At 49.0% G+C, this 70,729-nt stretch overlaps 1 long non-coding RNA gene and 8 other non-coding genes across 9 annotated transcripts; 7 read left to right on the top strand and 2 right to left on the bottom strand.

Moving 5' to 3' along the window:
* The first annotated feature begins 49,435 nt into the window (after positions 1-49,435).
* TRNAI-AAU (transfer RNA isoleucine (anticodon AAU)) lies at positions 49,436-49,509 on the top strand. Its single transcript has one exon. It is a non-coding gene; the product is annotated as a tRNA-Ile (tRNA).
* A 2,720-nt stretch (positions 49,510-52,229) lies between these two features.
* On the top strand, positions 52,230-52,303 carry TRNAI-AAU (transfer RNA isoleucine (anticodon AAU)). Its single transcript has one exon. It is a non-coding gene; the product is annotated as a tRNA-Ile (tRNA).
* A 2,729-nt stretch (positions 52,304-55,032) lies between these two features.
* TRNAI-AAU (transfer RNA isoleucine (anticodon AAU)) lies at positions 55,033-55,106 on the top strand. Its single transcript has one exon. It is a non-coding gene; the product is annotated as a tRNA-Ile (tRNA).
* A 2,150-nt stretch (positions 55,107-57,256) lies between these two features.
* On the top strand, positions 57,257-61,813 carry LOC127057878 (uncharacterized). The gene is made up of 3 exons (XR_007776212.1): positions 57,257-57,350; positions 60,162-60,193; positions 61,796-61,813. It is a non-coding gene; the product is annotated as an uncharacterized LOC127057878 (long non-coding RNA).
* On the bottom strand, positions 60,432-60,504 carry TRNAA-CGC (transfer RNA alanine (anticodon CGC)). Its single transcript has one exon. It is a non-coding gene; the product is annotated as a tRNA-Ala (tRNA).
* A 220-nt stretch (positions 61,814-62,033) lies between the features above and the next one.
* TRNAA-CGC (transfer RNA alanine (anticodon CGC)) lies at positions 62,034-62,106 on the bottom strand. Its single transcript has one exon. It is a non-coding gene; the product is annotated as a tRNA-Ala (tRNA).
* Positions 62,107-62,217: 111 nt separating this feature from the next.
* Positions 62,218-62,291, top strand: TRNAI-AAU (transfer RNA isoleucine (anticodon AAU)). The gene has a single exon. It is a non-coding gene; the product is annotated as a tRNA-Ile (tRNA).
* Positions 62,292-65,028: 2,737 nt separating this feature from the next.
* On the top strand, positions 65,029-65,102 carry TRNAI-AAU (transfer RNA isoleucine (anticodon AAU)). Its single transcript has one exon. It is a non-coding gene; the product is annotated as a tRNA-Ile (tRNA).
* A 2,727-nt stretch (positions 65,103-67,829) lies between these two features.
* TRNAI-AAU (transfer RNA isoleucine (anticodon AAU)) lies at positions 67,830-67,903 on the top strand. The gene has a single exon. It is a non-coding gene; the product is annotated as a tRNA-Ile (tRNA).
* The last annotated feature ends 2,826 nt before the right edge of the window (positions 67,904-70,729 follow it).

The raw sequence follows: 70,729 nt of genomic DNA, 5'->3' as shown, positions 1-70,729 counted from the left end.
GAAACTTGCACAATACCTTCAAAAGTCGAGCCTGGGAGTTTAAATTCATAACTTTGCTAGACACTAAAAATCATGGACTAATAGATGCACAGGTTTTATGGTTTATTACATGAATCTATGACTAACTCTGCCCCCTCCCCCCACCTCCCATGACTACAGAGGTGTTTACGGGCCGCTTTGCCTTGAATGGGCCCTTGAAATGTGTAACTACTTATGCCAAACAATCTGTTGAACCTTGTATTTAGCTCTGACAGTACATTTGCCAGACCTGAAGAAGAGCTCTGTGTAAGCTCGAAAGCTTGTCTCTTGCACCAACAGAAGTTGGTCCAATAAAAGATATTACCTCACCCACTTTCTCTACCATGCTATGTTTCTGGTGCCCAACTATAAATCTAAGGCCATGTCTACACTACTGCTTATGTCGGCAAAACTTATGTCACCCGGGGGTGTGTGTGTGTCTGAAAAAACACATACTCCGTATATACTCTGTCTCTGAATGATAAATGTGTTGTTTTTAATAAATGATGTAATTTATAAAGACTAGAATCAGACAGCCTGATCCAAACCCATTGAAGTCAATGGCAGGCTTTCTAATGACTTTAATGAGTTTTGGATCAGACCCATTTTCAAAGCAATTGTTCTTTTTATACAAGTGGATATTTGTGGGAAATGATTTGTGGTAAGCACCTAGCTCTGGTAAGAACTCATCTGTTGTTTGGTAAACCATGATATTTCAGCTGTGTCCATAACAAAATCAACTACTCTTTGGAAACCAGTGTCTGTCTACAGTAAGGGGCGGTTGAAAATATAAAGAGTGAACAGCTTGTAAGTGCTGCTGGTGCACTTTGGAACATGGACAAAAGTTGTCTAGTCCTGAGTTCATCATCTCCATTGAGCTGCCTGGGTAGAGAAGTGAATGCCAAGATGTGTATGCATCCCACTCACCAGACTGAAATTCTCCTGGGACTGGGTATACCAGCATCAATTATTTTTTCAGAGAAATTCTATTTTCCTACTATTGAAAACAAAACCAAGAGTTCTGTGGAAAAAGATTAATTGCACATAGCAGGAGGAAGATCTGGAGTTACCTGTCACTCATTTAGTCAAGCTCAAATTCTGAGGGCAGTTTTGTGTTACCTTCCAGTGAGGAATTTGAAGGATTTAAAGAAGTGTAGTGTATGGAATCACATAGAGAGAATGCAAAATACAGAATTTAATGTGCTATGAATTCTGTTGAGAAACTTAGACCATATCCTTTTCTGTGGTATAGAGGCTCAGATCCTGAAAGATATTTGGGCTTCTAACTCTCATTGATTCCCATGGCAGTTAGTCAGGATCTGGGCCAGAGGACTTTCCAGTAATGCATTAAGTGATGTGGCATTCACCCCACACTAGCCCGGAGTGTGTTAATGTGGGCCAGAAGGGGACAATTAACCTTATATGCTGTACCTGGAGGACAGCAAGGAATTTATCAGGCCTAATTTCAGATGAAGCCCACCTGTGGGAGACCTGGGATAGGAATATAAAGTCAAGAAGTGATAGCAGGAGGAGACTAAAATAATGCAAGCAGGTATCTGTTAACGATAGAATAGCTTCTGGCACATACTGGGCTACCTGGAAATAAGATGACTGACAAAGCAGCAAAACATACTCTAAAACACAAGGAGGTGAATATTAAGATACCCTTAAGTAGACAGGAAGTTAAATGTGTGGGCATCAGGGAGCTGGCGAAGGAACGGGGTGGACTAAGGAAACAAAAGTGCGAAGGTTCTATGATGTATGCTCAACAATCTGAAGTAACACTATACTCCACAGTAATGAGAGAAAACGTGAAGTAGTCATTTTCAGTGTGTTAGAAGGTCATTGTGCTTTAAGTGATAAGTTAAACTTGTTAAAAAGACATAAAGACAGGTTGTGTACTATGTGCAAAACCAAAGAAACTGATCATGTTTTTATGGCATTGTGGGCAATATTCTATGGAAAGAAAGCTTCTATATGAAAAATTGAGTCGGCTTGGAATCGAAGATTTTTTTTTCCCTAAAAGGCCTACTGAGAATGTCAGGGAAATGGAATAGTTGAAAAAAGCCAGGCTATATTTCCTTAAGGATACTAGATTGAGTGAAAGTATACATTAAAAACAAGAACAAAAAATGTGGCTAAAAATTAATGAAGAAAGTGGCAGTTATAGCCTCATATGATGAGGCTGCTGTGTCAAAACCAAAGACAAAGGAGGAGACTACGGGAAAGGGAGGAAGTCCAGGATAAGGAGGAAGTCCAGGGGGAGAGTAAGCCCTTGGATCTTGCCCTAGACTAGGGATCGGGCAAGAGGCCAAGAGGAGTGAAGTAATCACAGGGAATAGAAGAAGTTCTAGTATCAAACCCAGAGATATTCTGGGAGATAGAGAGGAAGGGTAGGAAAGAGCTCAGGGAAACAGCAACAAGGATTGAGGAAGAACAGACTTGGATTGCTAGTCATAGAGTCCCTGAGCTGAAACCCGCAGTAGTGGGTGGGCCTATCTTCAGGACCTAGAGGTGGGATGGAAGACCATCTGAGGTGGCATCTGGACTGCTTGTCCAGTGGCACTTTGATACGCTGGAATGGGGGATTTGATACACTGGCCAAAGGGCTGTGTCTTGAAGAAGGAGCACTTCGTGTCACAAAGAGAGAGAGAGGGATCACAGTATGAGCAACCGATAGCAGGGGGAACCATAAGGGGTGAAAGATAATTCCCAGACCTAACCACAAGGAGGTGCACCTGTGCTGTGTGGTGCCCTCAAAAGATGCTACCTCCTCCTCACTCACCTTGTGTGACTATCATTTGTCAGATGTCTCTCTCTCCTTCCCCTCTTCCTTCCCCTGGATGAAAATGGCATGTTTATTTAACAAAGAAACAAACTATGCTTGTTGTGCGCTATATGTTTGTATATGTGAAAGCAGGTCGAAGTGGTGCAACTTTTCTCATACAGACCAGTCCTTAACAATGTTAGCTTTATAATAAGAGTAAAAAGTAACACAATAGATTTTTGTCACTACAGACATGACTCTGAATACACACATGGAGCAGTAAGAAGTTTTGATTTTTACCTAACGGAGTTTTATTTTGTTTAAAGGAGGGGGATTACACAATCTTCTTATTTTATTTATGTTTCCTGTTTTTTCTCTTTTTTTTTAACTTTGAAATGTCATGGACCCCATTCTGTTACATACTCACATTTCCAACCAGAATCACACTTCAATTATTTGAGCTTCACAAGATGCCTGCTAGATAGGTAGCCCCACTTTAAAATAGCTAAACTGAAGCACAAGTGGTTGCTACCCCACAACTGAGTCACATAACTCATAAGTGGCTGACCAAGGCAGGTCTAAATGTACACCCAGTCAGGAGCACAGATGTGAGTAGGGCCAGGTCTTGGGATCAACACAAGGGCAGGTGAGCTCTGTGAGAATGTGAAACCAGGTCAATCTTGCAATAGGCTACTTCTGATCAAAACAATACCAGGGAAGGGGAAGCAATAGCAGCCCTTGCAGCATACACAAAGTTCGATGAACTTATCATGGAACCTAGACAAAGTGATGGGCCGGGAGCAGCACCACAGGTTGTGCTTGACCCATAATATGTGACATATGTTCTTCCCCTCCCTCCTTCCGTTACAGATTGTGTACTGTGGAGATATTGCCATGTTTTCTGAAGGAAGGTGTTTTGTCTCCTTGATATGACTGGTGGCCATCTCCTCACTTGTGTGTATGGCAATTGTTCCTCTGTTGCACATTTGTGGATGGTTATTAAACACTGTCTTTGGGTATTTTGTGCAGGGCGTCTCTATGTATTTCTGTTTCCATAACACTGTGGCAGGATGTTCTGCTCTAGATAAAAGTCTTCAGAATATACTTATTAACTCATGTACTAATGGTACTTGAACCCACAGTGCATTCAGCCAGTGCTCTATTGTCAGGATTCTGTGCCAATAACAATGGCATGAGCCACACTTCAGTGAAATGTGAATTTTAGTTGCTATGACTGGTCTCCAGCTGTCATGCTTTCTCAGCCCCATTTCTCACCTGACCGACTGTGTTGTCGTTGATACCCATCTGTGTCTGGTTCTCTGTAACAAGTACATAACTTCACATGAATCATCACTGTGGATGTCCTTTCACAAGTACATTGCTTGACCCGAGGGTTATATCCGACTCTGGCTCTCGAAGTTAGCTGATGTCACAATTTTTGCTTGGGTCAGCATCACTAGCCATTAATAAACATAGACTCATAGACTCATAGAACTGGAAGGGACCTCGAGAGGTCATCGAGTCCAGTCCAGTCCCCTGCCCTCATGGCAGGACCAAATACTGTCTAGACCATCCCTAATAGACATTTATCTAACCTACTCTTAAATATCTCCAGAGATGGAGATTCCACAACTTCCCTAGGCAATCTATTCCAGTGTTTAACTATCCTGACAGTTAGGAACTTTTTCCTAATGTCCAACCTAAATCTCCCTTGCTGCAGTTTAAGCCCATTGCTTCTTGTTCTATCATTGGAGGCTAAGGTGAACAAGTTTTCTCCCTCCTCCTGATGACACCCTTTTAGATACCTGAAAACTGCTATCATGTCCCCTCTCAGTCTTCTCTTTTCCAAACTAAACAAACCCAATTCCTTCAGCCTTCCTTCATAGGTCATGTTCTCAAGACCTTTAATCATTCTTGTTGCTCTTCTCTGGACCCTCTCCAATTTCTCCACATCTTTCTTGAAATGCGGTGCCCAGAACTGGACACAATACTCCAGCTGAGGCCTGACCAGCGCAGAGTAAAGCGGAAGAATGACTTCTCGTGTCTTGTTTACAACACACCTGTTAATGCATCCCAGAATCACGTTTGCTTTTTTTGCAACAGTATCACACTGTTGACTCATATTAAGCTTGTGGTCTACTATGACCCCTAGATCTTTTTCTGCCATACTCCTTCCTAGACAGTCTCTTCCCATTCTGTATGTGTGAAACTGATTGTTCCTTCCTAAGTGGAGCACTTTGCATTTATCTTTATTGAACTTCATCCTGTTTACCTCAGACCATTTCTCCAATTTGTCCAGATCATTTTGAATTTTGACCCTGTCCTCCAAAGCAGTTGCAATCCCTCCCAGTTTGGTATCGTCCGCAAACTTAGTAAGCGTACTTTCTATGCCAACAGCTAAATCGTTGATGAAGATATTGAACAGAACCGGTCCCAAAACAGACCCCTGCGGAACCCCACTTGTTATACCTTTCCAGCAGGATTGGGAGCCATTAACAACTACTCTCTGAGTACGGTTATCCAGCCAGTTATGCACCCACCTTATAGTAGCCCCATCTAAATTGTACTTTCCTAGTTTATCTATAAGAATATCATGCGAGACTGTATCAAATGCCTTACTAAAGTCTAGGTATATCACATCCACCGCTTCTCCCTTATCCACAAGGCTCGTTATCCTATCAAAGAACGCTATCAGATTAGTTTGACACGATTTGTTCTTTACAAATCCATGCTGGCTATTCCCTATCACCTTACCAACTTCCAAGTGTTTGCAGATGATTTCTTTACTTACCTGCTCCATTATCTTCCCTGGCACAGAAGTTAAACTAACTGGTCTGTAATTTCCTGGGTTGTTTTTATTTCCCTTTTTATAGATGGGCACTATATTTGCCCCCTTCCAGTCTTCTGGAATCTCCCCCGTCTCCCATGATTTCCCAAAGATAATAGCTAGAGGCTCAGATACCTCTTCTATTAACTCCTTGAGTATTCTAGGATGCATTTCATCAGGCCCTGGTGACTTGCAGGCATCTAACTTTTCTAAGTGATTTTTTACTTGCTCTTTTTTTATTTTATCATCTAAATCTACCCTCTTCCCGTAAGCATTCACTATATTAGACATTCCTTCAGACTTCTCAGTGAAGACCGAAACCAAGAAGTCATTAAGCATCTCTGCCATTTCCAAGTCTCCCGTTACTGTTTCCCTCTCCTCACTGAGCAGTGGGCCTACCCTGTCCTTGGTCTTCCTCTTGCTTCTAATGTATTGATAAAAAGTCTTCTTGTTTCCCTTTATTCCCATAGCTAGTTTGAGTTCATTTTGTGCCTTTGCCTTTCTAATCTTGCCTCTGCATTCCTGTGTTATTTGCCTATATTTATCCTTTGTAATCTGACCTAGTTTCCATTTTTTATATGACGCCTTTTTATTTTGTAGGTCACGCAAGATCTCGTGGTTAAGCCAAGGTGGTCTTTTGCCACATTTTCTATCTTTCCTAACCATCGGAATAACTTGCTTTTGGGCCCTTAATAGCGTCCCTTTGAAAAACTGCCAACTCTCCTCAGTTGTTTTTCCCCTCAGTCTTGATTCCCATGGGACCTTACCTATCAGCTCTCTGAGCTTACCAAAATCTGCCTTCCTGAAATCCATTGTCTCTATTCTGCTGTACTCCCTTCTACCCTTCCTTAGAATTGCAAATTCTATGATTTCATGATCACTTTCACCCAAGCTTCCTTCTACTTTCAAATTCTCAACAAGTTCCTCCCTATTTGTTAAAATCAAGTCTAGAACAGCTTCCCCCCTAGTAGCTTTTTCAACTTTCTGAAATAAAAAGTTGTCTGCAATGCAGTCCAGGAACTTATTGGATAATTTGTGCCCCGCGGTGTTATTTTCCCAACATATATCTGGATAGTTGAAGTCCCCCATCACCACCAAATCTTGGGCTTTGGATGATTTTGTTAGTTGTTTGAAAAAAGCCTCATCCACCTCTTCCACCTGATTAGGTGGCCTGTAGTAGACTCCCAGCACGACATCACCCGTGTTTTTTACCCCTTTTAGCCTAACCCAGAGACTCTCAACACTTCCGTCTCCTATGTCCATCTCCACCTCAGTCCAAGTGTATACATTTTTAATATATAAAGCAACACCTCCTCCCTTTTTCCCCTGTCTATCCTTCCTGAGCAGACTATACCCATCCACACCAACATTCCAGTCGTGTGTATTATCCCACCAAGTTTCAGTAATGCCAACAATGTCATAGTTGTATTTATTTATTAGCACTTCCAGTTCTTCCTGCTTATTACCCATACTTCTTGCATTTGTATATAGGCATCTAAGATACTGCTTTGATCTTGCCTCCCAGCTTTGCCCTGACCCTCCTTCCTCTTAGTGCTGTCAATCCATGCCTTTTTTTTTCAACAGTAGCATTCTTCCTTAAAGTCCCCCTATCTTAGCTACCTTACATGACTAAACACATTTTGAGGGGACAGTGGGGTTTAAGACGTATTCCCCTCTCTTGTGTTTTGGAGTGACTCTGTTTGCCTTATGCCTTTTTTTATGTTACAGGACATAATCAAGCTAACACTTCACATATTCCCAGATATCAGACAAGCACACACTTGCATTCTCTCAGGTTCTCATGCACACTGATTTAAATAGTGTTAGTAACTCACACACCATTCTGAACTCTGCATTGTTTTAGCTCATCTCTAGGTCTGATTAGCTGGAAAACAAAACTGATAATTAGTTGGAAATCAGATAACAAATGAGGCCAGAAGGAAGTTATGTTATGTATAGATTCATTATTTAATTAATAAATTTTCATTTGAATCCTTTGACAGCTGTAGCCATATGGATCTGGATTCAGCACTGAAACTGGTACAAATTGGGAGTAACTTCACTGAAACCAATGGAAATATGAGTGGAAGCTGAATCAAGCACCTGTTTATTCTCCTAAATATTCAAGTACCAGTCCTGCCACCCTTATTCACTCTGAGTAGCACCCACCTCTGCAAGTAGCCCCATAAATGTCTTTGTGTTAGAGCGGTAGAGCTAAGCCTTCATATAGGCCTTGATCCAAAAAAAGTAGGTGCTTATCTTTAAGCATGGCCATAGTGGCATGGCTCACATGCATAATGTTAAGCACCTGCTTAGGAGCTCTGCATTAGTTGGACTGGTGTTTATATGTGTAACCCCCAAGGAGATTACCTAGATTCCTGGGACTCTGTCTGCTGGCAGCTCAGGGAGAGGCACACTGTCTCTGGTAGGGAGTGGGAGCCAAGACAGACTCAGAGTCTGCCTGGCAACTAATAGGGAGTGAAATGCCCCTCCCAGGGAGCCCAGGAAAAGGGAGAAGCCATTTTTTTTAGGTGGTTTGGAGCCAGCTAGGGCAAGGGCAGGACTGGCTGTGTGAGGAGCTGGTGAGTGCCAGGCCTGCATGCAGGGTTCTCCCTGAAAGCAAGATTCCTCAGTTGGGCTTTCTCCATTCCACTGATGACTCCAAGTTTGTAGAGTTTTGCTGGGAAACTTCCCCAGCCAGGCTGAGTTAGCTCTGCAGCTCCCTAAGTGAGACCAGTCACCACATGGTCAGCTCTGCTCTGACTGCTAGTTCAGGGCTGCTGCCCGCTGTGTGTGTGTCTGGACGCTGGGCGAGGAGACTAAGTTTGGATTTTTGTGTAAACTGCACCTTGAGCCCTGCACCCCTTTATGGAGAGGGGAAATCCTGGGACCAGAATCAGCCTGACTCCTGCCTGAAGAGTTAGTCAGGGAAATTGTTTTGGGGACCCCCTATTCCCTGAACTGTGTCCTCAAGCCAGGGAGTAAGGGTTTGGGGATTTTATAACCTGCTGCGTATTAAACCTGTGGAGGGATTCGCCACCTCCTTCCACTTGTGAGTCCTTTGGGTTGTACTGAACTCAGTCAGCCACACTGCTAAGCCACTGCAAAGAAGATATTGTGGTCATAGGTCATCAAGGGCCCCAACAAAGTACACGTACCAACGGGACACTGATCTTACATTTGCTACATGAAGTCACGTGACTGGGGAAAGTCACGGGTATTATCAGTGTAGGTACCGGTGACCCTGAGAATAGTGTTTTACCCTGTTATATTATATTTGTCTCCTGTTTAATATAATTATTGTTTGTGTTTGTGTTATTTCTTGGGAGTCTCTAGCTATCTGGCAAGTAAGTGGGGGTTACACTGTGGTTAGAATTTTTCTCCCAAGCTGCCCTGGTGACCCTGCCAGGAAGGAGCGACGGAAGTGGAGGCACTGCCAAATAAATTCATAGAGAAAAATAAAGAAGGTACACCCTGCTGAGTGGATGGCAGGATCCAGAGGAACCCAGACCTGTCCATCAAAACCTGTAAGCAGACTGGCATCAAAGAAGGTAACCGGGTGGAGAGGGGCGCTACATATGGAAATAAAGAGTGGTTGTTCATGTCCATTCAAAGTAGGTGTGCCCACGCCACGTGCATGTCAGCCGGAAGATTTTCCCCTAGCAGCGTCCGTAGGGTCGGCCCTGGCGCCCCCTGGAGTGGCGCCACTACGGCGCCCTATAAAGGGGCCTGCCAACCCTCCACTCCCTCAGTTCCTTCTTACCGCTGGTGACGGCTAGCTGGAACTTCTCTTGCGCATAGCAAGTTAGCAGTGTCCTATCTTTGTGTATAGTCTGTGTATATAGTTGCGTTATAGTTAGTTTACTTGGATCATTGTATATAGTTCTTCGTAGTTGGGGGATTTCCCCCCCAAGTTTTCGTCACCCGCTGGGGCATGCCTGGGTCCCCCGGGTTTAAACTCTGCAAGGACTGCGGGAAATTCATGCCCAAGAGTGACCCGCACTCTGCTTGTTTGAGGTGCCTCGGAGAGAGCCACCAAAAGGACCGGTGCTCTATCTGCAGAGGCTTCCGCCCGAGAACTCTCAAAGACAGAGCTCAAAGACTTAGAGTCCTCCTGATGGAGGCTTCCCTGCGGCCACCCTCAGACCCGGAACCGGCCGAGGCGGTGCCCAGCACGTCTTCCTCGGTGCGGAGCGCCCCAGCACCGGCATCAGGACTTAGGGCCCAGCCCAAGTTGTCTAAAACCTGGCACCAGACAGAGTCGGGTCATAGAAAGTCAGCCTCGGTGCAGCACCGCTCACCGTCACCAGTGCCCGCCAAGAAGAGAAAGCTGGTGAGGGAACGATCACCCCACCAGGATCCGAGGCCGATGCTGTCCGCGGGTGCAAGCCCTCAACTGCTCCGTCGACTCCTGCACTGCAGAGAGGGCGGTCGAGTCCGGACTGGCCTAGATCCCCGGCCTCATCCCTCTTCAGGGACCCATCTCATGAGCAACTTCTAACTCAAGAAGTGAAGTCCCTCGCGGAGGCAGGGGTGGTGGAGGAAGTGTCCCGGAAGCTCAGGGGCAAAGGCTTCTACTCCTGGTATTTCCTAATACCGAAGGCGAACAGGGGCCTGAGACCCATCCTAGACTTGCGGCAGCGGTTGAACAAGTTTGTGCAAAAGCTCAAGTTCCACATGGTCTCCCTGTCCTCCGTTATTCCCTCCCTGGATCCAGGAGATTGGTATGCCGCCCTCGACTTAAAGGACGCTTATTTTCGCATTGCCATAATTCCCCGGTACCTCAGGTGCTCCTGTTCGGCTTGTCAGCTGCTCCAAGGGTCTTCATGAAGTGCATGGCAGTTGTGGCGGCCTTCCTGCACAGGCGGGGCATCCAGGTATTCCCTTGGATGACTGGCTCATAAAGGGCCGCTCCAAGGAGCAGGTGGAGACCCAGGTGTCATTCATCAGGCAGACCTTTCTCGATCTTGGCCTCCTCTTGAATGAAGCCAAGTCCACCCTGTCTCCGACGCAACAAATAGAGTTCATAGGAGCAGTTCTGGACTTCACCCATGCCAGAGCGTACCTGCCGGAATCCAGGTTCTGTGCGATCTCCGAGCTCATCCTCGGACTGCACTGCGCCCTGATTACCACGGCGTGAGTTTGCCTCCGGCTGTTGGGTCACATGGCGGCGTGCACCTATGTGGTAGACCATGCCAGACTCCGGCTTCGCCCACTACAGTCCTGGTTAGCGACAGTGTATTGCCCGGCCAGGGACCCCTTGGACTCAGTGGTGTCCATTCCCCACTTGGTGCTAAGCTCACTGCAGTGGTGGCTTGACCCACAGAAAGTGTGCATGGTGTCCCCTTCGCTGCCCCTCAACCCTCCCTCTGCCTGGTAATGGATGCCTCAGATCGGGGTTGGGGAGCGCACTTGGGACACCTAAGGACGCAGGGCTTGTGGTCGCCGGAGGACCTCAAGTTGCACATCAATGTCAGGGAGCTGAGAGCTGTTCGCCTGGCTTGTTTGACCTTCTGGTCCCGCCTGACTGGCAGATATGTTTCAGTCCTCTGGGACAACATGTCGGCAGTCTTTTATATCAACAAACGGGGGTGCATGCTCCTCTCCCCTGTGCGGGAAGCCCTCACGCTGTGGGATTTCTGCATCCACAATGCTACCCACCTGACAGCGTTCTACCTTCCGGGGGAGCAGAATGGTTTGGCGGACACCCTCAGCCGCTCATTCCGGGGTCACGAGTGGTCCCTCCGATGGGATGTGGTATGCTCAATTTTCCAGCTCTGGGGCTTTCCCTGGTTAGACCTGTTCACCTCAAGGGAAAACTGAAAGTGCCGACAGTTCTGCTCCCTCCTGGGTCGCAGTCAGGGCTCTCTGTCCGACACTTTCCTACAGTGTGGGGTCGGTCTGCTCTTCGCCTTTCCTCTGATCCCCCTGATACACAGGATGATTTTGAAGATTCGCAGGGACCATGCACGGGTAATCCTGACAGCTGCGGCGTGGCCGTGCCAACATTGGTACACGTCACTCCTGCACATGTCCGTTCAGGCGCCCCTGATGCTGCCCCTGCTACCGGACCTGATCACGCAGGACCAGGGCTCCCTCCGCCACCCGAACCTGGAGTCCCTTCACCTCACAGCATGGATGCTCCATAGCTGAACCCGGTGGAGATGCAGTGCTCCCAGCAGGTCAGACAAGTGCTGCTCAGTAGTAGGAAACCGTCAGCTAGGGCCACCTACCTGGCCAAATGGAAGCGCTTCTGCATATGGTCGGGTCAGAGAGGTCACAATCCATTGGGGGTCCCAATCCCCATTGTCCTAGACTATTTGCTCCACCTCAGACAACTGGGCCTCTCCCTCTCCTCGATTCATGTTCACTTGGCGGCCATCTCGGCTTTCCATCCGGGAGAGAGGGGTACCTCGGTGTTTGCGAACCCGCTGGTCAGGCGTTTCCTCAAAGGTATGGACAGGCTATTTCTGCATGTTCGTCAGCCGGCCCCTGCTTGGGACCTGAACCTGGTCCTCTCTGCCCTCTTGGGACCTCCCTTTGAGCCTCTGGCTTCATGCTCCCTGTTGTACTTGTCGTATAAGACCGCCTTCCTGGTAGCGATCACCTCAGCCAGGACAGTGTCGGAGCTCAGGGCGTTAACAATCGAGCCCCTGTACACTGTCTTCTATAAGGACAAGGTCCAACTTGGACCTCACCCGGCTTTCCTACCCAAGGTTGTCTCACAGTTCCATATGGTCAAGATATTTTTCTCCCGGTGTTTTATCCGAAACCACACTCTTCCAATGAGGAGTGTCCGCAAGGCCTTGGCTTTTTACATCGAGCGTACCAAGCCGTTCAGATGCTCAACTCAACTCTTCATCGCAGTGGCGGATAGGATGAAAGGGCTCCCGGTCTCCTCCCAGCGAATCTCTTCATGGATCACGACCTGCATCAGGAATGCTACCGCATAGCTAAGACCCCTGTCCCTCCGGTCACAGCCCACTCCACTAGGGCGCATGCCTCTTCTGCGGCTTTCCTGGCTCAGATCCTGACTCAGGAGATTTGTAGAGCGACCACGTAGCCCTCCATCCACACGTTCTCGTCACACTACGCCATCACGCACCAGGCTAGGAATGATGCAGCCTTCGGTCGTGCAGTACTCCAGTCAGCAGTGATCTCCGAGCCCGCCACCTAAGGTTAAGCTTGTGAGTCACCTACTTTGAATGGACATGAACAACCACTCGAAGAAGAAAAAACGGTTACCCACCTTTTAGTAACTGTTGTTCTTCAAGATGTGTTGTTCATGTCCATTCCAATACCCACCCTCCTGCCCCTCTGTCGGAGTGCCGGCAAGAAGGAACTGAGGGGGTGGAGGGTCGGCGGGCCCCTTATAGAGCGCCGTAGTGGCGCCACTCCAGGGGGCGCCAGGGCCGACCCTACGGACGCTGCTAGCGGAAAATCTTCTGGCTGGCGTGCACGCGGCGTGCGCACACTTACTTTGAATGGACATGAACAACACATCTCAAAGAACAACAGTTACTAAAAGGTGGGTAACCGTTTTTTCAAATTTCAGTGTAACTATATTTATATTAAACCATCATATAGAAACAATACCCTTGCCCTTTAGGTAAACAGGATTGTTTTATGATTCTGTGTAATATTTTCCCTCTCTCCTAACATGCCTTCTATATAATATATGTTGAGTCCCTTGTCTCCTCAAGCAGAGTAAATGCTCTTGTGTGTCAGCCTTACCCGGCAGGTTTGGATTGTTTATACGAATAACATTGCTGGGATGGTGAAAATGGCTGAACTGTAAACAGATAAGGATCAGCCTGCAGAAGTCCTCTTCCAAGAAGCACATTGACGGGCTGATGCAGAACAGGAACTTGTTGTTTATACAGTTCACCATCTGTATCACAATGGCAGAATCCCACTTTATGTGTACATAAACGGGGAGGCTGCTGCCTCGGTTAGCTGTGCACTTTCCTTATTAACTAGTTATGTCCTTTGAAAATCTTCCACTGTATTTCCCCCCAATAGCTGAAGGATTTTTTCCCCAGGGAAAGTGACTTAACATGGCAGAGCTGGTTGCAATAACTAATGCTGAAAGGATCAGGCGAAGAAAGAATATATAGAAGTGAAGGGCTATTCACGATACACAGTGAAGAACTAGGGAAATTAAATATTGCATGTGGCCATTGCCTCATGCTGAAAGCACACACCTCCAAGAGTATCAGTGGCATAACTGGGCAGCAGTTCTCAACAGTTTGGAGTAGAGAAATGCTTGTCAGTAAATGGCAGGCCTGTTAAATTGCTTCTCAACCCTGACCAAGCTGTGTTCATGCTCACTGCTCTCTTTCTTGCCAGTCTCTGGGATTCAATCAGAAGCTCAACTGACTGCAGGTCATGTAATTTGGGATTTGCCATCCCACAGTACACAGAGTGCCATGCTAGCAAATGTCATCTTGTACTGTTACCATGATAGGAGCACTGCAGCTGCTGATAGAGCTGGCCTCCCCACTTCCATAGGGAGGGTGCTGGGGAGTAGACTAAAACCCTGCATTTCCTTGTTGTTGTTCAGGCTAGGAAGCTGGGAGTTGTGAGAGGCATGTAGATGGATGTCCTCCATGAACAGGGGAGCTAGGAGTGGGAGCTGATTCAGTGCTGGATTGCAGTAAGCACAGCCAACCAGTGAATTCAACACTGGCAGCTAGGATTGCTGTGAAAATCACCCAGGCTTTAATTACACTGGTCTACAATTTTTGAGAAGTCGTCTGCTTCAGAGATAAAATGTGCTATTTATTATGTATTTTGCTGTGCTGAATTCAAATATGACAATTAAAACAACTGATTGGCTACTGTTTCTAAGATATTTAAGTTTTTACATTTTATGTCTATGTATATTGTGTAGATAGTAGAGTTTTAATCATAAATTGTAAACCTAGGTCTTTTCATGTGTTTATGGTTGCTTTACATGATAATATTTCACCTGTCCTGTTTATGTAACACTTTACAAAATCAGCAAAAGGGTTATATAAATAAAATTTATTATGAAACAAAAGGCAAAAAACTATTATGTACATAGTTTAGTCCTATTCAGTGTCTACTCGGCACTTTGTGGCTTGTCTCTTGTATTCATTAAATGGAGCATCTCTTGTCACTGTCCACCAATAGTCTGCAAGCATTGATGGGCTCCATTTGCCCTGATAGCCTGCCAGGAGATTCCACTGCTGTAGTCTGGAGCCCAACAGCTCTGCCTTACTCTTGGGTAGTTCCAAATCCCTGACAAGGTCATTCAGTTCACCTTGTGTTATGAGGTGTGGTTCAGAGGAGAAGGATGGGAGAAAATGTGGGTCCTGTGACATTGATGGTTCAGGACCAGAAGTTTCATCCTCTTCCTCTTCCTCGTCTGACTCAAGTGAGAAGGATTCTGGTGCATCAGGAACCGGCAGTCCTTCTCCGTGGGGTACTGGGCGTATAGCTGATGGAATGTTTGGATAATGCACAGACCACTTTTTCTTCTTTGACACACCTTTCCCAGCTGGAGGCACCATGCAGAAGTAACAATTGCTGGTGTGATCTGTTGGCTCTCTCCAAATCATTGGCACTGCAAGAGGCATAGATTTCCTTTTCCTGTTCAACCACTGGCAAAGATTTGTTGCACAAGTGTTGCAGCATATGTGTGAGGCCCACCTCTTGTCCTGATCTCCAGTTTTGCAGCCAAAATAAAGGTGACAGGCTTTCTTAACCATAGTGGTTATACTGCACTTTTGTGATGCAAAAGTCACTTCACCACAAACATAGCAGAAGTTATCTGCACTGTTCACACAAGTACGAGGCATCTCTGCTCACTTTGGCTAAACAGAAATGTGTCCCTTTGCAAAATCAAACACTGACAAAGAAGAGAGCACGACACTGTATGATTTCTAGAGCTGATATAGGGCAATTTGTTCAGCAGAGTGTGTAAGTTTCGTTATGATTGCATCATCCATGACTTCTAGGAATAACATGATGCAATTCATATCATGTATGATGCAATACCAGCTTCAGATTGCATCATTCATTGTTTTGCCTCAAAAGCAAGTACTGTCCAAACCCAGTCATAGATTTATTCATAGATCCAGTCAAAGATGTATTTTAGTCATTTCTGGTTTAAATTGAGATCCCTTCCCTTTATAACTCACTTATCCTCTGCCATTCCCAAGTCAAGAGTCATATATACTGACCCAATAGCATATCTTGAAAACTAGAGCCAATCAACAATTTTAAGCATCATTTTCATTCTCAGTGACCCAGAATTAGTAAAGTTGGACTACATTTATTTCAGAAGCATTTTGGCTGTAGAGCAGTGTTACCTCACTAGCATCTTTCTCACCTTCTAGAAATGTGCTGTATAAACAATAAACACCCACTGGAGATGAGGAAACTCAGGAAGCATAAGAAACTTCCAGGAGGTTTTCTTGAGGTGGGATGAAGCAGGAGAGCATCTCATACTACCCAATTACAGCTGTATCCACATATGAACTATATGATGCCCCTTTCACCTTTCATTTTGCTTCCGTATCTTCCTGCAGGTTGTTCACTGGCATCTCCTGTGGCATCAGCCTTGCTCTTCTTACAAGTGAAATATATAATTTCACTCCTCTTTCATCTGTTTCAGCTCTCTGCAAGGTAAAAACATCCTTCACACTGCTGCTCACCAGCTGTCTGCAGCACTGGCTGGACAAATAGAGAAGATGGGGCAAATCGTCCTGCTCCTCTGGAGAACAATTATGGTGTGTTTATGTGATGAGCCAAATTCTGATCCTCCCCAAGGTGGGGAACTGTACCTTTAAGAGACTCTGACATGAGCCGGACATGGAGGACCTTGTGAACAGTAGAATTGGTGAGAGTTGATTGAAAGTAATTGGAATTTTTATAATTTTTAATTGAAAATTTTCATTTAAAAATAAAGGGAAAAAATCAATCTTTTTTTGAAAATTTCCCTCTCCTCCCCTCCCGCCCCCTTTTTCCCAGGTCTACAAGTGGCTTAATTTTCCTGCATGCAGAAAGATAGGATTTATGGAGCCAATGCAGGGAGTGTGCAACCTCTGTATGTTCTCTGATTCTGGGAAGTTACCTGTGTGTCATGGCACATAGGGAATTTGAAGGTGGGGAAGCAGGGATACATAGAGCCCTGCATGGATACAAAATTTGTATCTGCATCTGATCTGCAAACGTGGTCTGCAGATATCTGCAGATTTGCCGGGCTCTAGAGATAGGGCCAGTAAATGCAAAGGTCATTCCCCTCAGTGGAAGAGGATGAAGGAATAGATAGTACAAAGGGTACTCCAGCCTTGAAGCCATGGATGTGGCCTGGGACAAAAGATTATTTTGCCCAAGATTCTGATTCAATCTTCTTCATACAGGCCAGCTGCTGAGGTTGATTCTGGAGGCAAGATACAGAGCTAAGTGAACAAATACATGCAAAGGCATCAAACTGTTAGTTGTCTCTTTTTCTTGGTTCAGAGTATCCACCATTCCTGACAGAACCATGTTGACACATCCCACTCTGTACGACAATGTATGTACCAGTGTATTCTAGGACACTTGAAGCATCTACATCCTGGTGCCCAGCACTGTTATTGAGAGTTAAGTCAGGGTTTAAGTTTTTCTCCAAATATTTACTCCCATCTACTGGGAGAGTTGTGGGGGATTCTGGGAGTTTTGTGTAAGCACTCCAGAATTATTCAGCCCCAGTCAGCCTCACTGCCATTTGTCAGCATGAATCTTAGACTGAACCAGACTGGAGTAGTCATGCTGGCTCTTTACACTAGCAGCCAGTCTCACAAGAGATTGGTTGGCCTGGGAAAGTCATGCAGCTGATGATGGTCAGCATTAGTAATATGTGGAATCCAAGTTACATTAAAAAGTTCAATATAGTAAGCCTGAGCTATGGTGTATAGGGCACTGCCTCAGACAAGCCTAAGGAGGAGCAATGGTTCCAGTGGTCTGACATTAATGCCCATCTTACCTATTTCCTGGAATGTCTTGTCTTAGTGGAGCACTCATTTTGAACCAAAGCCTCAAACTCTGCTCAAAAGTGGGATGATATAGTGCTGGGAGTGGCTAAAGAATGTCCAAATGATGACTATCTTGAGCTTTCTCTGTGTTCATCTTGGACCCACCTAAGAGCAAGAGACTATCCCAATGAAAGTTTCATTCCTCATACACAAGGGAAGAGTCATTGCTTTGTGAACGCTAGTTACAAATACATAGCACTACTTCCTGGCACACAGGGTGTGGGCAAGTGTATAGTAGGGGGCCAGTTCCTGGATTTTCCAGGCAAAGTGAATGCTGTGGAGAATCCTAAGAACACTAGTTTGTATGAGAAGAGGCAGAAAGTGGGACACCTTTCCATCACGCACCAGGAATATTAATAGGGTCTCAGTTTCTATGAGGATCCGTGCAATCCTTCCAGCCCTTTTGTTGTCTTGAGGTAGTCTGGATATGTTTCAATAACCAACAAGGGCTAAGGAAGGCAGATTTCAAGTTTTAAAAGGCACCTTTGTTCTTCAGAAAGAAGCAATAAAGGACAAAAGTACTTTAAAAAAAATTGTACTTTACCTTTATTGCAGGTATTACACTAAAGAACATTGGCTAACTGGAGCCAAGGTGACACTTCAGCCACTGAAATCCAGGTGTAAGGAAAAAGATGTTAGTCTCAGCCAGACACCGAAGGCAGAGTGAATAGCTACATTTCAAGGAGATATATGAAATCTTTATGAAAAATGCAGGGTAATGTTTATTTTTAAAGGAAAGACATTCACCCCTTCCCGCCCCCAATAGAATCACAGAAATGTAGGGCTGAAAGGGAGATCAAGAGGCCATCTTGGTCATCCCCTCCACACTCTGAGGAAGGATTAAGTATACCATATTTTGTTCATGGTACAAAATGAAATACAGTGCAAACTTTCACATTTGTGCAGTACCACAGTGTGTGCTCTTTTGCTGAACTAGGGAAAACGTGTGTTCTGTCTGAAAACAGGATATGAGACATTAGACAACATATAAACATGTCCCTTAAAATACAGGACAGTTATCAAAATGCTCAAGTCAAATGCAATTATGCAGCCAAGCTGATGGACAAATCCTGGATTTTGCCACAGAAATGTTGCTTTCTGCTCTTGAGCTTCTACTCACATCAGTTTGTTTTCCTCACCTTCTTATTTTGTCTGTTTTGTGGTTTCCCCCACTAGGAAGAGTTTGGATTTCCTGTGCCTGCTTCCATACTTCTTCCTTAACAGGACAAAGTAGGAAAGAGAACCTTCCAGCCTAAAGACTAAAGTTGGTCCAAAACTTGGTTCACTCTGCAAATTTCAATTTTTGGAGGAAATTCAAAACACTGAAAACATTTATATAAAAAACAAAATATTTTTATTCTGAAATGTTGCTGCAGGGCCTAATGACAATTTTAGTTCATGTGCCTCACTCACCTCAGTAGGCTGGGCTTTCTGGTCAGACTACATTTTCCATGATACACCACAGTCTTCCCTCTTGGAGATGGGAAATGGTGCATCATGGGAGTCCCTGGCTATGGGGCATCATGGGAGATGTAATTCAGTCAGGAAGCCCAGCTCATAGAAGGCAATGGGGATGAGAGGCAACTGAACTAAAACTAACATGAAGCACCATGGCAGAATTTCAAAATCAAAATATGTTGGTTTTATAGCATTTAGTTTTTCAGTGTTTACATGGGAAAAGTTTGAGCAGCTCTTTTTGAGAACATCACGTATCACACAAACCTTCTTTCAGGGATGACTTGGGGAGTGTCTGTGTTTAATTTAGCACCCAGGCTTGTCCGAGGAAAAACAAGCAGCAGCTACTCTCCTGCAGACCTTAGGAAATCCACATAATGGGAGACTGTGTATCTGGTTCTAGTGGTAAAGGAACAGGGGCAGAAGAGACTATGGTATTTGTGTGGCGGTTACCATACAATGGTCCCATAAACAGACACATAATTTCCAGTTTGATGCACAATTCAGCACCAATCTTTTGCACAAACTGGGGACCTTGCCCTCAACTTGTGTAATATTGTTTGTATTTTGTCATATAAAAATAATCAATGTCTTGAGAGTACAAAATTCACATTTTAACAAAGTATGATTTAATCGAAAGATTGTTACAAGACTCCTTCCATTTTGTAACATATTTAAGTTTCATGCCACACGGGTCTTCACTTGAAACTTATGTTATAGAATCATAGAAATGTAAGACTGGATGGGACCCTGAGATGTCATCTTGTCCAACCCCCTGTGCTGATGCAGGACCAAGTAAACTATAGAATCATTGACAAGTATTTGTCTAACTTGTTCTTAAAAACCTCCAGTGAAGTGGATTCTACAACCTACCTTGGAAGCCTGTTCAGAGTTTAACTACCCTTGTAGTTAGAAAGTTTTTTCCTAATATTTAACCTTAATCTCTCTTGCTGCAAATTAAGCTCATACCTTCTTGTTCTACCTTCTGTGTACATGGAAGATAATTGATTATAGTCCTCTTTATAACCGCCATTAAGATATTTGAAGACTCTCAGGTCCTAATCCAGTCCCCTTTTCTCAAGACTAAACATGCCCAGTTTTTTAATCTTTCCTTGTAGGTCAATGTTTTCTAAACCTTTTATAATTTTCGTTGCTCTACTCTGGGCTCCCTCCACTTTATCCACATCTTCCTTAAAGTGTGGCACCCAGAACGGGACACAGTACTCCAGATGAGGTTTGGCCACTGCTGAGTACAGTGGGACAGTTACCTCCTGGGTCTTACGTATGACACTCCTGTTAAAACATCCCAGAATATTAGCTTTTTTTCATAAGTCCATCACATTGTTGGTGCATATCCAATTTGTGATCTGCTACAAGCCCCAGATCCTTTCCAACTATACTACTGCCTAGCCAGTTATTCTCCATTTTGTAGTTATGCATATGATTTTTATCTTCCTGAATGGTGTACTTTGTATTTGTCTCTGTTTAATTTCATCTTGTTGAATTCAGACCAATTTGACAACTGTTAAAGTCATTTTGAACTCTAATCCTGTTCTCCAAAGGGATTGCAATCCCTCCCAGTATAATCTCATCTGCAAATTTTAATTAGTTTTGCATTCATCTTATAGTAATTTCATTAGACCACATTTTTCTAGATTGCTTATGTGAATGATTCAGACATATCACTAGTCCAGTAACCCTGTCAAAGATGGAAATTAGGTTGGTTTGGCATGATTTGTTCTTGACAAAACCATGCTATTACTTATAACTCTATTAGCCTTTTGGCACTTACAAACAAATTGTTTAATAATTTGTTCCAGTATCTTTCCAGGTGACTAGTCTAGAATTTCTTTGTCCCCTTTTTTAAAGATATGTACTATAATTACCTGACTCCATCCTTTGGGACCTCATCTATCCTCCATGAGTTGTCAAAGATAATTGCTAATGGTTCTGAGATTGCTTTAGCTAGTTCCTTAAATACTCAAGGATGAGTTCCATCAGCCCCTGCCAACTTGAATACATCTAACTTATCTAAATAATCTTTCCCTATTTTGTCTTGCATTCCTTCCCCCTTGTTGTTAATTTTAATTATATTAAGTATTTGGTACTGGAACAATTTAGCAAGGGTCATGGTGGATTCTCTATCACTGACAATTTTTAAATCAAGAGTGGATGTTTCTCTAAAAGATCTGCTCTAGGAATTATTTTGTGGAAGTTCCATGGCATATGCTATACAGGTGATCAGACTAGATGATCACAGTTGTCCCTTCTGGCCTTAGATTCATATATTCTGTGGTCACCATAATGTTTTTAGTGAAGAATGACGCAAAGTGGGCATTAAACAACTCATCTTCCTGATGTCATCTGTTGTTAACTTTCCATCCCCACTAAATGGAGAACCTGGAATTTCCTTGGTCTTTCTCTTGCTCCTAATTAGGGCCGGATTATGACATTCTGAGGCCCTAAACTATGTCAAGTGTAAGAGGCCCCATACCATAAAAATATTGAATTTATTATTTTCACATAAAGGACATTGAATATATAAACACAAAAGCTTTGTAATTGCATATATACAAAGGCAAAGTTGTAAAAATAGGATAATAATCTAACTAAAACATGTCTTGCAATATGCATGTTTGCATTATAAAATAGTTTCAAATTAACATATTTTTGTCTGATTTCTTAATTAGTAGATATGAAAGCTTTATATCTACAGCAACACAAAAACAGTTACAGTTACCCAGACCAGCTTACTTAATGGAAGCAGTACTGCCTGCAGTATGTCTGCACATCACATTAATTTTAACAGTGAAATTTAAAACATTTTCTTTTGTGATTTTTGAAAAGCAAAGTTATTGATGATGTCCTCAAATGATAAGCTATGGAATTTGTCACTTTCATTGCACAAAATGGTTAAGGCAGATAGCTTTTCTTGCAGCACTTTCTAGGCAGACATCTCTCTTTGCTTTTGCTTCTCTATACTCTGTCTCCCCTAGGATCCCTAATTAATCTCTAGTAAACACCTCGGACACACAGAGTGACAACAAACTATACATGTAAAAGAGAGAATTTACCAGAAAAAAAGACTGGTAATCACTAGGCAGGCACTGATAAAATGAGAAAAACTAGCCTATATTCAAGCAAATATAATGAATATTATTGGCTTTAATAGCCTATAAATCATATATGCACATAGTTTGTAACAAGTACTCAGAATATTTTGATACATATGTATATCTTCCTTCACTTCTCTCAAAACCATCTATTTATCCTTTCATCAACACTCTCTGATATTTACTGTGAAGGTTCCTGAAACTGATGGAGGGCAGCGAACACAAATTTATCCCCCTAAGAGCCACTTGACCCAAGTCCATAAGATGATCACCTGCAAACTCAATCACATTAAGCATGGAGAGTGCATGAAGCAGAAAGTGGGGTGCGCACTAAAATACATGATCGTACGTATGTACAGATCAAAAGAAGAAACTTAAGAAAACAAAGAAAAACAGGAGCGAAGGTACTATATGACTGGGCATGTTGGACTGTAAACAAAAGATGGCAGCCTTTCAGCTATCACCAGCTAAGGGGGACACTATACATAACATCACTCCTGGGATGAGTCCCATATGAGTATGAGCTTGGCAGGATTGCTTCATGACACTGCCATGTCTGACCTCACATTTTCCCCAATTTTATCAGCAATGAAATTATTTATTTATTTAAGTTAGTTATGAAGGCACGGTCAGAATTTCACCAGTAGCAGCTGGCCAACAAAATGCTGCCTTAGGAGACTGATAGCAGACTTACTCATAGAAATACTAATTTTACAAGTGCAATTATCATTTTTTTTCTCAGCCCTGGCCCTCCCACCTTGTCAATAATGAACAATTAGTGAAGGGTAAGGGTAAGGTAAGGGTATTTGTGTAGCCAGATGTGTATATTTTTGTCCTTTTTGAATGAAAATGTGTGTACTTAGAGAAAATCTTCTTTTTCCCCATATCTCCTTTATCAACCGATTTTGATAAAATTTGAAACGGAGTCAGTTTTTTTCATTTTTAGAGGCCCTTCATATTGCGAGGCCCAAAGATGTAGCTTAGTTATCTTATGCCTTAATCCAGCCCTGCTCCTAATGTAGTTATAGAACCTCTTCTTATTGTCTTTTATGTCTCACCCTTGGTATTACTCATTTTGTGCTTTTGTTTTTCTGATTTTGTCCCAACATGTGTGCTATTCTTTGCACTAATTTTTAGCAACTTGTCCATGTTTCCACTTTTTGAAGGATTACTTTTTGATATTCAGGTCAGTAAAGAGCTCCTGGTGCAGCCTTATTGGTGTTTTACTATTCTCCCTATCTTTTCTTTGCATTGGGATAGTTTGCTGTTGCGTCTTTAATATTGTCTCTATGAGAAGCTGCCAGCTCTCCTGAATGCCTTTTTCCCACAGATGTTCTTCCCCTGGGACCTTTCCCACCAGTTCTCTGAGTTTGTTCCAATCTGCTTTTTTGAAGTCAGCTGTCTATATTCTGCTGTTCTAACTCCTTTCCTTAAAACCACTAAATCTATCATTTCATGATCACTTTCACCCAAATTGCCTTCTACCTTCAGATTCTCAACCAATTCCTCCCTATTAGTTAGAAACAATTCTAAAAAGACTGTCTCCTTGGTTATTTCGTTCACCTTTTAAACAAAAAGTTGCCCCCAATGCATTCCCAGAACTTATTGGAAATTTTGTGTTTTGCCTTATTATTTTTCCAAAAGATGGCTGCATTGTTAAAGTCCCTGATCACTACCAGGTTTTGTGTTTGGATATTTCTGTTATTGTTCTAGAAATGCCTAATCACCTTCACCTGATTTTACAGTTTATAGTAGACCTTTACTATGATTCCCTATCCCCACCCTTTTATCTTTACCTAGAGACTTTCAACTGGTCTGTCTCTCACCTCCTTTTGGACCTCAGAACAAGTGTATACATTCGTGATGTATAATGCAATACCCCCTCCTTTCCCCCCCTGCCTGTCCTTCTTGAACAAGTTATTCCCCTCATTACCAATATTCCTGTCATGAGATTTATCCCATAGAGTCTCTGTGATGCCAATTAAGTCATAATTTTGCTTATATACTAATACTTTCAGTTCTTCCTGTTTATTCCCTATATTCCTTGCATTTGTGTATGACCCTATTGTAATTTTCTGCTTCCCCCCAACATTTAGCCTTCTGTTAAGCTCACCTTTTTAAACCTAAATTTGGGTTTTTGTCTCCTGTGCCTTTTGAACCTAGTTTAAAGCCCACCCCTAAGTTGGTGAGTGGTGTGTGAAGATGCTGTTCCCCTTCTTAGTTAGGTGGACCCCATCTCTTCCTGGCAGTATGTCTTCCTGGAACTGAATCCCATGGTCAAAGAAGCTGAAACCCACCCAGCAATACCATCTGTGCAGCCATGCATTCATCTCCAGGGTACACGTGTCCCTTTGTGGGTCCTCACCCACAACCAGGAGGATGGACAAGAATACCACCTGAGCCCTTGATTCCTTCAACAGGGCTCCCCAAGCCTTGTAGTCACTGCAGATCTGCTCAGAGTGAGACCTGGCAGCATTATTAGTGTCCACATGGATGAGCTGCATGGGATAGTGTTCAGGGAGACAGATGAACCTTGGAAACCTTTCCATAATGTTTCAGATGTGGACTCCAGGCAGACAGCACAGCTCCCAGGACAACATGTCAGGTCAGCAGATGGAGCCTCCATCCCCCTCAGAAGGGAGTCACAGACCACCACCACTCTAAGTCTTCTCCTCTTGGGTGTGGTGTTAGAAACACAACCTCAAGGAGTCACATTAGCTAACCCAACATTAAGCACGACGTTGCAGTCAATATAGATAGGGACAAGTTGTGTTTAGCATCATGTCAGCTGGTTGTGGTTAAAGAAGTAGAGGTTCCAGTAGAGGTTAATCCAACCAGTGGACACAACATTAAATACTATGGCCAAGATTTTCAAAAGTGACAAATGAATTTGGGTTCCTGAATGTTTAGATACCCAACTTAAGACACCTTAAAGGAGGCTGATTTTCAGACATCACTGAGCACTGCTTTCTAAAAAGGCCTCGTTATGGTCCCTCAGATAGGGCATCAAAACATGGATGTCAACTTCTCTCTGACTACAGTGACTACAAAGCTGGGTTAAACACTGTGTTAGTTAGGGTCCAACATGACATAATTATTTTAGTTCAGACAACTCCATATTTTTTCACTACAACAGGGCAAGTCTGGCCTTATTCAATGATCTTAAGGACACTGGTTGGGTTAAGAAGTTCTTCCAACTGGAAGGTTAACGGCAAAGGGGGAGAGAGAGAAAGGCCAAAGAGAAGGAAGAAAATTACTGGTGTCCACTACATCTCCTTTTTAACTATCATTTCTCCCCTGGACTAATAAGAAGGGCCCCACCAAATTCACTGTCCATTTTGGTCAATTTCACAGTTATAGGATTTTTAAAATCATAAATTTTAAGATTTCAGCTATTTTAAATCTGAAATTTCACAGTGTTGTAATTGTAGGGTTCCTGACCCAAAAATGATTTGTGTGGGGTGGTCACAGGTTATTGTAGTGGGGATTTCAGCACTACTACCTTTACTTCTGTGCTGCTGCTGGTGGCAGTGCTGTCTTCAAAGCTGGGCAGCTGGAGTGTGGCAGCTGCTGGCTGGGAGCCCAGCTCTGAAGGCAGAGCCGTTGCCAGCAGCAGCACAGAAATAAGGATGGCAATACTATGCTGCTGCTGGAGGGGCACTGCCTTCAGAGCAGGGCACCTGGCCAACAGCCACTGCTTTCCAGCCACCCAGCTCTGAAGGCAATGTAAAAGTAAAGGTGACAATAGTGCGACCAATGTTCCCTCTAATTTTTTCCATCCATGTGCAGAATAGATTTTGTTAGGTAATATGGAAGCTATTTTTTGCTGGCTTGGTAAATCTAAGTACTGGAATATCCACCAGCTTTTGGGGTTTGTCGGCCCTGTACTGTTTGCAGTTCACCCTAATTGAATGACCTCAGCTGGCTCTCACGGGCAGCATCGTTACAGTGGTCTCATGGTCTCAGCTGACTTGGTATCATGTGCCCCCGCCCCTCGCATCTCCTTATTCAATTTGTGATGGGTTGGATCACAGAAATCCCCTGAGGACTGCCAACTGATGTGCCAAGACTACTTCTGCCCCTGCCTTCCCTGCTAGCTTGGGACTTCAGTGCCTTGCCTGGTTTGAGCCAGACATGCTGACTGGCTACAAACACAGACCAAGGTCTGAACCACATCCCACAAACTGCAAGCTTAACTGAAAGCAGCTTAAGAAATGTTCCTGTCTGTAACACTCAGATGCCCAACTCCCAATGGGGTCCAAACCCCAAATAAATCCATTTTACCCTGTATAAAGCTTATGCAGGGTAAACTCATAAATTGTTTGCTCTCTATAACACTGACACAGAGACATGCACAGCTGTTTGCCCCCTGCCCCCAGGTATAATACATACTCTGGGTTAATAAATAAAAAGTGATTTTATTAAATACAAAAAGTAGGATTTAAGTGGTTCCAAGTAGTAACAGACAGAACAAAGTGAATTACCAAGCAAAATAAAATAGAACACACAAGTCTATGCCTAATACAGTGAAGGGTATGCTTGTGTTCATTTTGGATAAAATGTGGTTTTCAGGGTGCTTATGCATAGGGAAGCATGCTGTGGCTCACCACCCTAGGAACATTCTAGAGAAGGCCAGGGGGAGGGGGGTGAGCTCAGCATGTGAAATGGAGAACTATGACCATATGATAAACAAATCTCTTTATGGAAAGGTTAAATGTGATTGGTTAGAAGTTCATGTTATGTAACTTGTTATGTAAGTGCCATGTGCTATAAAATAGCAAGGGGAGGGGCTCCTTGCTGGAGGGACTGCGCCTGATTTTTTGCAAAAGAGGCTCTCCTTTTGTACATATTGAATAAAGCCTTTTTTAATTTAATCGAATTGCATCAAATTGAATCGCATCGAATCAAAATCCCTTGCTTTCTGCCCAGCATCTTACTCACTTGGAACCACAAAATCCCAACAACAGTAAGAGAGTGATTACAGATGAAATCTCACCCTCAGAGATGTTCCAGTAAGCTTCTTTTACAGACTAGCCTCCTTCTAGTCTGGGTCCAGCAATCACTTACACCCTTGTGGTTACTGTCCGTTGTTCAGTTTCTTTCAGGTATCCTTTGGGGGTGGAGAGGCTATCTCTTGAGCCTGCTGAAGACAAAATGGAAGGGTCTTCCAGGGGTTAAAATAGACTTTCTCTTGTGGGTGGACACGCCCCATCCCCCTCTGTAGAATCCAGCTACAAAATGGAGTTTTGGAGTCACGTGGGCAAGTCACATGTCCATATGTGACTGAGTTCCTTACCAGCCAAGCCACATACCTGGGACAGCTCAGATGTGGATTAGTGTCTCCAAGTTCACTGTTGGCTTAAGTGTTTCTTGATTGGGCACTTACTGAGAATAGTTTTTTCCTCAGGAAGCTGACCAACTGCTTCACTGAGACTATTTAAAATTAAACAAGTACATAGCCAATATTCATAACTTTGAATGCAAAAATGATACTTGAATACAAATAGGATGAGTGTACTCAGTAGATCATAACCTTTGCAAGATATGTTACATGGCATATGTAGCTGTCATGAACATACAGCTAAGGGTAGCATAAAATCCCTCCTTTACCTGTAAAGGGTTAAGAAGCTCAAATAATCTGGTTGGCACCTGACCAAAAGGACCAATAAGGGGAGAAGTGGCACAAGGGCCAGCAGACAGAGCTGTAAACAGGAGTTTGAGTGGAACTTCTGTTGGAGGAGAGGGTATTTGTAGCTATTTGTATTTGTAGGTGTATTTGTATGTGTGGAGGCTGGTAGGGGCAGTGTGCTAGGAAAGAAGCTGAGCCCTGATTAGGGGGTAGGGCTTCTCTGACTAGGGGTTCTATAAAGGTAGCCAGCCAGTCAGGCAGCAGCATAGACAGCTGCAGCGGCACAGGAGCCAGCAAACAGAGCTGTAAATGGGAGTTTGAGTGGGAATTTGGGGGAAGTGTAAGAGAGGCAGGCAGAAGAACACACAGGCTACTGAAGGGAGTGTGCAGTGTTCTAGCAGTGTCTTGGTGCTTGTTGGGGGGTTGTTTTGCTGTGGGGGGTGGTGTCTTGGGTTGGTTTGTGTTTCCCAGATTTACAGGTTTTAGGTGGGAAGCCTATGACAGATACAGAGGCAGCAGTTGTAGTGACCCAAGCAGTTGAAGACACAATGAAGATGACTGGATGTGGAAGCTGTGGCATGTACACGATCCTGGAGGGGGTAACTGAAAAGAGTTTTGTCTGCATGAAGTACTGCTTGATAGAGCTGATGGAAGAAAAGAGCCGAGGACTGGAGATGCACGTGGAAACTCTGGTTGAGTTTAGAAGGAGGTTCGAGCAGATGATGGAGCAAAGACATGATGAAGCTGAAGGGAAAAGCTCAGACTTGCGGATGGCAGCAGGACCAAAGAACTCTGAGGGGAGACTGCTGGGTGAGGAAAGTGGACGGTGGAAGCATGTGACTAAGCAAACCAGGCAGAGGAAAAGACGGGCTAGTGAAGGAGCAATAGAGCTCAGGAACAGGTTTGCAGAGTTGGAAAATGAAGAAGGGGCACAGCAGGTGATCGTTGAAGGTGAAAGGGCAAGGAAGAAGAGAAGAACAGCTAGCCCTATAAAGAGAGGGGACGAGTCAATGGAGATGACACCAAACATGAGCCCCAGGAGGATACGGGATGGGTTGCAGAGGATTGCAAGGGTGAATAGGAATCGAGAGGTCTTGCAGCCAGAGAGAACAGGGGATAGACCGGAGAATCGCACTGTCACCAGGAAAAGGCAGGTCTACATGACTGAGGACTCCTTACTGAAAAGAATAGACAGGCTGATCCAGAGGACAGAAGGGTTTGATGTCTGCCCAGTGCTAAGAAATGGGATGTGGACCTGAGGCTGAAGAGGATCCTAACGGGAGCAGGAAAGAATCTGCTGATTGTCCTTCATGTGGGAATGAATGATATGGCTAGATTCTCACTGGAAAGTATCAAGGGAGACTATGCCAGGCTGGGGAAGACACTTAAGGAAATCAAGGCTCAGGTGATCTTCAGTGGGATTCTGCCTGTTCCTAGAGAAGGGCAACAAAGGTATGACAAGATTATGGCAATCAACAGATGGCTCAGGAAGTGGTGCTATAAGGAGGGCTTTGGGATGTATGGCCATTGAGAGGCATTCATGGACAGAGGACAGTTCTCTCAGAATGGACTTCACCTGAGTAGGGAGGGAAATAGACTTCTAGGATGGAGGCTGGCACAACTAATCAAGAGAGCGTTAAACTAGGAATTAGGGGGAGATGCTTGGGAGATGTCCAAGTAATTGCCACACTGGATTTTAACATTGAGAGGGAAGAAAACGAAGCAAGAAAGGATACTGTCATGGGTAGGAGAATGGACATATGGAGGAAGGGTAGTGTAGATACAATTCTAATAGGTGATACTGGTGGGAGAATATCTGGGCCTAATCGGGTAAAGAATGTGAGTGAAGCCAAACAGCAAGAATTAAGATGTTTGTACCAATGCGAGGAGCCTAGGTAACAAAATAGAGGAACTAGAGTTACTGGTGCAGGAAGTGAAACTGGATATTATAGGGATAACAGAAACATGGTGGAATAGTAGTCATGACTGGAGTACAGGTATTGAAGGGTATGTGCTGTTTAGGAAAGAGAGAAATCAAGGCAAAGGTGGTGGAGTAGCACTGTATATCAGTGATGAAGTAGACTGTAAAGAAATAAGAAGTGATGGAATGGATAAGGCAGAGTCTGTCTGGGCAAAAATCACATTGGGGAAGAAAGCTACTAGAGCCTCCCCTGAGATAGTGCTTAGGGTGTGCTATAGACCGCCGGGATCTGATTTGGGTTTGGATAGAGACCTTTTTAATTTTTTTAATGAAGTAAATACTAATGGGAATTGTGTCATCATGGGAGACTTCAATTTCCCAGATATAGACTGGAGGACAAGTGCTAGTAATAATAATAGGGCTCACATTTTCCTAGATGCGATAGCTGATGGATTCTTTCACCAAGTAGTTGCTGAACCAACAGGAGGGGACGCCATTTTAGATTTGGTTTTGGTGAGTAGTGAGGACCTCATAGAAGAAATGATTGTAGGGGACAACTTTGGTTCAACTGATCATGAGCTAATTCAGTTTAAAATAATTGGAAGGCTAAACAAAAATAGATCTGTGACTAGGGTTTTTGATATCAAAAGGGCTAACATTAAAGAATTAAGGAAATTAGTTAGGGAAGTGGATTGGACTAAAGAACTTGGAGATCTAAAGATGGAGGAAGCCTGGAATTACTTCAAGTCAAAGTTGCAGAAACTACCATAAGCCTGCATCCCAAGAAAGGGGTAAAAAATCATAGGAGGAATTGTAGACCAAGTTAGATGAGCAAGCATCTCAGAGAGTTGATTAAGAAAAAGCAGAAAGCCTACAAGGAGTGGAAGATGGGAGGGATCAGCAAGAAAAGCTACCATATTGAGGTCAGAACATGTAGGGACAAAGTTAGAAAGGCCAAAAGCCATGTAGAGTTGGACCTTGCAAAGGGAATTAAAATCAATAGTAAAAGGTTCTATAGCCATATAAATAAGAAGAAAACAAAGAAGGAAGAAGTGAGACTGCTAAACACTGAGGATGGAGTGGAGGTTAAGGATAATTTAGGCATGGCCCAATATCTAAACAAATAGTTTAGCCTCATTAAACACTGAGGCAATGAGGAGCTTAGGGACAATGGTAGGATGACAAATAGGAATGAGGATATGGCAGTAGATATTACCAGATCCGAGGTAGAAGCCAAACTCAAACAGCTTAATGGAATGAAATCAGTGGGCCCAGATAATCTTCATCCAAGAATATTAAAGGAACTAGCACATGAAATTGCAAGCCCATTAGCAAAAAAAATTAATGGATCTGTAAACTCAAGGGTTGTACCGTATGACTGGAAAATTGCTAATATAGTTCCTATCTTTAAGAAAGGGGAAAAAGGTGATCCGGGTAACTACAGGCTTGTTAGTTTGACATCTGTAGTATGCAAGGTCCTGGAAAAAAATTTGAAGGAAAAAGTAGTCAAGGACATTGAAGTCAATGGTAATTGGGACAAAATACAACATGGTTTTACTAAAGGTAGATCGTGCCAAACCAGCCTGATCTCCTTCTTTGAGAAAGTAACAGATTTTTTTAGACAAAGGAAATGCAGTGGATCTAATTTACCTTGATTTCAGTAAGGCATTTGATACAGTTCCACATGGGGAATTATTAGCTAAATTGGAAAAGATGGGGATCAATATGAAAATTGAAAGGTGGATAAGGCACTGGTTAAAAGGGAGACTACAACAGGTTGTACTGAAAAGTGAATTGTCAGGCTGGAGGGAGGTTACTAGTGAGTTCCTCAGGGATCGGTTTTGGGACCAATCTTATTTAATCTTTTTTATTACAGACCTTCGCACAAAAAGTGGGAATGTGCTAATAAAGTTTGTGGATGACACAAAGCTGGGAGGTATTGCCAATACAGAGAAGGGCCAGGATATCATACAGGAAGATCTGGATGACCTTATAAACTGGAGTAACAGTAATAGGATGAAATTTAATAGTGAAAAGTGCAAGGTGATGCATTTAGGGATTAATAAGAAGATTTTTTGTTATAAGCTGGGGAGGCATCAGTTGGAAGCAACAGAGGAGGAGAAGGACCTCAGAGTATTGGTTGATCACAGGATGACTATGAGCCGCCAATGTGATATGGCTGTGAAAAAAGCTAATGCAGTCTTGGGATGCATCAGGCGAGGTATTTGCAGTAGAGATAAGGAGGTGTTAGTACCGTTATACAAGGCAATGGTGAGACCTCATCTGGAATACTGTGTGCAGTTCCGGTCTCCTGTGTTTAAGAAGGATGAATTCAAACTGGAACAGGTTCAGAGAACGGCTACTAGGATGATCCGAGGAACGGAAAACCTGTCTTATGAAAGGAGACTGAAAGAGCTTGGCTTGTTTAGTCTAACCAAAAGAGGGCTGAGGAGAGATATGATTGCTCTTTATAAATATATCAGAGGAATAAATACCAGAGAGAGAGAGGAATTACTTAAGTTCAGTACCAATGTGGACACAAGAACAAATGGATATAAACTGGCTATTAGGAAGTTTAGACTTGAAATTAGATGAAGGTTTCTAGCCATCAGAGGAGTGACATTCTGGAACAGCCTTCCAAGGGGAGTTGTGGGGGCAAAAGACATATCTGGCTTCAAGACTAAGCTTGATAAGTTTATGGAGAGGATGGTATAATGGGATAGCCTAATTTTAGCAATTAATTTGACTTTGACTACTAGCGGTAAATATGTCCAATGGCTTATGATGGAATGTTAGATGGGGTGGGATCTGAGTTACTACAGAGAATTCTTTACTTGGTTTCTGGCTGGTGAGTCTTGCCCACATACTCAAGGTTTAGCTGATCACCATATTTGGGGTAGGGAAGGAATTTTTCTCCAGGGCAGATTGGCAGCATGGGGCACGGGTCACTTGCTGCAAGGTTTTCTGCACCGTGAAGTCTTTAAAACATGATTTGAGGATTTCAATGGCTCAAACACAGGATTGATACAGGGGTGGGTGGGTGAGGTTCTGTGGCCTGAATTGTGCAGGAGGTCAGATTCAATGATCATAATGGTCTCTTCTGACCTTAAATCTATGATTCAAATCTGTGGGGGAGGGTTTTTTGCTTTGTGCTAAGTGGGTTGTTCTCTCTGAGACAAAGAGAGAGACCAAGCAAGTAATCCAGCTCCTACAGAAATGATACATCTGATATTACAGAAATAGTAAGTAATAAGAAGGAAAGGCAGTAGATTATCTTTTGTTTTAGCTTGTGGATTTTCCCTGTGCTAAGAGGGAGGTTTCTTCCTGATTTTTTTTTTTTTGTAATTTTCAAGTTTTGCCAACAGGGGAATCGTCTATGTTGTAAAACTTATTACTCTGTAAAATTACATTGCATCCTGATTTTACAGAGACGGTGCTTTTACTTTTTTCTCTATAATAAAGTGCTGTTTTTAACAATCTGATTGGGTTTTCAGAGTTCCAAAAACCCAAGAGTCTGGTCTGTGCTCACTTTGGTTATCTATTTTGTTGGTATATTATAACCAAGCCTCCCCAGGAAAGGGGATGAAGGGGTTAGAGGAGATATTTTGGGGAAAAAGGAACACCAAGTGGTCCTTTTACTGAATCTTTCTTTAACTCACTTGGTAGTGGGAGCGATACCATCCCAGAGAAAGGAAATTATGCCTTGGGGAAGTTTATACCCTAAACTGGAGGAATATAAGCTAAGAGAGTCTTTCACATGGGGCCCCACATCTGTACCCCAGAGTGCAGAGGGAACTCTGAGAGTAGAATAAAACATATTCTAGTCAAGTCATACTTATACCCATAAGCATATTTCCATAAGGCATTATGAGGTGCAATATCACACCCCTCATGCACCCCTGGGATGTGAATAATTCTGTATTTGAGTGGCACTTCCTCCTGGCCAATGAACTTGGCGTAGACTAGCAGGGAGGGAAGGAGGAGGAAAGGGATTGCGCTCTAGTGACAGCTCAGCAAGAAAGGCCCAGCTCCACCACTAGAGCAGAGCAAAGCAGGCTGGAGAATGTGTGTATGGATCTGACTATATTTCCCATGCTCTTCCATTTGAGGTAAATTCCCCAAGCTATCTCCAGCCTCCCAGTCAGCGCAAGGAGAAGAAGAGCTTTGAGCTCCGCAAAGGCTGACTTTTTGGGAGGCCAAGCAGGGAGAGGGATGGAGGCGACTGAAGGAGCTCTATCACTTGAGCTAATTCCCCTGCCTTGGCATCAAGGAGCTTGATCCATCCATTCAATAATGGAGGCCACATCGTCCCCACGCCAGCCGGTGACTCCTTCCAAAAGGGTCAAGCAAGCAAGGGCTTCCATAGGCTGGCTAGCTCAGCTGGTTAGAGCGTGGTCCCATTGCTCCCTTGCCACTGGGGAATGCAGGCATTGATCCCACTGCCTCTCGCAAGCCCCATGCTGGCCACTCTGTGTGCGGGATGGAGGGGGTGGCTTCTGCTCTTTTGGCTGACTGCTAGGGCTGGCAGAGGCCAAAACCAGGTGGGCTGGGAGCAGGCGAGAGCCCTGGTGGGCGAAGGGACCGGCCAGCGCAGGCGCTGGGCAGGAGGAGGCTCCGGACACCTCCTTTCCTCCCCTCCCTGGCCTCCTTGCTCCACCTGTTGCCTGAAAGGGACTTGGGCCCGGGGAGGAGAAGGCTGAGCCTGGCCGGCTGCCTTCCAGGCTCCTAGGAGACGAGGCTTCAGCTGCCCGCTCGCGAAGCCAAAATCGCAGGCCTGCCGGCTCGCCCCCATTCTCCGCAGGGGTTGACCTGATGGCCCGAATTCTTGCCGGCCGCCAGCTCCACCCAAATGTACCCGAGACCGGATCCCGCTCCTCAGCCCAAGCCACAGAGGAAGGCTTAATACTCGGCACCCCAACCTAGGCCAGAGGCTTCACACTCCGCCTGCGCAGGGTGACCTTTGGGACTTCCCTCGACCCCATCTTCCCACCGCCCACAGCCACACCCCCCAAGCCCACACTCCAGCCCACACCTCAGACACGAAGGAGCAAGAGGACCACTCCAACCAGGGGCACCACTCTAAGTCAGCTTCACTTGCTTTCTCTTCTACCCCTTTTCTCCCAAATTATGTGTGCCTCACGGTAGCCGGCCCTGGGACACAGGGAAGATGCAGGCACGGTACTCTGACTAGCGCAAGCCAAATGCCCATACCGAGAGTTGAGCACAGGCTCTTGAGGCACTGGAGGAAAGCCATGCAGATGCACTGACGGAGCTAAGCTTTACGTCCAAGGGCCCTACCTGTGCAGAAAGCCAACTTTCTTCTGAGAAAGACTCCTCTTTCGGCTCACCTTCCAACCTTTCACACGCCTCCAAATGGGAAAACACACACACTGAAACACCCAAACGGTCCTAACGCTCCCAGTCCAAAAAGAAAAGAAAGGAAAAGACTTCTAAATGGCCACCCTACCAGAGTTGTACAGCTCTGCAACTGAAACCCCTGGGAGGGACATTACACACAAAAGGGGAATGGAAAGCTGCCCAAATTGTTATGATGTGGAAAGCTACAGCCCCATCGCTACTCCTACTCTGCACACTTCTTGCAACAGCTGATGAACGTCCAGGTGCTTTTCGCATCCAAGCTGTCAAGGTTTTTTCCCCCACTTTTAACTTTAGAGTACAAAAACTGGGGACCTGCCTGAACACTTTTAAGCTTAATTACCAGCTTAAATCTGGTACGCTGCCACCAGCCAGAATTTAGTGTCTGGCACACTTTCTGTTCCCCCAAAACCTTCCCTGGGGAACCCAGACCCAAATCCCTTAGTTCTTAAAACAAGGAGAAATTAACCATCCCCCTCCTTTTCCCTCTAGACTTTCCCCTCCCTGGGTTGCCTTGAGAGGCTTCACACCGATACAAACTCCTTGTATCTTAGAAGGAAAAATCAATCAGGTTCTTAAAAAGAAAGCTTTTAATTAAAGAAAGAAAAAGTAAAAATTATCTCTGTAAACTCAGGGTGGAAAATACTTTACAGGGTACTCAGATTCATATAGACCAGAGGGACACCCTCCCTAGCCTTAGATCCAAAGTTATAGCAGACAGAGGTAAAAATCCTTCCAGCAAAAGACACATTTACAAGTTGAGAGAACAAACATAAGACTAATCTGCTTTGCCTGGCTACTACTTACAATTTTGAAGCATGAAAGACTGATTCAGAAAGATTTGAAGAACCTGGAATGATGTCCCGTCCCTCTCAGTCTCGAGAGCGAACAACAAACCAAACAAAAAGCACAAACAAAGACTTCCCTCCACCAAGATTTGAAAGTATCTTGTCCCCCTATTGGTCCTCTGGTCAGGTGTCAGCCAGGTTTACTGAACTTCTTAACCCTTTACAGGTAAAAGAGATATTGCCCCTTAACCATCTGTTTATGACACGCCCCCCAAATCTCAGACAGTGTGGAACCACACTGGCGGTGATTTCTTCCTAGAACTTTAGAATAAACAGATTAATAAAACACATGCACCTTTACATATACTACTAATTATGTAACTACAAGACTTTTCACATTTTAAGGACAATTTTTAACTAGTTGATTCTGGAAACTTTCACGAGAGAGTGCATCAGCTACTTTGTTAGAAGCTCCTGAAATGTGTTGAATTTCAAAATCAAAATCTTGGAGAACTAAACTCCATCGAAGCAGTTGTTTGTTGTTTCCCTTGGCAGTACGAAGCCACTTTAGCGCAGCATGGTCGGTTTGTAGCTGGAAATGCCGTCCCCAAACGTATGGGCGTAGCTTTTCCAGGGCATACACAATGGCGTAGCATTCTTTTTCACTGATTGACCAGTGGCTTTCCCTCTCAGACAGTTTCTTGCTGAGAAACACGACAGGATGGAAGTTTTGATCTGGTCCTTCCTGCATTAAAACTGCTCCTACACCACGCTCAGATGCATCTGTGGTTACTAGGAATGGTTTGTCAAAGTCTAGGGCCCTTAGCACAGAGTCAGACATGAGTGTCACCTTAAGCTGGGTAAAGGTCTTCTGACACTTATCAGTCCACTTAACTGCATTCGGCTGGGTCTTTTTGGTCAGATCTGTTAGTGGGGCAGCGATTTGGCTGTAGTGTGGTACAAATTGCCTGTAATACCCGGCCAAGCCTAAGAAGGATTGGACCTGTTTCTTTGACTTTGGGACAGGCAACTTTTGGATAGCATCCACCTTGGCCTGTAGGGGATGTATTGTTTCAGTGGGAGTGCTGTTGGAGGAGCAGGTTTTCGTGGTTTGTGTAGTTTGTGGTGTTTGTGTGTGAGTGAGTGTGTGTGCAGGCTGCTAGGGGCTGTGTGCTGAGAGCGAGGCTGAGCCCTGAGTTGGGGGCGGGGCTTACCTGATTACGGGTCCTATATAAGGAGCCAGGCACTCAGACAGCGGCACAGTCAGCTGCAGCGGCACAGGAGGCGGCGAACAGAGCGGCTAACAGGGGAGTTTCAGTGGGAGTGCTGTTGGAGGAGGTTGCAGGGGAGACCAAGGCAGAGGAACCGGGAAGGCAGACCAGGGAAGAGGCAGCCCTGCGCTTGTCGGTGGCTTGCGGTGCGGTGTGAGCTGTGGATTGCAAGGCACAGAGTTGCAGCGCTACGATGGAGGCAGAGGCAGCAGGTGCAGACACACTGAGGATGACTGGGTGCGGCAGCTGCGGCATGTACATGGTCCTAGAGGGAGCACCTGAAAGGAGTTTCATCTGCATGAAGTGCCGTCTGATAGAGCTGCTGGAGGAAAAGGTAAGGGGACTGGAGATGCAAGTGGAAACTCTGGCTGAGTTTAGAAGGGGATTTGAGCAGATGATGGAACACAGACATGATGAGGCACAGGGGACAAGCTCAGGCGAGCGGACAGAAGCAGGACCTAAGGACTCTGAGGAGGGACTGCTGGGTGAGGAAAGTGGACGGTGGAAGCATGTCACTAGGAGAACCAGACAGAGGATAAGACGGGCCAGCGATGGACAAATAGAACTCAGGAATAGGTTTGCTGAGTTGGGAAATGAAGATGGAACACAGCAGGCTGCTGAAGGAGTAACGGCAAGGAAGAAAAGGCGAGCAGCTAGTCCTGCAGATGGAGGGGAACAGTCAGTGGAGGCAACATCAAGTACGAGCCCTAGGAGGATTGTGAGGGCAAATACAAATCAGGAGGAATCACAGCCAGCTGCTGTGGGGGATAGACCAGAGAATCGCATTGTCACCAGGAAAAGGCAAGTCTACGTGATTGGAGACTCTTTACTGAGAAGAGTAGACAGGCCTGTAACTAGACCTGATCGGGAGAACAGAAGAGTGTGCTGTCTGCCGGGGGCTAAGATACAGGATGTGGACTTGAGCCTGAATACGATCTTAGCGGGAGCGGGAAAAAATCCGTTGATTATCCTTCATGTGGGAACGAACGACACGGCTAGTTACTCACTGGACTGTATCAAGGAGGACTATGTCAGACTGGGGAAGAGGCTTAAAGACATCGAGGCTCAGGTGATCTTCAGTGGGATTCTGCCGGTTCCTAGAGCGGGGCGACGAAGGAGGGACAAGATTATGGCGATCAACAGATGGCTCAGGGAGTGGTGTTATAAGGAGGGCTTTGGGATGTACAGTCACTCGGAAGCATTTACGGATAGACAACTGTTTGCTCAGGATGGACTTCATCTCAGCAAGGAGGGAAATAGAATTCTAGGATGGAGGCTCGCCGACCTCATCAAGAGGGCTTTAAACTAGAAAGTTGGGGGAGATGGTTGGGAAATGTTCGGGAGATCTCCACGCCGGAATATAACCTGGAGAGGGAAGTAAACAAAGTGAGCGGGGATACCCTTGCGGCCCCAAGATTTGATCCAAGGAGGAATAGTGGAGTAGAAACCAGTGTAACGGGTGATGCTGGTGGTAGAAAGTTTGTGCATGACGGGGGAAATAATGTCACTGACGCCAAACGCCGAAAATTAAAAGGTCTGTACTCTAATGCGAGGAGCCTAGGTAACAAGATGGAGGAACTGGAGTTACTCGTGCAGGAAGTGAAGCCGGATATTATAGGGATTACCGAAACCTGGTGGAATAGTACTCATGACTGGAGCACGGGTATTGAAGGCTATGTGCTGTTCAGAAAAGACAGGAAGAAAGGCAAAGGTGGTGGAGTAGCCTTGTACATCAATGATGAAATTAAATGTAGCGAAATAAGATGCGATGGAATGGATAAGACAGAGTCCGTCTGGGCAAAAATCACGCTGGGTAAAAAAGCAACTAGAGCTTCCCCTGAGATAGTGCTTGGGGTGTGCTACAGACCGCCGGGATCGGATTGGGATATGGATAGAGACCTCTTTAATGTCTTTAATGAAGTAAACACAAAGGGGAAATGTGTGATTATGGGGGACTTCAACTTCCCGGATATAGACTGGAGGACGAGTACTTGCACGAATAATAGGGGTCAGATTTTTCTGGATGTGATAGCGGATGGATTTCTTCATCAATTAGTTGAAGCACCTACAAGAGGGGATGCCATTTTAGACTTGGTGTTGGTGAGCAGTGAGGACCTCGTAGAAGAAATGGTGGTAGGGGACAACCTTGGTTCGAGTGATCACGAGCTGATTCAGTTCAAACTAGATGGAAGGATAAACAAATGTAGATCTGCGATTAGGATTTTTGACTTCTCGAGGGCTAATTTTGAAGAGTTAAGGAAATTAGTTAGGGAAGTGGATTGGACGGAGGAATTAGTGGATTTAAATGTGGAGGAGGCCTGGAATTACTTTAAGTCACAGCTGCGGAGACTGTCGGAAGCCTGCATCCCGAGAAAGGGGAAAAGAACCATGGGCAGGAGTTGTAGGCCAAACTGGATGAGCAAGCAACTCAGAGAGGGGATTAGACAAAAGCAGAAAGCTTACAGGGAGTGGAAGGAAGGCAGGATCAGTAAAGAAAGCTACCTTGCTGAGGTCAGAACATGTAGGAATAAAGTGAGGAAGGCTAAAAGCCACATTGAACTGGAACTTGCAAAGGGAATCAAAACCAATAGTAAAAGGTTCTACAGCCACATAAATAGGAAGAAAACAAAGAAAGAAGAAGTGGGGCCGCTATACACTGAGGATAGAATGGAGGTTAAGGATAACCTAGGCATGGCCCAACATCTAAACAAGTACTTTGCCTTGATTTTTAATAAGACTAGTGAGGAACCTTGCGACGATGGAGGGATGATAAACGGGAATGTGGATATGGAAGTGGATATTACTGCAACTGAGGTAGAGGCCGTACTTGAACAGCTCGATGGGACGAAGTCGGAGGGCCCGGACAATCTCCACCCGAGGATATTAAAGGAACTGGCGCATGAAATTGCGAGCCCGTTAGCGAGAATTTTTAGGCAATCGATAAACTCGGGGGTTGTGCCGTATGACTGGAGGATTGCTAATGTAGTTCCTATTTTTAAGAAAGGGAATAAGAGTGATCCGGGTAATTATAGGCCTGTTAGCTTGACGTCTGTAGTATGTAAGGTCTTGGAAAAAATTTTAAGGGAGAAAGTAGTTAAGGACATAGAGGTCAATGGTAGTTGTGACGAATTGCAACACGGATTTACTAAAGGTACATCGTGCCAAACCAATCTGATCTCCTTCTTTGAGAAGGTGACGGATTACTTAGATAAAGGAAATGCGGTAGATATAATTTACCTAGATTTCAGTAAGGCGTTCGACACAGTTCCACACATGGAGCTGTTAGTTAAATTGGAAAAGCTGGGAGTGAATATGAAAGTTGTAAGGTGGATAAGGAACTGGTTAAAGGGGAGACTCCAGAGGGTCGTATTGAAAGGTGAACTGTCGGACTGGAAGGAGGTCACCAGTGGAGTCCCTCAAGGATCGGTTTTGGGACCGATCTTATTTAACCTTTTTATTACTGACCTTGGCACAAAGAGCGGGAATGTGCTAATAAAGTTTGCGGATGACACGAAGCTGGGGGGTATTGCTAACACGGAGAAGGACAGAGATACTATTCAGGAAGATCTGAACCACCTTGTAAACTGGAGTAATAGAAATAGGATGAAATACAATAGTGAAAAGTGCAAGGTCATGCATTTAGGAATTAATAATAAGAATTTTGGATATACGTTGGGGGCGCATCAGTTGGAAGCGACGGAGGAAGAGAAGGACCTTGGGGTACTGGTTGATAGCAGGATGACTATGAGTTGCCAATGTGATACGGCTGTTAAAAAAGCAAATGCGATTTTGGGATGCATCAGGCGGGGTATTTCCTGCAAGGATAAGGATGTGTTAGTACCGTTGTATACGGCGTTGGTGAGACCCCATCTGGAATACTGTGTGCAGTTCTGGTGTCCCATGTTCAAGAAGGATGAATTCAAACTGGAACAGGTTCAGAGACGGGCTACGAGGATGATCCGAGGAATGGAAAAACTGCCTTATGAAAGGAGACTCAAAGAGCTTGGCTTGTTTAGCCTGGCCAAAAGAAGGCTGAGGGGGGATATGCTCACCCTATATAAATATATCAAGGAGGTTAACGTTAGGGAGGGAGAGGAATTATTTAAGTTTAGCACTAATGTAGCCACGAGGACGAATGGGTATAAACTGGATATTAGGAAGTTTAGACTTGAAATTAGACGAAGGTTTCTGACCATTAGGGGAGTGAAGTTCTGGAATAGTCTTCCGAGGGAAGTAGTAGGGGCAAAAGACTTTCCTGGCTTTAAGATAAAGCTTGATAAGTATATGGAGGGGATGTTATGATAGGATCGTTAATTTGGGCAATTGATCTTGAATTACCACCAGACAGGTCTGCTCAATGGTCTGCGGGGAGATGTTGCATGCGATGGGTACTGAGTTGCTGTGGAGAATTCCTTCTTGGGTGCTAGCTGGTGACTCTTGCCCACATGCTCAGGGTTTAGCTGATCGCCATATTTGGGGTCGGGAAGGAATTTTCCTCCAGGGCGGATTGGCAGGTGCCCTGGAGGTTTTTCGCCTTCCCCTGCAGCGTGGGGCACGGGTTGCTTGCTGGTGGTGTCTCTGCAGCTTGAGGTCTTCAAACCATTTTTGAGGATTTCAATAACTCGGTCCTGGGATAGGGGTTGTTATAAAATTGGATGGGTGGGGTTCTGTGGCCTGCCTTGTGCAGGAGGTCAGACTAGATGATCAGATTGGTCCCTTCTGACCTATGAGTCAATGAGTCTATGAGTTCCTTGACCCACCTGGTGTCCAAGGTAAGTCACTCTGTTTTGGCCTGACACTTTTTAGCCTTAACAGTTAGTCCTGCCTGCCTGATGCGCTCAAAGACTTTTTTCCAGGTGTTCTAGGTGTTCTGCCCATGAATCAGAAAAAATGGCCACATCATTGAGGTAGGCAACTGCATATTCTCCCAATCCTGCTAGGAAACCATCTACAAGTCTTTGGAAGGTGGCGGATGCATTTCGCAGCTCGAAAGGAAGCACATTAAATTCATACACCCCTGCATGGGTGATGAAGGTTGACCTTTCTTTGGCGGGTTCATCTAGTGGTACTTGCCAGTACCCCTTTGTTAAGTCTATTTTAGAGATGAATTGGGCACGTCCCAATTTCTCCAATAGCTCATTGGTGCGTGGAATTGGATAGTTGTCGGGACGAGTTACAGCATTTAGCTTACGGTAGTCCACGCAAAAGCATATTTCCCCATCTGGTTTGGGTACTAGAACCACTGGAGATGCCCATGCACTGGTAGAGGGGCGGATTATACCCGTCTGTAGCATGTTTTGGATCTCCCGTTCTATAGCAGCTTGGGCATGAGGAGACACCCGGTAGGGTGGGGTTCTAATTGGGTGAGCATTACCTGTGTCAATGGAGTGGTATGCCTGTTCAGTCCGTTCTGAGAACAATGGGGCGAAGCTAGTGCACAGCTCCTTGATCTGTTGCCGCTGCAGACGTTCCAAGGTTGTGGAGAAGCTCACCTCTTCCACGCAACCATCACTTTTTCCTTCGTAGTAGGCACCTTCAGGCCACTCAGCGTCATCTTCTCCCTGGGCTGTAAATTGACAAACCTTTAAGTCTCTGGAATAAAAGGGCTTGAGAGAATTAACATGGTACACTTAGGCTTTAGGGTGGAGGTGGGGAATGCTATGAGATAGTTAACAGCTCCCAGGCGTTCTTGGACCGTGAATGGCCCTTCCCATGACGCTTCCATCTTATGGGCCTGTTGCGCCTTCAAGACCATAACCTGGTCTCCTACTTTGAAGGAACGCTCTCTGGTATGTTTATCATACCAGGCCTTTTGCTCTTCCTAAGCATCCTTTAGGTTTTCTTTAGCAAGGGCTAAAGAGTGTCGGAGGGTGCTTTGTAGGTTGCTTACAAAGTCTAGAATGTTAGTTCCTGGAGAAGGCATAAACTCCTCCCGTTGCTGCTTCACCAACTGTAAAGGCCCCTTAACCTCATGGCCATACACAAGTTCGAATGGTGAAAACCCAAAACTGAGATGTGGTACAGCCCTGTAAGCAAAAAGCAACTGCTGCAACACTAGTTCCAATCATTGGAGTGTTCATTTAAGAATTTACGTATCATGGCCCCCAAAGTTCCATTAAACCTCTCCACCAGGCCATTGGTTTGATGGTGGTAAGGGGTGGCAACCAAGTAATTCACCCCATGAGCTTCCCACAGACTTTTCATGGTCCCTGTCAGGAAATTAGTTCCTGAATCTGTAAGGATGTTGGAGGGCCAACCTACCCTGGCAAAAATGTCTGTTAAGGCCTGGCACACAGTTTTAGCCCTGGTGTTGCTTAGATCTACTGCTTCCAGCCATCGGGTAGCAAAGTCCACGAAAGTCAGTATGTACTGCTTTCCTCTGGGTGTCTTTTTTGGGAAAGGACCCAGAATATGCACAGCTACTCGCTGAAATGGGACCTCAATTATGGGGAGTGGCTTGAGAGGGGCTTTGACCTGGTCTTGGGGCTTTCTCACTCTTTGGCACACCTCACAAGACCAGACATAATTAGCAACGTCCTTGCCCATCCCCTCCCAGTGGAAGGACTTCCCCAACCTGTCTTTGGTTCTGTTCACCCCAGAATGGCCACTGGGATGATCATGGGCTAAGCTTAAGAGCTTCCCCCGGTACTTAGTTGGAACCACCAACTCTTTTTGAGGATGTCAGTCTTCCTGGTGTCCACCAGAAAGAGTCTTGTTGTATAAAAGTCCTTGTTCTACAACAAATCGGGATCGGTTAGAAGAGCTGAGAGGCGGTGAGGTGCTCCGTGCCGCCGCCCAAGCTTTCTGAAGGCTGTCATCTGCTTCCTGCTCAGTTTGGAACTGTTCCCTTGAGGCTGGAGACACCAGTTCTTCCTTAGACTGTGGACTTGGGCTTGGTCCCTCTGGAAGCGATGTAGGTGATGGGGTTGTTTTCGTTGATGGTGAACTGCTTTCTGCTGGTGCACTATGCGAGATTTCAGGCTCTGGCTGAGCCTCTCGGGTAGGGTTGTCTGCTGCTTCTGCCAGTTCAGGCCCGCTGGTGCCCTCTGGCGTTGGGGTTGGAGATGGGTTTGCAAGCGCTGGTGTCAGTGCTGGCAACGGTTCTGGTGCTGTTTGTTTTTCCAGTTCCGGTTCTGGGACTGGATGCACTGTGGCTGTTGCAGTCATTGGCAGGGCATCCGGGTCCACTACCTCTGTCTGGGCCTCTGGTAACACAGATGGGGCCCTTGTGGACGTCTCAGGAACAGGGATGGGTCTGGAAGCTTGCTTGGCTTGGCTGCGTGTAACCATCCCCACCCTCTTAGCCTGCTTCACCTGGTTGGCCAAGTCTTCCCCCCAGTAGCATGGGTATGGGATAATTGTCATAGACTGCAAAATCCACAGTCCTGACCAGCCCTTGTACTGGACAGGCAGTTCAGCTGTAGGCAAGTTTACAGATTTTGACATGAATGGGTAAATTGTCACTTGGGCCTCTGGGTTGATGAATTTGGGGTCCACTAAGGATTAGTGGATAGCTGACACTTGTGCCCCCATGTCTGTCCATGCGATAACCTTCTTTCCGCCCACTCTCAAGGTTTCCCTTTGCTCCAAGGGTATTTGAAAGGCATCTGGGCCTGGGGATCCTTGGTGTGATGGTGGTGTAATGAACTGTACTCGGTTGGGGTTCTTGGGGCAGTTGGCCTTTATATGTCCCAGTTCATTACATTTAAAACATCACCCAGTTGACTGGTCACTAGGCCGAGGTGGGTTGCTGGAGACTGGTGAGGTGGGACAATAGGGTGTCTGGGGCTTTCCTTGGATTGTAAGTGGGGTCTTGGTTTGCCCTTGGTGATAGGGTTTATTTTCGGTTTGCCCCTGTGATATTTGCTCCCTTTGCTAGTAGCTTTTTTCTTTTCTGCCACTTCCACCCATCTGGCTCCAATCTCCCCCGCTTCGGTTACAGTTTTGTGCTTCCCATCTAGGATGTACCTTTCTATTTCCTCAGGAACACCCTCTAAGAACTGTTCCATTTGTATTAGGAGGGACAGCTCTTCCAGAGAGTTAACATTTGCTCCTGATAACCAGGCATTCCAATTCTTTCCAATGTGGTAGGCGTCTCAGCTAAATGACACATCTGGTTTCCACCTTAGGGCTCTGAACTGCAGACGGGCATGCTCAGGTGTTAGCCCCATTCTGATTCTGGCCTTGGTTTGAAAATGTTCATAATCGTTCATGTGTTCCTTAGGCATTTCATCCGCCACCTCTGCTAAGGGTCCACTGAGCTGTGGCCTCAGCTCTATCATGTACTGGTCTGTAGAGATGTTGTACCCATGGTGTCATAACATTTCTTCCCAGATCTGGACCTTAGTGTCCAAAATATGGGTGTTAGCATGAAAACCTCCAAGCTTAGTTACCAGCTTGGACCTGGTATCGCTGCCACCAGCCAGGAATTATACAGTGCCTAGCTCACTGTGGTCTCCCCAAAACCTTCCCTGGGGGACCCCCAGACGCAGATTCCTTGAGTCTCACAACAAAGGGAAATAAACAATTTCCCTTCCCCCTCCTCCCCTCCAGGTGTTCCATCCCTGAGTTCCTGGAGAGATATACAGATTCAAGCTCCGTGAATCTAAACAAAGGGATTCCACCCTCTTTACCTCCTCCCAGATTTCCCCGCCCTGGGGACCCTAGGATACTCCCTGCTTCAAGTCCTTGAAACACAAGTACGGAGAGATCTAATCTCTCTCCCCCTCACCCAGAGGGTATGCAAAGTCAGGCTTAGGAAATCTAACACAAAGAGATTTTCCCCCTCCCTTCGTTTCTTAGCCTTAACCGGTGAAAAACACTCAAACAGGTCTTAAAAAGAAAGCTTTATATAAAAAGAATGAAAAAGGACATAAAATGGTCTCTGTATTAAGGTGACAATATACAGGGTCAATTGCTTAAAAGAAAAATGAATAAACAGTCTTATCCAAAAAGAATACACTCCAGCAACTACACACATGTAAATACAAAAAAAAACAATATAAACCTGTTGTCTTACTATCCTTGTACTTACAACTTGGAAACAGAAGATTAGGAAGCCTGGAGATTCCTGTGGTCACTCTGAGAGCCGAGAAAAGAACAGACCAAGAACAAAGGACTCACATCCAAAACTTCCCTCCACCCAGATTTGAAAAAGTGTTTTTTCCTGATTGGTCCTCTGGTCAGGTGTTGTTGTTACCCCTTTCCAGGTGAAAGAGACATTAACCCTTAGCTATCTGTTTATGACACATGGCAAGTCCTTTCAAAAATTTCTAAAAAGGCCTCAGTATCATCACCTGCCTTGTAGGTGGGGAATCTCCTGGGATGGGGAACAGTACCTGGAGAAGGGTTGTTAGGGTTGGCTGTTCCATCCTGCTTAGCCTTTTCTAATTCCAGGGCCTCCCTCTGGAGCTCCAAAGCCCTCCGGTGGTCAGCCTCTTTGGCTTTTTCTTCTCTTTCTTTCATCTCCATCTCTTTCTCTCTCATCTCTAGCTCTTTTTGTTTCATCTCCATAGTTCTCCTGTGGTCAGCCTCTTTGGCTTTCTCTTTGGCATCCAGTCTAGCCAGTTCCTGTTTAACTGCTTCCTTGGTGCTCATTTTTTCTGCTTTCTTGTGCTGGCCACACTACCTCTGCAGCTTACTGACTGGGATGCTTCAACTCAGGGCTGCATGGTTAACAGAGATTTTCTAACTAGCTATACCCGAGAGATAGAAAGAAAGAAAACAATCCAACTTTTAAATGCCTTTTGCTGGCTGACTCCTGGCTCACAGCTTGAAGCCTCATTAAAAACTTAACACTTCTGCATTCAGGCTCCTTTCCAAGCAGCTAGAAAGGAGAGGAAAAAAATATCCTACTGGTTTTCGGTTCCTAAAAATCCCACCACTGCCACCATATCAAGGTTTTTCCCACCACTTTGAACTTTAGGGTACAAAAACTGGGGACCTGCCTGAACACTTTTAAGCTTAAATACGAGCTTAAATCTGGTACGCTGCCACCAGCCAGAATTTAGTGTCTGGCACACTTTCTATTCCCCCAAAACCTTCCCTGGGTAACCCAGATCCAAACCCCTTGGGTCTGAAAACAAGGAGAAATTAACCATCTCCTTCCTTTTCCCCGCCAGAAATCCCCCTTCCTGTGTTGTCTTGAGAGGCTTCCCACCAATCCAAACTCCTTGGATCTTAAAAGAAGGAAAAATCAATCAGGTTCTTAAAAAGAAAGCTTTTAATTAAAGAAAGAAAAAGTAAAAATTATCTCTGTAAACTCAGTATGGAAAATGCTTTACAGGGTCCTCAGAATCATATAGATCAGAAGGACATCCCTCCTAGCCTTAGATTGAAAGTTACAGCAAACAGAGGTAAAAATCCTTCCAGCAAAAGAAACATTTACAAGTTAAGGAAACAAACATCAGACTAATCCGCCTTGCCAGGCTACTACTTACAATTTTGAAACATGAAAAACTGATTCAGAGAGATCTGGAGAATCTGGAATGACGTCCCGTCCCTCTCAGTCACGAGAGCAAACACCAAACCGAAAAAAAGCTCAATAAAGACTTCCTTCCACCAAGATTTGAAAGTATCTATTGGTCCTCTGGTCAGGTGTCAGCCAGGTTTACTGAGCTCCTTAATCCATTACAGGTAAAAGAGACATTAACCCTTAAACATCTGTTTCTGAAACACGTAGACACCAGGGCAACACCTTGAGAAGCTTCCCGTGGCTTGCCTAGTTCAGCTTGTCAGAGTGTGGCACTCATGGAGGCAAGATGGTGCAGAGGAGCCCTTGTGGGCCTGGGGAGGATGGCTTTTGATTTTTAGGCCTGACCGCTACAGGCAGCAAGGCCAAAAGTCAGATGGCCGGCTCTCCCACCCTCCACGCTCATCAGGAGCCCTTAGTCGGCAGGCTTGGAGAATGCGGGCATCGCCCCCCACTACCTCTCGCGTGCAATGCGAGCGCTCTGCCGCTTGAGCTTCTTCCCCACAGCTGGCCTGACTCTCAGGCACCGGGCAAAAAAAGGCAAGGGCTCTGTGGCCTTAAGCAGAACACAGCCTGAGATGGAGGGCGGAAGGGAGGGGCTACTCAGAGCTGGGGAAGGGGCTCCGAGTCCCAGCCACGCGCCTAGGCACAAACACCAACGCTCCCTCCCTGCAGTGTGTCTGGGGTGAGAGTTAGCCCCTGAAACAAGCACCAAACTTCAGAAGACAACGAACGCAGGGATAGTTCACTTGATGATTGCCTGCCCTGGCCATTGCCTCTGAAGCACCTGGCATGGGCTGCTGTCAGAAGACGTCATCCTGGCCTACATGGACCAATGGTCTCACCCAGGAGGGCCGTTCTTATCTTCACCACTTTCCTCTAACCCAAGCAAAGCCAGGAGCAGGCCCAGCTCAGCAACTCTAGCAGGCTCCCCGGCCCCTGGCCCAGCATACAGCAAAACGACCCTGCCTCCGCCAGGATAGACACCCACCGACTCACTCTTCCAGACCAACGCAGCCCTTCCCCGCTTTGGCTCTCTCCAAGCAGGCTGCGTGCTCTGCTCTGCTCTGCTCCCCGGCTGCCATGCTGCCTGAGATCAGCAGGCTGCGTGGTCTCACGGTCTCAGCTGAGCTGGTATCACGTGCCACCCCACCCATCTCCTCATTCCCTTCGTGGACCCCTGCGATGTGAGTCATTCTGTATTTGAGTGGCTCTCCCTCCTGGCCAATGAGCTTGGCGTAGACTAGCAGGGAGGGAGGAGGAAAGGGATCGTGCTCCAGTCAGAACTCAGCAAGGAAGGCCAAGGTCCTCAACTAGAGCAGAGCAGAGCAGGCTGGAGAAGGTGTGTATGGATCTGACTACTTTTCCCATGCTCTTCCATTTGAGCTAACTTAGCCAAGCTGTCTCCAGCCTCCCAGTCAGCGCAAGAGGGAGAAGAGCCAGGGAGGAAGAGCTTTGTGCTCCGCAAGGGCTGGCTTTTTGGGAGGCCAAGCGGGGAGAGGGATGAAGGCCACTGGAGGAGCTCAGCCGGCTGAGTTGTCCATGACCTCCAAAAGAAGGCCCCTTCACGCTGGAGAATGCGGGCATTGATCCTGCTGCTTCTCGCATGCGAAGCGAGCAATCTACCACTTGAGCTAATTCCCCTGCCTTGGCAGCAAGGGGCTTGATCCATCCATTCGATAATGGAGGCCACATTGTCCCCGCGCCAGCCGGTGACTCCTTCCAAATGGGTCAGACAAGCAAAGGATAGCTATAGGCTGGCTAGCTCAGCTGGTTAGAGCATGGTGCTAATAATGCCAAGGTCATGGGTTCAAGCTCCATGCTGGCCACTCCAGGTGTGGTATAGAGAGGGTGGCTTCTGCTCTTTTGGCTGACTGCTAGGGCTGGCAGAGGCCAAAACCAGGTGGGCTGGAAGCAGGCGAGAGCCCTCATGGGCGAAGGGACCGGCCCACGAGGTGCTGGGCAGGAGGAGGCTCTGGACACCTGATTGCCTCCTCGCTCCACCTGCTGCCTGAAAGGGACTTGGACCCGGGGAGGAGAAGGCTGAGCCTGGCCGGCTGCCTTCCAGGCTCCTAGGAGACGAGGCTTCAGCTGCCCGCCTGCCAAGCCAAAATCGCAGGCCTGCCGGCTCGCCCCCATTCTCCGCAGGGGGTTGACCTGATGGTCCGAATTCTTGCCGGCCGCCAGCTCCACCCAAATGTACCCGAGACCGGATCCCGCTCCTCAGCCCAAGCCACAGAGGAAGGCTTAATACTCGGCACCCCAACCTAGGCCAGAGGCTTCACACTCCGCCTGCGCAGGGTGACCTTTGGGACTTCCCTCGACCCCATCCTCCCACCGCCCACAGCCACACCCCCCAAGCCCACACTCCAGCCCACACCTCAGACACGAAGGAGCAGGAGGACCACTCCCACCCGGGGCACCACCACTCTAAGTCAGCTTCACTTGCTTTCTCTTCTACCCCTTTCCTCCCAAATTATGCGCGCCTCACAGTAGCCGGCCCTGGGACACAGGGAAGACGCAGGCACGGCACCCTGACTAGCGCAAGCCAAACGCCCATACCGAGAGTTGAGCACAGGCTCTTGAGGCACTGGAGGAAACCCATGCAGACGCACTGACGGAGCTAAGCTTTACGTCCGAGGGCCCTAGCTGTGCAGAAAGCCAACTTTCTTCTGAAAAAGACTCCTCTTTCGGCTCACCTTCCAACCTTTCACACGCCTCCAAATGGGAAAACACACACACAGAAACACCCAAACGGTCCTAAAGCTCCCAGTCCAAAAAGAAAAGAAAGAAAAAGACTTCTAAATGGCCACCCTGCCAGAATTCTACAGCTCCGCAAGTGAAACCCCTGGGAGGGACATTACACACAAAAGGGTATGGAAAGCTGCCCAAATTGAGATGATGTGGAAAGCTACAGACCCATCGCTACTCCTACTCTGCACACTTCTTGCAACAGCTGAGGAACGTCCAGGAGCTTTTCGCATCCAAGCCCACACCAGGGGAACACCTTGAGACGCTTCCCGTGGCTTGTCTAGTTCAGCTGGTCAGAGCGTGGCTCTCATGGAGGCAAGATGGTGCAGAGGAGCCCTTGTGGGCCTGGAGAGGATGGCTTTTGATTTTTCGGCCTCACCGCTACGGGCAGCAAGGCTAAAAGTCAGATGACCGGCTCTCCCACCCACCACGCTCATCAGGAGCCCTTAGTCGGCAGGCTTGGAGAATGCGGGCATCGCCCCCCACTACCTCTCGCGTGCAATGCGAGCGCTCTGCCGCTTGAGCTTCTTCCCCACAGCTGGCCTGACTCTCAGGCACCGGGCAAAAAAAGGCAAGGGCTCTGTGGCCTTAAGCAGAACACAGCCTGAGATGGAGGGCGGGGGGAGGGGCTACTCAGAGCTGGGGAAGGGGGTCCGAATCTCAGCCACGCGCCTAGGCACAAACACCAACGCTCCCTCCCTGCAGTGTGTCTGGGGTGAGAGTTAGCCCCTGAAACAAGCACCAAACTTCAGAAGACAACGAACGCAGGGATAGATCACTTGATGATTGCCTGCTCTGGCCTTTGCCTCTGAAGCACCTGGCATGGGCTGCTGTCAGAAGACGTCATCCTGGCCTAGATGGACCAATGGTCTCACCCAGGAGGGCCGTTCTTATCTTCACCACTTTCCTCTAACCCAAGCAAAGCCAGGAGCAGGCCCAGCTCAGCAACTCTAGCAGGCTCCCCGGCCCCTGGCCCAGCATACAGCAAAACGACCCTGCCTCCGCCAGGATAGACACCCACCGACTCACTCTTCCAGACCAACGCAGCCCTTCCCCGCTTTGGCTCCCTCCAAGCTGGCTGCGTGCTCTGCTCTGCTCTGCTTCCCCGCTGCCATGCTGATTGAGATCAGGAGGCTGCGTGGTCTCACGGTCTCAGCTGAGCTGGTATCACGTGCCACCCCGCCCATCTCCTCATTTCCTTCGTGGACCCCTGCGATGTGAGTCATTTTGTATTTGAGTGGCTCTCCCTCCCGGCCAATGAGCTTGGCGTAGACTAGCAGGGAGGGAGGAGGAAAGGGATCGTGCTCCAGTGAGAGCTCAGCAAGAAAGGCCCAGGTCCCCCACTAGAGCAGAGCAGAGCAGAGCAGAGCAGAGCAGGCTGGAGAAGGTGTGTATGGATCTGACTACTTTTCCCATGCTCTTCCATTTGAGCTAACTTCCCCAAGCTATCTCCAGCCTCCCAGTCAGCTCAAGAGGGGGAAGGGCCAGGGAGGAAGAGCTTTGTGTTCCGCAAAGGCTGGCTTTTTGGGAGGCCAAGCGGGGAGAGGGATGGAGGCCACTGGAGGAGCTCAGCCGGCTGAGCTGTCCATGGCCTCCAAAAGAATGCCCTGGCGCTCGAGAATGCGAGCATTGATCCCGCTGCCTCTCGCATGCGAAGCGAGCGCTCTACCACTTGAGCTAATTCCCCTGCCTTGGCAGCAAGGGGCTTGATCCATCCATTCGATAACGGAGGCCACATCGTCCCCGCCCCAGCCGGTGACTCCTTCCAAAAGGGTCAGGCAAGCAAGGGCTTCCTGTAGGCTGGTTAGCTCAGCTGGTTAGAGCGTGGCGCTAATAGCGCCAATGTCATGAGTTCAAGACTCATGCTGGCCATTCTGGGTGCAATATGGAGAGGGTGTCTTCTCCTCTTTTGACTGACTGCTAGGGCTGGCAGAGGCCAAAACCAGGTGGGCTGGGAGCAGGCGAGAGCCCTGATGGGCGAAGGGACCGGCCTGCGCAGGTGCTGGGCAGGAGGAGGCTCTGGACACCTCCTTTCCTCCCCTACCTGGCCTCCTTGCTCCACCTGCTGCATGAAAGGGACTTGGGCCTGGGGAGGAGAAGGCTGAGCCTGGCCGGCTGCCTTCCAGGCTCCTAGTAGATGAGGCTTCAGCTGCTCGCCCGTGAAGCCAAAATGGCAGGCCTGCCGGCTCGCCCCCATTCTCCGCAGGGGGTTGACCTGATGGCCCGAATTCGTGCCAGCCGCCAGCTCCACCCAAATGTACCCGAGACCGGATCGCGCTCCTCAGCCCAAGCCACAGAGGAAGGCTTAATACTCGGCACCCCAACCTAGGCCAGAGGCTTCACACTCCGCCTGCGCAGGGTGACCTTTGAGATTTCCCTCGACCCCATCCTCCCACCGCCTACAGCCACAGCCCCCAAGCCCACACTCCAGCCCACACCTCAGACACGAAGGAGCAGGAGGACCACTCCGACCCAGGGCACCACCACTCTAAGTCAGCTTCACTTGTTTTCTCTTCTACCCCTTTCCTCCCAAATTATGCGTGCTTCACGGTAGCCGGCCCTGGGACACAGGGAAGACGCAGGCACGGCACTCTGACTAGCGCAAGCCAAACGCCCATACCGAGAGTTGAGCACAGGCTCTTGAGTCACTGGAGGAAACCCATGCAGACGCACTGACGGAGCTAAGCTTTACATCCAAGGGCCCTACCTGTGCAGAAAGCCAACTTTCTTCTGAAAAAGACTCCTCTTTCAGCTCACGTTCCAACCTTTCACACGCCTCCAAATGGGAAAACACACACACAGAAACACCCAAACTGTCCTAACGCTCCCAGTCCAAAAAGAAAAGAAAGGAAAAGACTTCTAAATGGCCACCCTGCCAGAATTCTACAGCTCCGCAAGTGAAACCCCTGGGAGGGACATTACACACAAAAGGGGAATGGAAAGCTGCCCAAATTGAGATGATGTGGAAAGCTACAGCCCCATCGCTACTCCTACTCTGCACACTTCTTGCAACAGCTGATGAACGTCCAGGTGCTTTTCGCATCCAAGCCCACACCAGGGGAACACCTTGAGACGCTTCCCGTGGCTTGTCTAGTTCAGCTGGTCAGAGCGTGGCTCTCATGGAGGCAAGATGGTGCAGAGGAGCCCTTGTGGGCCTGGGGAGGATGGCTTTTGATTTTTCGGCCTGACCGCTACGGGCAGCAAGGCCAAAAGTCAGATGGCCGGCTCTCCCACCCACCAGGCTCATCAGGAGCCCTCAGTCGGCAGGCTTGGAGAATGCGGGCATCGCCCCCCACTACCTCTCGCGTGCAATGCGAGCGTTCTGCCGCTTGAGCTTCTTCCCCACAGCTGGCCTGACTCTCAGGCACCGGGCAAAAAAAGGCAAGGGCTCTGTGGCCTTAAGCAGAACACAGCCTGAGATGGAGGGCGGGGGGGAGGGGCTACTCAGAGCTGAGGAAGGGGGTCCGAGTCCCAGCCACGCGCCTAGGCACAAACACCAACGCTCCCTCCCTGCAGTGTTTCTGGGGTGAGAGTTAGCCCCTGAAACAAGCACCAAACTTCAGAAGACAACGAACGCAGGGACAGATCACTTGATGATTGCCTGCTCTGGCCATTGCCTCTGAAGCAGCTGGCATGGGCTGCTGTCAGAAGACGTCATCCTGGCCTAGATGGACCAATGGTCTCACCCAGGAGGGACGTTCTTATCTTCACCACTTTCCTCTAACCCAAGCAAAGCCAGGAGCAGGCCCAGCTCAGCAACTCTAGCAGGCTCCCCGGCCCCTGGCCCAGCATACAGCAAAACGAACCTGCCTCCGCCAGGATAGACACCCACCGACTCACTCTTCCAGAACAACGCAGCCCTTCCCCGCTTTGGCTCTCTCCAAGCAGGCTGCGTGCTCTGCTCTGCTCTACTCTGCTCCGCTTCCCGGCTGCCATGCTGATTGAGATCAGGAGGCTGCGAGGTCTCACGGTCTCAGCTGAGCTGGTATCACGTGCCACCCCGTCCATCTCCTCATTCCCTTCGTGGACCCCTGCGATGTGAGTCATTCTGTATTTGAGTGGCTCTCCCTCCCGGCCAATGAGCTTGGCGTAGACTAGCAGGGAGGGAGGAGGAAAGGGATCGTGTTCCAGTGAGAGCTCAGCAAGAAAGGCCCAGGTCCCCCACTAGAGCAGAGCAGGCTGGAGAAGGTGTGTATGGATCTGACTACTTTTCCCATGCTCTTCCATTTGAGCTAACTTAGCCAAGCTGTCTCCAGCCTCCCAGTCAGCGCAAGAGGGAGAAGAGCCAGGGAGGAAGAGCTTTGTGCTCCGCAAGGGCTGGCTTTTTGGGAGGCCAAGCGGGGAGAGGGATGAAGGCCACTGGAGGAGCTCAGCCGGCTGAGTTGTCCATGACCTCCAAAAGAAGGCCCCTTCACGCTGGAGAATGCGGGCATTGATCCTGCTGCTTCTCGCATGCGAAGCGAGCAATCTACCACTTGAGCTAATTCCCCTGCCTTGGCAGCAAGGGGCTTGATCCATCCATTCGATAACGGAGGCCACATTGTCCCCGCGCCAGCCGGTGACTCCTTCCAAATGGGTCAGACAAGCAAAGGATAGCTATAGGCTGGCTAGCTCAGCTGGTTAGAGCATGGTGCTAATAATGCCAAGGTCATGGGTTCAAGCTCCATGCTGGCCACTCCAGGTGTGGTATAGAGAGGGTGGCTTCTGCTCTTTTGGCTGGCAGAGGCCAAAACCAGGTGGGCTGGAAGCAGGCGAGAGCCCTCATGGGCGAAGGGACCGGCCCACGAGGTGCTGGGCAGGAGGAGGCTCTGGACACCTGATTGCCTCCTCGCTCCACCTGCTGCCTGAAAGGGACTTGGACCCGGGGAGGAGAAGGCTGAGCCTGGCCGGCTGCCTTCCAGGCTCCTAGGAGACGAGGCTTCAGCTGCCCGCCTGCCAAGCCAAAATCGCAGGCCTGCCGGCTCGCCCCCATTCTCCGCAGGGGGTTGACCTGATGGTCCGAATTCTTGCCGGCCGCCAGCTCCACCCAAATGTACCCGAGACCGGATCCCGCTCCTCAGCCCAAGCCACAGAGGAAGGCTTAATACTCGGCACCCCAACCTAGGCCAGAGGCTTCACACTCCGCCTGCGCAGGGTGACCTTTGGGACTTCCCTCGACCCCATCCTCCCACCGCCCACAGCCACACCCCCCAAGCCCACACTCCAGCCCACACCTCAGACACGAAGGAGCAGGAGGACCACTCCCACCCGGGGCACCACCACTCTAAGTCAGCTTCACTTGCTTTCTCTTCTACCCCTTTCCTCCCAAATTATGCGCGCCTCACAGTAGCCGGCCCTGGGACACAGGGAAGACGCAGGCACGGCACCCTGACTAGCGCAAGCCAAACGCCCATACCGAGAGTTGAGCACAGGCTCTTGAGGCACTGGAGGAAACCCATGCAGACGCACTGACGGAGCTAAGCTTTACGTCCGAGGGCCCTAGCTGTGCAGAAAGCCAACTTTCTTCTGAAAAAGACTCCTCTTTCGGCTCACCTTCCAACCTTTCACACGCCTCCAAATGGGAAAACACACACACAGAAACACCCAAACGGTCCTAAAGCTCCCAGTCCAAAAAGAAAAGAAAGAAAAAGACTTCTAAATGGCCACCCTGCCAGAATTCTACAGCTCCGCAAGTGAAACCCCTGGGAGGGACATTACACACAAAAGGGTATGGAAAGCTGCCCAAATTGAGATGATGTGGAAAGCTACAGACCCATCGCTACTCCTACTCTGCACACTTCTTGCAACAGCTGAGGAACGTCCAGGAGCTTTTCGCATCCAAGCCCACACCAGGGGAACACCTTGAGACGCTTCCCGTGGCTTGTCTAGTTCAGCTGGTCAGAGCGTGGCTCTCATGGAGGCAAGATGGTGCAGAGGATCCCTTGTGGGCCTGGAGAGGATGGCTTTTGATTTTTCGGCCTGACCGCTACGGGCAGCAAGGCTAAAAGTCAGATGGCCGGCTCTCCCACCCACCACGCTCATCAGGAGCCCTTAGTCGGCAGGCTTGGAGAATGCGGGCATCGCCCCCCACTACCTCTCGCGTGCAATGCGAGCGCTCTGCCGCTTGAGCTTCTTCCCCACAGCTGGCCTGACTCTCAGGCACCGGGCAAAAAAAGGCAAGGGCTCTGTGGCCTTAAGCAGAACACAGCCTGAGATGGAGGGCGGGGGGAGGGGCTACTCAGAGCTGGGGAAGGGGGTCCGAATCTCAGCCACGCGCCTAGGCACAAACACCAACGCTCCCTCCCTGCAGTGTGTCTGGGGTGAGAGTTAGCCCCTGAAACAAGCACCAAACTTCAGAAGACAACGAACGCAGGGATAGATCACTTGATGATTGCCTGCTCTGGCCTTTGCCTCTGAAGCACCTGGCATGGGCTGCTGTCAGAAGACGTCATCCTGGCCTAGATGGACCAATGGTCTCACCCAGGAGGGCCGTTCTTATCTTCACCACTTTCCTCTAACCCAAGCAAAGCCAGGAGCAGGCCCAGCTCAGCAACTCTAGCAGGCTCCCCGGCCCCTGGCCCAGCATACAGCAAAACGACCCTGCCTCCGCCAGAATAGACACCCACCGACTCACTCTTCCAGACCTACGCAACCCTTCCCCGCTTTGGCTCCCTCCAAGCTGGCTGCGTGCTCTGCTCTGCTCTGCTTCCCCGCTGCCATGCTGATTGAGATCAGGAGGCTGCGTGGTCTCACGGTCTCAGCTGAGCTGGTATCACGTGCCACCCCGCCCATCTCCTCATTTCCTTCGTGGACCCCTGCGATGTGAGTCATTTTGTATTTGAGTGGCTCTCCCTCCCGGCCAATGAGCTTGGCGTAGACTAGCAGGGAGGGAGGAGGAAAGGGATCGTGCTCCAGTGAGAGCTCAGCAAGAAAGGCCCAGGTCCCCCACTAGAGCAGAGCAGAGCAGAGCAGGCTGGAGAAGGTGTGTATGGATCTGACTACTTTTCCCATGCTCTTCCATTTGAGCTAACTTCCCCAAGCTATCTCCAGCCTCCCAGTCAGCTCAAGAGGGGGAAGGGCCAGGGAGGAAGAGCTTTGTGTTCCGCAAAGGCTGGCTTTTTGGGAGGCCAAGCGGGGAGAGGGATGGAGGCCACTGGAGGAGCTCAGCCGGCTGAGCTGTCCATGGCCTCCAAAAGAATGCCCCGGCGCTCGAGAATGCGAGCATTGATCCTGCTGCCTCTCGCATGCGAAGCGAGCGCTCTACCACTTGAGCTAATTCCCCTGCCTTGGCAGCAAGGGGCTTGATCCATCCATTCGATAACGGAGGCCACATCGTCCCCGCCCCAGCCGGTGACTCCTTCCAAAAGGGTCAGGCAAGCAAGGGCTTCCTGTAGGCAGGTTAGCTCAGTTGGTTAGAGCGTGGTGCTAATAGCGCCAATGTCATGAGTTCAAGACTCATGCTGGCCATTCTGGGTGCAATATGGAGAGGGTGTTTTCTCCTCTTTTGACTGACTGCTAGGGCTGGCAGAGGCCAAAACCAGGTGGGCTGGGAGCAGGCGAGAGCCCTGATGGGCGAAGGGACCGGCCTGCGCAGGTGCTGGGCAGGAGGAGGCTCTGGACACCTCCTTTCCTCCCCTACCTGGCCTCCTTGCTCCACCTGCTGCATGAAAGGGACTTGGGCCTGGGGAGGAGAAGGCTGAGCCTGGCCGGCTGCCTTCCAGGCTCCTAGTAGATGAGGCTTCAGCTGCTCGCCCGTGAAGCCAAAATGGCAGGCCTGCCGGCTCGCCCCCATTCTCCGCAGGGGGTTGACCTGATGGCCCGAATTCGTGCCAGCCTCCAGCTCCACCCAAATGTACCCGAGACCGGATCGCGCTCCTCAGCCCAAGCCACAGAGGAAGGCTTAATACTCGGCACCCCAACCTAGGCCAGAGGCTTCACACTCCGCCTGCGCAGGGTGACCTTTGAGATTTCCCTCGACCCCATCCTCCCACCGCCTACAGCCACAGCCCCCAAGCCCACACTCCAGCCCACACCTCAGACACGAAGGAGCAGGAGGACCACTCCGACCCAGGGCACCACCACTCTAAGTCAGCTTCACTTGTTTTCTCTTCTACCCCTTTCCTCCCAAATTATGCGTGCCTCACGGTAGCCGGCCCTGGGACACAGGGAAGACGCAGGCACGGCACTCTGACTAGCGCAAGCCAAACGCCCATACCGAGAGTTGAGCACAGGCTCTTGAGTCACTGGAGGAAACCCATGCAGACGCACTGACGGAGCTAAGCTTTACATCCAAGGGCCCTACCTGTGCAGAAAGCCAACTTTCTTCTGAAAAAGACTCCTCTTTCAGCTCACGTTCCAACCTTTCACACGCCTCCAAATGGGAAAACACACACACAGAAACACCCAAACTGTCCTAACGCTCCCAGTCCAAAAAGAAAAGAAAGGAAAAGACTTCTAAATGGCCACCCTGCCAGAATTCTACAGCTCCGCAAGTGAAACCCCTGGGAGGGACATTACACACAAAAGGGGAATGGAAAGCTGCCCAAATTGAGATGATGTGGAAAGCTACAGCCCCATCGCTACTCCTACTCTGCACACTTCTTGCAACAGCTGATGAACGTCCAGGTGCTTTTCGCATCCAAGCCCACACCAGGGGAACACCTTGAGACGCTTCCCGTGGCTTGTCTAGTTCAGCTGGTCAGAGCGTGGCTCTCATGGAGGCAAGATGGTGCAGAGGAGCCCTTGTGGGCCTGGGGAGGATGGCTTTTGATTTTTCGGCCTGACCGCTACGGGCAGCAAGGCCAAAAGTCAGATGGCCGGCTCTCCCACCCACCAGGCTCATCAGGAGCCCTCAGTCGGCAGGCTTGGAGAATGCGGGCATCGCCCCCCACTACCTCTCGCGTGCAATGCGAGCGTTCTGCCGCTTGAGCTTCTTCCCCACAGCTGGCCTGACTCTCAGGCACCGGGCAAAAAAAGGCAAGGGCTCTGTGGCCTTAAGCAGAACACAGCCTGAGATGGAGGGCGGGGGGGAGGGGCTACTCAGAGCTGAGGAAGGGGGTCCGAGTCCCAGCCACGCGCCTAGGCACAAACACCAACGCTCCCTCCCTGCAGTGTTTCTGGGGTGAGAGTTAGCCCCTGAAACAAGCACCAAACTTCAGAAGACAACGAACGCAGGGACAGATCACTTGATGATTGCCTGCTCTGGCCATTGCCTCTGAAGCAGCTGGCATGGGCTGCTGTCAGAAGACGTCATCCTGGCCTAGATGGACCAATGGTCTCACCCAGGAGGGACGTTCTTATCTTCACCACTTTCCTCTAACCCAAGCAAAGCCAGGAGCAGGCCCAGCTCAGCAACTCTAGCAGGCTCCCCGGCCCCTGGCCCAGCATACAGCAAAACGAACCTGCCTCCGCCAGGATAGACACCCACCGACTCACTCTTCCAGAACAACGCAGCCCTTCCCCGCTTTGGCTCTCTCCAAGCAGGCTGCGTGCTCTGCTCTGCTCTACTCTGCTCCGCTTCCCGGCTGCCATGCTGATTGAGATCAGGAGGCTGCGAGGTCTCACGGTCTCAGCTGAGCTGGTATCACGTGCCACCCCGTCCATCTCCTCATTCCCTTCGTGGACCCCTGCGATGTGAGTCATTCTGTATTTGAGTGGCTCTCCCTCCCGGCCAATGAGCTTGGCGTAGACTAGCAGGGAGGGAGGAGGAAAGGGATCGTGTTCCAGTGAGAGCTCAGCAAGAAAGGCCCAGGTCCCCCACTAGAGCAGAGCAGGCTGGAGAAGGTGTGTATGGATCTGACTACTTTTCCCATGCTCTTCCATTTGAGCTAACTTCCCCAAGCTGTCTCCAGCCTCCCAGTGAGCGCAAGAGGGAGAAGGGCCGGGGAGGAAGAGCTTTGTGCTCTGCAAGGGCTGGCTTTTTGGGAGGCCAAGCGGGGAGAGGGATGGAGGCCACTGGAGGAGCTCAGCCGGCTGAGCTGTCCATGGCGTCCAAAAGAAGGCCCGGTCGCTTCCTTGGCGCTGGAGAATGCGGGCATTGATCCCGCTGCCTCTCGCATGCGAAGCGAGCGCTCTACCACTTGAGCTAATTCCCCTGCCTTGGTAGCAAGGGGCTTGATCCATCCAAAGGGGAATGGAAAGCTGCCCAAATTGAGATGATGTGGAAAGCTACAGCCCCATCGCTACTCCTACTCTGCACACTTCTTGCAACAGCTGAGGAACGTCCAGGTGCTTTTCGCATCCAAGCCCACACCAGGGGAACACCTTGAGACGCTTCCCGTGGCTTGTCTAGTTCAATTGGTCAGAGCGTGGCTCTCATGGAGGCAAGATGGTGCAGAGGAGCCCTTGTGGGCCTGGGGAGGATGGCTTTTGATTTTTCGGCCTGACCGCTACGGGCAGCAAGGCCAAAAGTCAGATGGCCGGCTCTCCCACCCACCACGCTCATCGGGAGCCCTTAGTCGGCAGGCTTGGAGAATGCGGGCATCGCCCCCCACTACCTCTCGCGTGCAATGCGAGCGCTCTGCCGCTTGAGCTTCTTCCCCACAGCTGGCCTGACTCTCAGGCACCGGGCAAAAAAAGGCAAGGGCTCTGTGGCCTTAAGCAGAACACAGCCTGAGATGGAGGGCGGGGGGGAGGGGCTACTCAGAGCTGGGGAAGGGGGTCCGAGTCCCAGCCACGCGCCTAGGCACAAACACCAACGCTCCCTCCCTGCAGTGTGTCTGGGGTGAGAGTTAGCCCCTGAAACAAGCACCAAACTTCAGAAGACAACGAACGCAGGGATAGATCACTTGATGATTGCCTGCTCTGGCCATTGCCTCTGAAGCACCTGGCATGGGCTGCTGTCAGAAGACGTCATCCTGGCCTAGATGGACCAATGGTCTCACCCAGGAGGGCCGTTCTTATCTTCACCACTTTCCTCTAACCCAAGCAAAGCCAGGAGCAGGCCCAGCTCAGCAACTCTAGCAGGCTCCCCGGCCCCTGGCCCAGCATACAGCAAAACGAACCTGCCTCCGCCAGGATAGACACCCACCGACTCACTCTTCCAGAACAACGCAGCCCTTCCCCGCTTTGGCTCTCTCCAAGCAGGCTGCGTGCTCTGCTCTGCTCTGCTCTGCTCCGCTTCCCGGCTGCCATGCTGATTGAGATCAGGAGGCTGCGTGGTCTCACGGTCTCAGCTGAGCTGGTATCACGTGCAACCCCGCCCATCTCCTCATTCCCTTCGTGGACCCCTGCGATGTGAGTCATTCTGTATTTGAGTGGCTCTCCCTCCCGGCCAATGAGCTTGGCGTAGACTAGCAGGGAGGGAGGAGGAAAGGGATCGTGCTCCAGTGAGAGCTCAGCAAGAAAGGCCCAGGTCCCCCACAAGAGCAGAGCAGGCTGGAGAAGGTGTTTATGGATCTGACTACTTTTCCCATGCTCTTCCATTTGAGCTAACTTCCCCAAGCTGTCTCCAGCCTCCCAGTGAGCGCAAGAGGGAGAAGGGCCGGGGAGGAAGAGCTTTGTGCTCCGCAAGGGCTGGCTTTTTGGGAGGCCAAGCGGGGAGAGGGATGGAGGCCACTGGAGGAGCTCAGCCGGCTGAGCTGTCCATGGCGTCCAAAAGAAGGCCCTGTCGCTCCCTTGGCGCTGGAGAATGCGGGCATTGATCCCGCTGCCTCTCGCATGCGAAGCGAGCGCTCTACCACTTGAGCTAATTCCCCTGCCTTGGCAGCAAGGGGCTTGATCCATCCATTCGATAATAGAGGCCACATCGTCCCCGCGCCAGCCGGTGACTCCTTCCAAAAGGGTCAGGCAAGCAAGAGCTTCCCGTAGGCCGGCTAGCTCAGCTGGTTAGAGCGTGGTGCTAATAACGCCAAGGTCATGGGTTCAAGCCCCATGCTGGCCACTCCGGGTGCGGAATGGAGAGCTTGGCTTCTGCTCTTTTGGCTGACTGCTAGGGCTGGCAGAGGACAAAACCAGGTGGGCTGGGAGCAGGCGAGAGCCCTGGTGGGCGAAGGGACCGGCCCGCGAGGCGCTGGGCAGGAGGAGGCTCTGGACACCTCCTTTCCTCCCCTCCCTGGCCTCCTCGCACCACCTGCTGCCTGAAAGGGACTTGGGCCCGGGGAGGAGAAGGCTGAGCCTGGCCGGCTGCCTTCCAGGCTCCTAGGAGACGAGGCTTCAGCTGCCCGCCCGCGAAGCCAAAATCGCAGGCCTGCCGGCTCGCCCCCATTCTCCGCATGGGGTTGACCTGATGGCCCGAATTCTTGCCGGCCGCCAGCTCCACCCAAATGTACCCGAGACCGGATCCCGCTCCTCAGCCCAAGCCACAGAGGAAGGCTTAATACTCGGCACCCCAACCTAGGCCAGAGGCTTCACACTCCGCCTGCGCAGGGTGACCTTTGGGACTTCCCTCGACCCCATCCTCCCACCGCCCACAGCCACACCCCCCAAGCCCACACTCCAGCCCACACCTCAGACACGAAGGAGCAGGAGGACCACTCCCACCCGGGGTACCACCACTCTAAGTCAGCTTCACTTGCTTTCTCTTCTACCCCTTTCCTCCCAAATTATGCGTGCCTCACGGTAGCCGGCCCTGGGACACAGGGAAGACGCAGGCACGGCACTCTGACTAGCGCAAGCCAAACGCCCATACCGAGAGTTGAGCACAGGCTCTTCAGGCACTGGAGGAAACCCATCCAGACGCACTGACGGAGCTAAGCTTTACGTCCAAGGGCCCTACCTGTGCAGAAAGCCAACTTTCTTCTGAGAAAGACTCCTCTTTCGGCTCACCTTCCAACCTTTCACACGCCTCCAAATGGGAAAACACACACACTGAAACACCCAAACGGTCCTAACGCTCCCAGTCCAAAAAGAAAAGAAAGGATAAGACTTCTAAATGGCCACCCTGCCAGAATTCTACAGCTCCGCAAGTTAAAACCCTGGGAGGGACATTACACACAAAAAGGGAATGGAAAGCTGCCCAAATTGAGATGATGTGGAAAGCTACAGCCCTATCGCTACTCCTACTCTGCACACTTCTTGCAACAGCTGAGGAACGTCCAGGTGCTTTTCGCATCCAAGCCCACACCAGGGGAACACCTTGAGACGCTTCCCGTGGCTTGTCTAGTTCAGCTGGTCAGAGCGTGACTCTCATGGAGGCAAGATGGTGCAGAGGAGCCCTTGTGGGCCTGGGGAGGATGGCTTTTGATTTTTCGGCCTGACCGCTACGGGCAGCAAGGCCAAAAGTCAGATGGCCGGCTCTCCCACCCACCACGCTCATCAGGAGCCCTTAGTCGGCAGGCTTGGAGAATGCGGGCATCACCCCCCACTACCTCTCGCGTGCAATGCGAGCTCTCTGCCGCTTGAGCTTCTTCCCCACAGCTGGCCTGACTCTCAGGCACCGGGCAAAAAAAGGCAAGGGCTCTGTGGCCTTAAGCAGAACACAGCCTGAGATGGAGGGCGGGGGGGAGGGGCTACTCAGAGCTGGGGAAGGGGGTCCGAGTCCCAGCCACGCGCCTAGGCACAAACACCAACGCTCCCTCCCTGCAGTGTGTCTGGGGTGAGAGTTAGCCCCTGAAAGAAGCACCAAACTTCAGAAGACAACGAACGCAGGGATAGATCACTTGATGATTGCCTGCTCTGGCCATTGCCTCTGAAGCACCTGGCATGGGCTGCTGTCAGAAGACGTCATCCTGGCCTAGATGGACCAATGGTCTCACCCAGGAGGGCCGTTCTTATCTTCACCACTTTCCTCTAACCCAAGCAAAGCCAGGAGCAGGCCCAGCTCAGCAACTCTAGCAGGCTCCCCGGCCCCTGGCCCAGCATACAGCAAAACGAACCTGCCTCCGCCAGGATAGACACCCACCGACTCACTCTTCCAGAACAACGCAGCCCTTCCCCGCTTTGGCTCTCTCCAAGCAGGCTGCATGCTCTGCTCTGCTCTGCTCTGCTCCGCTTCCCGGCTGCCATGCTGATTGAGATCAGGAGGCTGCGTGGTCTCACGGTCTCAGCTGAGCTGGTATCACGTGCCACCCCGCCCATCTCCTCATTCCCTTCGTGGACCCCTGCGATGTGAGTCATTCTGTATTTGAGTGGCTCTCCCTCCCGGCCAATGAGCTTGGCGTAGACTAGCAGGGAGGGAGGAGGAAAGGGATCGTGCTCCAGTGAGAGCTCAGCAAGAAAGGCCCAGGTCCCCCACAAGAGCAGAGCAGGCTGGAGAAGGTGTGTATGGATCTGACTACTTTTCCCATGCTCTTCCATTTGAGCTAACTTCCCCAAGCTGTCTCCAGCCTCCCAGTGAGCGCAAGAGGGAGAAGGGCCGGGGAGGAAGAGCTTTGTGCTCCGCAAGGGCTGGCTTTTTGGGAGGCCAAGCGGGGAAAGGGATGGAGGCCGCTGGAGGAGCTCAGCCGGCTGAGCTGTCCATGGCGTCCAAAAGAAGGCCCTGTCGCTCCCTTGGCGCTGGAGAATGCGGGCATTGATCCCGCTGCCTCTCGCATGCGAAGGGAGCGCTCTACCACTTGAGCTAATTCCCCTGCCTTGGCAGCAAGGGGCTTGATCCATCCATTCGATAACGGAGGCCACATCGTCCCCGCGCCAGTCGGTGACTCCTTCCAAAAGGCTCAGGCAAGCAAGGGCTTCCTGTAGGCTGGCTAGCTCAGCTGGTTAGAGCGTGGTGCTAATAGCGACAAGGTCATGGGTTCAAGCCCCATGCTGGCCACTCCGGGTGCGGAATGAAGAGCTTGGCTTCTGCTCTTTTGGCTGACTGCTAGGGCTGGCAGAGGCCAAAACCAGGTGGGCTGGGAGCAGGCGAGAGCCCTGGTGGGCGAAGGGACCGGCCCGCGAGGCGCTGGGCAGGAGGAGGCTCTGGACACCTCCTTTCCTCCCCTCCCTGGCCTCCTTGCTCCACCTGCTGCCTGAAAGGGACTTGGGCCCGGGGAGGAGAAGGCTGAGCCTGGCCGGCTGCCTTCCAGGCTCCTAGGAGACGAGGCTTCAGCTGCCCGCCCGCGAAGCCAAAATCGCAGGCCTGCCGGCTCGCCCCCATTCTCCGCAGGGGGTTGACCTGATGGCCCGAATTCTTGCCGGCCGCCAGCTCCACCCAAATGTACCTGAGACCGGATCCCGCTCCTCAGCCCAAGCCACAGAGGAAGGCTTAATACTCGGCACCCCAACCTAGGCCAGAGGCTTCACACTCCGCCTGCGCAGGGTGACCTTTGGGACTTCCCTCGACCCCATCCTCCCACCGCCCACAGCCACACCCCCCAAGCCCACACTCCAGCCCACACCTCAGACACGAAGGAGCAGGAGGACCACTCCCACCCGGGGCACCACCACTCTAAGTCAGCTTCACTTGCTTTCTCTTCTACCCCTTTCCTCCCAAATTATGCGTGCCTCACGGTAGCCGGCCCTGGGATACAGGGAAGACGCAGGCACGGCACTCTGACTAGCGCAAGCCAAACGTCCATACCGAGAGTTGAGCACAGGCTCTTGAGGCACTGGAGGAAACCCATCCAGATGCACTGACGGAGCTAAGCTTTACGTCCAAGGGCCCTACCTGTGCAGAAAGCCAACTTTCTTCTGAAAAAGACTCCTCTTTCGGCTCACCTTCCAACCTTTCACACGCCTCCAAATGGGAAAACACACACACTGAAACACCCAAACGGTCCTAACGCTCCCAGTCCAAAAAGAAAAGAAAGGAAAAGACTTCTAAATGGCCACCCTGCCAGAATTCTACAGCTCTGCAAGTGAAACCCCTGGGAGGGACATTACACACAAAAGGGGAATGGAAAGCTGCCCAAATTGAGATGATGTGGAAAGCTACAGCCCCATCGCTACTCCTACTCTGCACACTTCTTGCAACAGCTGAGGAACGTCCAGGTGCTTTTCACATCCAAGCCCACACCAGGGGAACACCTTGAGACGCTTCCCGTGGCTTGTCTAGTTCAGCTGGTCAGAGCGTGACTCTCATGGAGGCAAGATGGTGCAGAGGATCCCTTGTGGGCCTGGAGAGGATGGCTTTTGATTTTTCGGCCTGACCGCTACGGGCAGCAAGGCCAAAAGTCAGATGGCCGGCTCTCCCACCCACCACGCTCATCAGGAGCCCTTAGTCGGCAGGCTTGGAGAATGCGGGCATCGCCCCCCACTACCTCTCGCGTGCAATGCGAGCGCTCTGCCGCTTGAGCTTCTTCCCCACAGCTGGCCTGACTCTCAGGCACCGGGCAAAAAAAGGCAAGGGCTCTGTGGCCTTAAGCAGAACACAGCCTGAGATGGAGGGCGGGGGGGGAGGGGCTACTCAGAGCTGGGGAAGGGGGTCCGAGTCCCAGCCACGCGCCTAGGCACAAACACCAACGCTCCCTCCCTGCAGTGTGTCTGGGGTGAGAGTTAGCCCCTGAAACAAGCACCAAACTTCAGAAGACAACGAACGCAGGGATAGATCACTTGATGATTGCCTGCTCTGGGCATTGCCTCTGAAGCACCTGGCATGGGCTGCTGTCAGAAGACGTCATCCTGGCCTAGATGGACCAATGGTCTCACCCAGGAGGGCCGTTCTTATCTTCACCACTTTCCTCTAACCCAAGCAAAGCCAGGAGCAGGCCCAGCTCAGCAACTCTAGCAGGCTCCCCGGCCCCTGGCCCAGCATACAGCAAAACGACCCTGCCTCCGCCAGGATAGACACTCACCGACTCACTCTTCCAGACAAACGCAGCCCTTCCGCGCTTTGGCTCTCTCCAAGCAGGCTGCGTGCTCTGCTCTGCTCTGCTCTGCTCCGCTTCCCGGCTGCCATGCTGATTGAGATCAGGAGGCTGCGTGGTCTCACGGTCTCAGCTGAGCTGGTATCATGTGCCACCCCGCCCATCTCCTCATTCCCTTCGTGGACCCCTGCGATGTGAGTCATTCTGTATTTGAGTGGCTCTCCCTCCCGGCCAATGAGCTTGGCGTAGACTAGCAGGGAGGGAGGAGGAAAGGGATCGTGCTCCAGTGAGAGCTCAGCATGAAAGGCCCAGGTCCCCCACTAGAGCAGAGCAGGCTGGAGAAGGTGTTTATGGATCTGACTACTTTTCCCATGCTCTTCCATTTGAGCTAACTTCCCCAAGCTGTCTCCAGCCTCCCATTGAGCGAAAGAGGGAGAAGGGCCGGGGAGGAAGAGCTTTGTGCTCCGCAAGGGCTGGCTTTTTGGGAGGCCAAGCGGGGAGAGGGATGGAGGCCACTGGAGGAGCTCAGCCGGCTGAGCTGTCCATGGCCTCTAAAAGAAGGGCCCGTCACTCCAGAATGCGGGCATTGATCCCACTGCCTCTCGCATGCGAAGCAAGTGCTCTACCACTTGAGCTAATTCCCCTGCCTTGTCAGTAAGGTGCTTAATCCATCCATTTGATAACGGAGGCCACATCGTCCCCGCACCAGCCGGTGACTCCTTCCAAAAGGCTCAGGCAAGCAAGGACTTCCTGTAGGTTGGCTAGCTCAGCTGGTTTGAGCGTGGTGCTAATAACGCCAAGGTCATGGGTTCAAGCCCCATGCTGGCCACTCCGGGTGTGGGATGGAGAGGGTGGCTTCTGCTCTTTTGGCTGACTGCTAGGGTGGACAGAGGCCAAAACCAGGTGGGCTGGGAGCAGGCGAGAGCCCTGGTGGGCGATGGGACCGGCCCGCGAGGCGCTGGGCAGGAGGAGACTCCGGAAACCTCCTTGCCTCCTCGCTCCACCTGCTGCCTGAAAGGGACCTGGGCCCGGGGAGGAGAAGGCTTCCCGTAGGCCGGCTCGTTTAACTGGTTAGAGTGTGGCACTCACGGAGGCAATTGGTGCAGAGGAGCCCCTGTAGGCCTGGGGAAGATTTCTTTTTATTTTTCGGCCTGTCAAAGTTAGAATCAGGACTCACAATTTGTCAGACCACTCTGTTTTATTATCGCAGCGCTCCGCCAATAACACCGAGATAATGTGAATGGCTATGCAAGACCCAAACATTCTTATTTATACAGATAAAAGAGCGGGCATTAGACTAAGGGCTTGTCTACATCAGAAAGTTGCAGCGCTGGTGAGGGAGTTACAGCGCTGCAACTTAGGAGGTGTACACATCTGCAGGGCACCACCAGCGCTGCAACTCCCTGTTTGCAGCGCTGGCCGTACTCCCGTTTTGTCTCGGGTGTAGAGGATCCAGCGCTGGTGATCCAGCGCTGGTAATCAAATATAGACACTTACCAGCGCTTTTCTTGACCTCCGTGGAATAAGCAGGTATCCCAGCATACCTGAGGAAGCCTCTGGTAATCAAGCTGGTCTCCTTCCCCGGTTTGCTCTCGCGTTCCCCGAACCCCGAGCAAGCAGGTCTCCTTCCCTGCGGTTTGCTGGGTGGTTCCGGGAACGTGAGAGCAAACCGGGAAAGGAGACCAGCTTCGCCGCGGTTTGCTCTCGCGTTCCCCGAACAAGCAGGTCTCCTTCCCTGCGGTTTGCAGGGTGGTTCCGGGAAACGCGAGAGCAAACCGCGGCGAAGCTGGTCTCCTTCCCCGGTTTGCTCTCGCGTTCCCCGAACCCCGAGCAAGCAGGTCTCCTTCCCTGCGGTTTGCAGGGTGGTTCGGGAACGCGAGAGCAAACCGGGAAAGGAGACCAGCTTCGCCGCGGTTTGCTCTCACGTTCCCCGAACCACCCTGCAAACCGCAGGGAAGGAGACCTGCTTGCTCGGGGTTCGGGGAACGAGAGAGCAAACCGGGAAAGGAGACCAGCTTCGCCGCGGTTTGCTCTCGCGTTCCCCGAACCTCCCTTGAAGCCGCCCAACAGCGCTGCAGTGTGGCCACATCTAACACCACTTGCAGCGCTGGTTGCTGTAAGTGTGGCCACTCTGCAGCGCTGGCCCTATACAGCTGTACTAATACAGCTGTAACAACCAGCGCTGCAAAATTTTAGATGTAGACATGGCCTAAGGGACAAAGAAAGCACAACAGTAAAATTCACCTGGGGCACAGCATGCATATCCTACTTCCTTACTAACTCTTATCGATCTAAGGCTAATACTTCACCAATTGCCCTTAAACGGTGCAATTGTTCTATGTTAATGTCTGTATTCCTGACACCTGGATTGCAGCATTCCAACAGTTTTGCTTAAAGGTACAGACAGCATTTCTTTAATCCTTTCTATTTTCACAATATAATTCATTCTACTTTCACAATCCCTCCTTGTGGTCAAGCGCACACCATGACCAACAATTACTGGCTTCCACAAATTAACTGTTCCTTATCTCTTTGTTTATCAGTGATATTCAAAATCATCATATTAGCACTCTGTTTTGGGACAATCACCTGGGTGACACAATTCTGGATACAACAGGAGATTAACTGAAAGCATACAAAAATCACTAAGATTCCAAACAGGATAGTTAGGGGTCCCTGAAACAACCAGTTTCCTATGCCAGAAAAATGGAACAGGTTACTTAGCCACTTCCATAAAGAACTTGGCTCTTCATGGGGAAGATATGCGATTTGTTCTGAGTGGCTAGTGCGATCTATTACCTCATTGGTATTGTCAGGTATAAACACACAACATTCTTTTCCAATGAGAGCACAGGTCCTTCCTTTGGCCATCAGCACTATGTCTAATGCCTGACGGTTTTGGAGGGTCACCTGTCGGATTGCCCCTGTTTCTTTGGCCAGGATTTTTAAACTTTCTCTGGTTTCATTTGCCATTATTTCAACTACTGCTTGTAACCTCAGGAGCTTTTTTGCCTGGTGTATTACTCCCCCAAGTGGGATAAAGGAACTGCCAATAGCCTCTTCCCAGGTGTCATTACTGTTCCATTTTGTGTTAAATGGACAAGGTCCTCCATTGAGGTCTGGGGAATTGAATAGGTAGCCAGGACAGGAACATCAGTTTCAGAGTGGGCTGGGATGTGGCTGCAGACCTAGCATTTAGAAATATTAAGGGTCTGAGCTATCCACACTTGCTGCTGGATAAAAGAATTGTCATTGTGGACTCCCCAGATCTTAAGACACCAACAGCCGAGGAACAGGCACCACCAGAGGTACATGTTGGAGGCAGGGCCCTTCTGGTTCTGACAACCTCAACTGAGGGAACTGCAGTCACAGTTTTATGTCAACCAGGCAGCAGGCGCTAGGCTCACTACTGCCTTGCTTTATGTAATCTTCTGCTTCCGGCAACCCTTACGAGAGCATAGATTGTAAGGTATTGCAGGCTGTTCCTCTATGTCTTCTTCTGGAGTCACAACTGACTCTGCGTGGTCCTGAGGTGATGATTGGTTCACTGGGGGTGGTGCATTTTTACACTGCGAAGCATGTATCCACTCTGAGATGCTAGACAGTTTAACAGCCGTCGGGGTAGTAAGCAGTGCCTGATGATTCTTTGATGTTC

Source organism: Gopherus flavomarginatus, chromosome 1 (assembly GCF_025201925.1).
Source record: "Gopherus flavomarginatus isolate rGopFla2 chromosome 1, rGopFla2.mat.asm, whole genome shotgun sequence".
Classification (NCBI taxonomy): Eukaryota; Metazoa; Chordata; order Testudines; family Testudinidae; genus Gopherus; species Gopherus flavomarginatus.
Note: the sequence above shows the minus strand (reverse complement) of the source record. Positions and strands in the feature narration are given on the sequence as shown.